The sequence below is a fragment of the Zonotrichia leucophrys genome, chromosome 11, assembly GCF_028769735.1.
Source record: "Zonotrichia leucophrys gambelii isolate GWCS_2022_RI chromosome 11, RI_Zleu_2.0, whole genome shotgun sequence".
NCBI classification, from domain to species: domain Eukaryota; kingdom Metazoa; phylum Chordata; class Aves; order Passeriformes; family Passerellidae; genus Zonotrichia; species Zonotrichia leucophrys.
Window position 1 is genome coordinate 18014117 of NC_088181.1, and position 70189 is coordinate 18084305.

Genomic DNA, 70189 nt, shown 5'->3' on the forward strand with positions numbered 1-70189 from the left:
TCTACCTCTACACTGATTCATGGATGGTAGCCAATGCTCTGTGGGGATGGCTGGAGAGGTGGAAAAAGGCTAACTGGCAGCGTAGAGGGAAACCAATTTGGGCTGCTGGTGAGTGGAAAAACATTGCTACCAGGGTAGGGAGGCTACCTGTGAAAGTCCGCCATGTAGATGCCCATGTACCCAAGAGTAGGGCCACTGAGGAGCACCAAAACAATGAGCAGGTAGACCAAGCTGCAAAGATAGGGGTGTCCAAAATAGACCTAGATTGGGAACATAAGGGAGAGTTATTCCTAGCTCGATGGGCCCATGATGCCTCAGGCCACCAGGGCAGAGATGCCACCTATAAGTGGGCACGAGACCGAGGGGTGGATTTAACCATGGACAGTATTTCTCAGGTTATCCATGACTGTGAGACGTGTGCTGCCATCAAGCAGGCCAAGCGAGTGAAGCCCCTCTGGTACGGTGGGCGGTGGTCCAAGTACAAGTATGGGGAGGCCTGGCAGATTGACTACATCACACTGCCCCAGACACGCCAGGGCAAGCGCTACGTGCTGACCATGGTGGAGGCCACCACTGGATGGTTGGAAACCTACCCTGTGCCTCATGCTACAGCCCGGAACACCATCCTGGGCCTGGAAAAGCAAGTTCTGTGGAGACATGGCACCCCTGAGAGGATCGAGTCAGACAATGGGACTCATTTCAAGAACAGCCTTATCAACACCTGGGCTAGGGAACACGGCATTGAGTGGGTGTACCATATTCCCTACCATGCACCAGCTGCAGGGAAAGTGGAGAGGTACAATGGACTACTAAAAACCCAGTTGAAAGCTTTGGGTGGGGGATCTTTCAAGAATTGGGAGCGGCATCTGGCAAAAGCCACCTGGTTAGTTAACACCCGAGGTTCCACCAACCGAGCAGGTCCTGCCCAGTCTGAGTCCCTGAATGTAATAGAAGGGGACAAAGTCCCAGTGGTACATATCAGAGGTTTGTTAGGGAAGACTGTGTGGATCAATTCTGCCTCGAGTACAGACAAACCCATTCGTGGGGTTGTCTTTGCTCAGGGACCAGGTTGCACGTGGTGGATAATGCAAAGAGATGGAACAACACAATGTGTACCTCAGGGAGATCTGATTGTGGGGTAAGAATGATGTGCAATATCACTGTTCATTGGATGTTACTGCCATTGTCTGTACATTAAACCATACAGACATGAGATAGAAGGAAATGTGTAAGAGTTGAAGGTCTGGGTAAGTGGAAGATGGAGAAGGAAATGTGTAAGTGTCGAAGGTCTGAGAAAGTGATAGATGGAGCTTTAAGTGACTAAAGTGAAAAGGGGGAATCCTGCAGCTCTGTAATATAGGGCCTGGATTCAGTGGTCCAGTGTGGGGATGTGATGAAGGCATGATGGGTATTGCTTGTAATTTTGGGGGAACAGATAGAAATTTTGTATGAATAATGCATGATGTGTTGTAGTATGTTGATGATATGGGGATAAGGGGTGGAATGTCCTGGGGTGACGTTATGATGCTTGTATATCCCCATTCATCTGTTCTGTGCCTTTAAGACCGGCACTGAAGAGTGGAAGTTTTGTTTGGGTTTCTCTTATCAGGACTCAGAGACAAGCAGTACACAGAGCTGGTTTTTTTTTTACTTCCAGCTTTGGGCTTGCTGCTTTTGCTTGCTCTCTTTTTCTGCTCTTGCTTCTGCTCTGCTTTCTGCCTCTGCTTATTAGCTAGTTCTAGCTAAACAGTCCACATTGCTTCCTGGACTGTTTCTCCTCTCCTGCTCCTGTGACCATCTCGAACCTGCTCCGGACCGGGACCCGGGAACACCAAGGGTTCGGCTGCAGCAGCTGGCCCAGCGCCGGAGGGACTGAGAACAGAGCAACCACCCCCGAAAGAGACTTTCTGATTTTGCCATCTTTCTCAGAGCGGTGTCATCGGGTATTGTTCATTTTGTGTGCTGGAGGGTGAGGGGCCAGTCAAATAAACAGGTTCTTTCCACCTCTCTCCGAGGAATTTTTTCCCGAACCGGTTGGGGGGAGGGGCCGTGTGGGTTTCGCTTTCTGGAGGGGCCCTCCTTTGCAGATTCTTTAACAAATTTGCCCTAAACCAGTACAAAAGCGAAGGGAGACGACCCATCCTTTGATCAGCATCGAACTTTGATTTATTGATGCAACATGCACATTTTATAACCATGTTAATTGAGTTCATACATATTGCAAAACCCGAGCTCATTATAGGTTACAGATTACACTCCAACCCCTCCTTTTGTTTTCAATACCTGTGGTTTGTTATTGAGACTAAGACTTGGTTTTCTCATCCTGTTATGAACGGTTCCCAAGGCCTCCATGTTTGTCACTTTTGCTTTCCCCTACTTATCCAAGGACAAGATATTTACTTGTTATTGAAGACAAGCCTGAGAACTCTTGCTGTTTACAGAAACGTGCCTGAGAAACTTGTTGTTTACAGGAACAGGCTTGAGAATTTGCTGCGTACAGCTGCCTTTTACTTTTCCATCAGCTGTATATTTTCATGGCCTTTTTTCCTTCAAGCCATGTCTGAGCAAAATTCTCCAACACAGATGGACAGAACACTTCCTCTCACGCAGTCAGAAACTTCTTTGTAATCATGTGTGCCTAATGTGTGCCTCCCTCCTACCCAGGAGTTGTACTGATGGCTCTGCACTCCCAAAGACACAGGATTCCTTCTGTCTTGTTAGGATAATGATTTTTGTGAATGTGCAGGGACAGACACATTGATTCAACAAACACACCACTAATGGACATAAAGGCTGTGCCAGAGCAAAACAAGGGAAGGGGTAAGAAATGTGTGACACAACTGGCAGCATGGTTGCTGCAATTAGCTGTTACTGATTGCCACAACTGGAGTTTTTCACAAGTTATGGAAAATGCAGAAAAGGGGGTGGCCAGGTAGTGCAGATGACACTGCTTGAGATCCACAGGTGTGCAAAAGCAAGTGAAGCCAGGGGTGAGGAGGAAGAAGAAGACACCTACAAAGGGTCAAGAGCTGCAGCAGGAGCTTGGGCTGTCCCTGTGAGAGCCCCCAGGTGCTGTGGGATGTGGGAGCTGGGCACCAGTGCAAGGGGGAGTTGGAGTAGGGCTGTTTGTTTGTTTGTGGCCATGAGGAGAGCTCTCCTGGCTTCCTGCATTCCCACATTGTCCCTTTGTGTCCTGCTTGCCATGTAAGTTGGCAAAAAAGCCACTTCCCTCCCGGTGTGCCCTGAGCCCTTCCCCAGCTGGGGGAGCAGGGGGTGCACACTCTGCATGTCAGCAGATCTCTCTGGTGCTCTGAGCCAACAAGGTGCAGGGAGCACCACCAGCCTTTGCTCCCCCTCTGCCTCTGTGGGCGTCTGTCCTGCCAGCACTGCGTCCTCCTGCAGCCCCTGCAGCGGGCATTTGCCAGGAAGGGGTGAAGGACACACAGTCACAGCCCAGAAGAGGCTGTGGAAGAGCCTTAAGCCTCAGGTCCTGCACAGACACCTGCAAAGATTCATACCTGACACCATTTGGGTGGAAGAAAGAACCTGGGCACGTTTCTGGCTTCTCGCGTGCGCCTTTGACCTCTCGGAATGAGCCTCCATCAGTTAAGTGAAAGAAAAGGAAGCTCCAAAAAGTCAAAGCACCATTTATTTAGAACAATTTACAAAGCAATAGAACAGGTAGAGATTTTCTGTCCTCTTTTGTGAGATGTCAAGCTCACCTCACAGACGTAGGTTGATGGATGCTCTGCTGCCTACAAGCTATTTCCAGTTACAGAAAGCAGAAAGAGTCTCTAGGAAGGACAACTGACCATGCCCTTCTGAAAGAAGAAGGGAATAAGCATATAAAATCGTCTGACATTTACAGTATATTCTATATATATATTTTCTTACAGATTTCAGTTCATGTGTCCATTCCCACCTCAGTATTCACTTTTGATATGCACTGAGTAGGTACCATGGTCTGTCTGGACCCGGATAGATTGTGGGTTTTTTTTCTGGTTGCTTCATTAAATAGTGATTTTCAGACTGACAAACATTCTGAATGCCCCTTGTTGCTCTCCCTTCACTGTGATTAGGACAGCAGATTACACAACAGTGAGTTAGAAGGTGATTATTACTCTGTATGCTCACAAACTCATTTTGTTTGACTTTCTTTTGGGATTTAAAAGCAAACTGCCCTCGACAGGTCTTATAAATCTGTGTGTTTTCTCCTTTCAGTCTGACTTTGTTTCAGGAGCTGTGCCCAAAACTCCATTCTGTGTTCTTTCAGTTTCTCTGCTGCCTTTTGCTCCAGGTCTATTCCCAGGTATTTTTCCTCCAGGTCATACTGAGGCCAATGGACCAAGCCCTCCCCGTTGGGATTTCTGGAAATAACAGAAGGAAAAGTTAGCTCTCCATTTGCCAATCCATTGCTGTCTGACTGCTCAGGTTCAGAGCATTTCAGAAAACCAGCAGGTGAGCCCAGCTGATGTGATTCTGGTACCTGATTAAATGGACAGTATTTTATGAAAGTGCTCATCAGTAGAACAGTAGAAGTGTAAAAGTTGCCATTACTTTTAGATCTAAAACTCCATTGCTGATGGAGTAACTGCCCTTAGATTTTTTCTTCCTCAATTTTGCTGTTTTTTTAGAAAAGACCATTAAGAAGAGAAATTGCTTCAATATTTCTCCTATATTCTGTCAAATTTCAGGAAGCACCATATAAGTACTGCTTCAGGCTGGTAACTTTGGTCTGGGCAGCACAGACTGAACTTGAGCTGTAATTAGCACTGTAATTCTCACCCATTTTTAGCAAAGTTGGTCCAGTATCTTATCAGAGTTCTGCTAAGTTCATTTTCTTCTTTTGTAGCACCTCCTGCAAAGGGAGAGATGAAAGGGCCACATTAGAAAGTAACTAATGAGTATGAGCTGTATCATTGCAACAATTCTCCTGGTTGCCATGAGCTGTTGGAGGTTTTTCTAGCAGAGAGCTGCAGATGAATGATGTAATGCAAAGTATCTGCTAGTGAAGACAGAAGATGCTTATGCTCATAATAATACTTATGACATATATATGGAATGCTAATACTAAGTATAATGTCTATAATGCTCATAAAGAGAGAAATTCTATTCACAAGCCCTGCAGTAATTGAAATGAGAAGTAATGAGGGTCTAAAAGGAAGATGGAGGAAATATGGGTACATCACCAGCTAAGAATGGCTTTCCAAAGACAAAGGCAACCTCAGCTCCATGATCTGCTTTTACAAACTCTGGTACCAAACCTTCCACGGAACTCGGCCGATGTTGGAATTCATAAAAGAAGACTGGGTTGCCAGCATCTAGAGGAGACAGAAAAGTGCTGGTTTGAGAGCTGGAAATACTGCTCCAGACATGATAAACTTTCATGAATACCTGTTTTGGTTAAATAAAACCACTACCAGTTCTCTGGATAGTGAAAAGTGCTGCACACTGTCCACACCACCCCCAGACAGAACTGTACAGCTGTTCTGAAGCTGCTGGGTACCTCTGTGGGATCTGGCCACTTGCACAGATGAGATGACAAAGTAGACATCTCCCAATGCATCCAGGAGGCCATCTCTGACCTGGGCAGGGCTTTCTGCATCCCCCATGTACTCCTTGTACACTCTGTCAACAACTTCAGATGTAAGGCCCTGAAACAGCAATGAAAAGTATTATGATGATGATGAAAATTGTAAGGAGCAAGAGCAGTGGGTGAGTGTGGCCTCTGCACATCCCTGGCTAATCCTCGCCAAGAGCTTTCAGAGAAAATCCCCAGCTGTGTCAGAGTGTGGCTCAGAGCTCAGAGTGGAGTTACACAGCTGTGGATACAGGTGGTCTTGGGGACAAGAGGGATGCAAGATCAAAGGATCAACCACCTTTAGATAAGCAGCAGTCAGTGATGCTGACTGTTCTCTCTTCTGTGCAAACACCTTCACAAGAGCACAGAAATCCTGCTGGATTTCATCAAATCCATTGATTGTTGTCGATGACCATAATTTCTCCTGTTCAGAACAAGCCTGGGCTCTGCATTTCCAAGTTCATGGTGAATCTTTGTGTCAATGAATGATCCTTGCAAGTACTGGCCCTGCTTCTAGAGTCCTTAATTCTTACCTCATAATCTTTGCTTTTCTATGTAGTAGCTTCAGGAGAGCACAAAGGCACCACAAAGCCAAGAGATTTGTAAATTACAGGGAAGCAAAACCTCAAGAAACCTGAAGGAAGGTGTCAGTGCACCCCAAACCTCTCGGGCTTTCCTTTCAGTGCCCAGCTACTGCTTTAGGAGGTTGTGTCCCATAGGTCTCCTGCCAGACCTGCTGCTGCTCTGCATATCTTGCATGACCTGGGGGGATCTACAATGTCCAAGCGACCTTGTTTAGGTACTGCATCACTCCTGGATTCCCACAGAACTCCTTTTGAAGCAGAGGGGCATTTAGGCTGGGAATGTAGAGAGTATTTCCAGTGACTGGAGGTTACAGGAGTGCAGCACCTGTGTGCCTGTTTCTGCCCCAATGCAGGGAGCTGTCCAGCACAATGGCATTTCCCTGAGAAATGTGTCCCTCCAGGGGTAAAACCAGGCAGACCAGCCAAGCAGCAGCACTGGGATATTCTGAAACTGGTCTCTTACCTTAATGACTAGTGCTATGGTGCTCTGTAAAATTTGACGTGCAACATCTTTATCCAGACCATCCACAAAAGGCGGAAATTTCATCATCTGTGTGATACAGAGAATGATACTTACTAAAACAGCCTCTATTTATAAAATGATGTTTTTAGATCAACACTATAATTCTCTTACCATAGGAAGTCCCCATCCAAATTCACAGTTATTTACTCCTATGATGTATGGGACAGCATTGATTGATTTTTCAGAGAGTAATTCCATGGGACTCTTTGGAAAAAATACACCATCTACACATGTACTGATGAAAAAGAGATCCTGAACAGAAAGTGAAAAAGGAAAAAGAAAGCTTCATTAGTGCATTCCTTTTACTTCCTAAAGATGTTCAGATTTTAACTGCAGTTCCAAAGAGAAGCCAAATGAAAATACAAAAAGTAATGCTATCCAAGCCATCTTAACATTTTCTCTCTGACAGCTGTTCTGCACTAGGCAGGAGGTTCTGTGAAGATTAACATTATATTTCTAATGTTTGTGAAGCAGAAGTGATTATACTGATTTTACACCTTTCTTAGTTAATTATGGTCATGGATGTGTGGAACAGTGGGGGAAAACCACTTCTCTATGGATGTTTCAAAGTTTCCTTCATAAGGAATGCGATAAGAACTTTTAGGTAGGACATAATATATGATTTGATTTTCAGCTTCTCCAGAATCATCTGTGCCATTTTCTTTTCCTTGCCCTGGCTGAGCATGACAGCAAGCCACAGGTAGCTCCAAGAGCATGCAGAATGAAGGGCAGGAACCTGTTTGCACTTTTCAGGCAAGAATTCACTGCAGATCTGCAGTGCTGTTATGTCCTGAAAATGTAAAGAACGCCAGATTTTACATCCACTTCAGGTTCTCCTAATATTACACCCCACCAAGGGTATTCTCTGGGATTAAAAGGTTCGCACTGTCATTTAAATGCAAGAAGAATCATTTCACCTCCATTTTCTGTGTTATCTGTAGTAGTTCTTCTTCAGTTTTTCCTCTCAAGCATTCAACCATTGCAGCTGAACTGGATTTTTCACAGCCAGAGACAGCAGCAATTTTCTGCAAGCAGTGAGAACAAACAGTTTTGGACACATTTCCTCTGTCTGGCTCTACAAGACACCAAGTGCAGCAGGAGCAGCCAAAGCTCCTGCACAAAGGATGCTGGAGCCTGGTTTGTCCCAGCTCCTGAGGGAGGGCACTGGAAGCCCTCACAATCCTTCACACCATGGGCTGGGCAGGACGGGAAAACCTCTGCCTCCAGGTTTTCTTGATACAGAAATATTCTGAGACAATGCTGGTAAATAACAGGCTGGGCTGAGAAGGCTGGGTGACATAAAGGAGTTAGAGAATAAACCATCTGCAGGGCAACAGAGAGCACATTCTACCACTCTTGGTGATGTCTTTTTGGCTGGAGCAAGAGCTGCCATTAGAGACAGCTGTCTCTTTGATGTGCCAGCTTCCAGGTTCTGGAAATTATTCTTTGCACTTGAAGAGAAAAGAAAGGGCTGGAAGCCTGTAGTTCTCAAATTTAGAAAAAACTGAATAAAGTCTTGTTTGATTGCACACTACAGGCATCAAACAGGAGGGGAAGAGTATTCAGAGTCTGATACTGTTTTCCAGCAAACAGCATAAGTTCAGTTTTTTGAAGACACTACATGTTACAATATTCCTTGACATTACATTTTTCTCCCATTCGGGATATTTGGGTGTTTGAAAAACAACACATCATTAAACATGTACTATTTACACACAAAAATACTGCCATTAATGACTGCTTTGATTCACAAGAAATGTGAATTCACTTGATTCAATATTTTGAACTGAACAGTTTAGATATATCTGGAAAAAGGAATTAAAATTACCACAAATACCCACCCGTGCTTCCTCCTTAGGCTGGTCAGTGAACAAGCCCAGGGCTGCAGTGCCACTCTCTGAAATGGCCTTGTGGAACAAGCCCTTGGCCAGGGGAGATAAGACCTGTGAGAAAGCAAGAACAAGCATGACAAGCAGTGTGTTCTCCCCTGGGATTTTGGGTTTCAGTATCAGCAGGGGCCATTGGAGTCATTTGGAAAGCCCATGTGCTAAGAGTGTCCCTGGGCAGCCTCTGGCCACAGCCCAGCTGTGCAAAGTGCTTTGGCAGCGCTGGCAGGGATGGGGAGCTCAGGGCCTTTCCCTCCCCTGCCCTTTGCTCCCAGGGCCTCCCAGCAGCACCTGCAGGGCAGGTACAGATGGGATGTGCCCAAGGCAGGCTAGCTCTGCTGCAGAAGGGCAGGAAAGAGCTTTTGGCCACGGGAAGCAGGGATGTGCATGCCAGGTACTGGCTGGGCTGTGTGAGCTGTACCAAAGTGGGAGCGACTGGAGAAGGAGAGAGTCACAGCCAATGTGCTCTGTGTTGGAGTGAAGATTTTACACAATCACAGGGTCACAAACTGCTGGGCTGCACCAGCTGCCAGAACTATTCACCTCAATCACTTTGCACAAGTGGCTGTCAAAGCAAACAGAAATTGGGCAAGAGTCCACAACTCCTCCTAAAGGACTTTTCTCATGAGATTAGACTTTGACAGTTTTTGACATTGAAAAAACCACCCCAAACTAATGAGAACATTATTCAACAGATGAGTAATAACATTCTGTTACTTAACCACAATATATGAATATGAAAATGACAAATTATTATCATTAAAAATCTGTGTTGTTCTGCTTTGTTGTGTTATCAAAGACCCAGGTGATGTGTCACTGTAACCCCGTCCCTTTTCTCTCGCTGACTTCCCATGCAAATACTGAAAATGGATGGAGGGGTTTTCCCCCAGGTAATTACAATTCATGATTACTGGGAACTTACAAGAGCAGAAACACTGATTCCTCCTGCAGATTCTCCAAAGATAGTGACAGATCCTGGATCTCCTCCAAAATGCATGATATTTTCCTGAACCCAGCGAAGAGCCGCCACTTGGTCTAAATATCCCCAGTTACCTCGGGCATGCTCATCACCAGTGCTGCAGGGACAGAACAGATTTGTTCAAGTGCTCAATGCAAGCCAAGAGGCAGAGGAAAATACAGTCTGTCGTGTGAGAAATCATCTGCCATTCTCTGCACAGGACTTCCCACCACGACTGACAAATGGATGGCTCGGGCATCCCTGAGATTGGAGCAGCAGCCCCACAAGAACAGACCTGGAAGCTGCCTTGGCACTGGAAATTGTCCCCAGTGCTGCAGGTGCAGTTCAGAAATGTTTCTTTGCATAAGCAAGTCTTCTGCACTTCTCTTTACAAAGGCTTTGCACACATCCTTTTGGAAATCACTTGGGAAAAACTGACATCAATCACTTACCTAAAATATCCAGCAATACCGAGTCTGTACTGAATTGTTACAACCACCACGTTGTCAAATGCTGCAAATACTGAGCCATCATATGATGAAGCTGCTCCAATAACTAATCCACCTCCATGGATCCATACTAGGACCTGGAAAAAGAAACACAGGATCAACCCAGCTCAGGTAAGAGCCCCCAGTGAGAAAAACTAAATGTAGCCCATGATACAACATTGTCTGCTATTTCACTCCTATTCTGTTAGAATACATTTCACAAATTGCAGAAATCATTCAAATCTGAGGCCTGCAGGGCCACAAACTGGCACTGCTTTTGTTAAATGTTTACACTGTGTCAGTGCCCTGTGACTTTGGACTGATCCTTTGGAATAAATCAAGCACTGCTTAGCTAAATGGCAATACAATTTTACTTGTAAAATAGGATTTTGTGTCTCTTTAATTCCAGCTAATATTTGCTGGGACAAAGCATGTAAGTTGTTCATCACTACAAAAGTGCCCCTGCATGTCTGCTCATGGCAGAGGTTGAAGTTTTCCTGTCAGGTAATTTTGCTGAAGGATTATAAGGTTATAAGTATTTTGCTTACAGGCAGCTTCTGTTTTTCTCCTGTCGAAACAGGTGTGTAGACATTTAGGTACAAGCAATCCTCAGACACTTGCAGAGGAACCTTCTCTTTTCTGTTGGTAGCCATATCTGAAACAAACTGTCCTAGTATTGGGTCCTGTAGACACCTGAATGAATGCAAAAGTAACAGGCAAGAGAATTCACTAAATCCTGCAAGCTGTGAAGAGAAACGTTTTTGTACTTCCACAACAAAGTGCCAAGCAGAAACCGATCTCCAGCACACGTTTAGATTGGTATGTGAAATACATATGAAAATATAAATGAATTATTTGAAGTCTCCAATAGCTTTTTACTTTGCAATGGTAGGTATTAGCCTTGAGATGCTAAACAAGGGCAGTAGGACAACTCAAGGGAGTGAGACATTTACAAGGTAGATTGGAATTGCTGTGCATTTCCTATGTGCCCTTTTAAGCACTTGACTCAGCAGTTTCCCCCTAACGCTGTGTTCCAACATTTCCTCAGCTCCTTTCTGTCCCTGCTCCAAAGGTTTCCAGTGATTGGTAAGGGATGGCCAAGAGCTCCTGAGGCAGAGCATTGTCTGTAAGTGCTGCTCCATCTCAGCTCTCTCTGATGCCTGTCAGAGAGCAGCTGCTGGCACAGAGAGCAGCTCCCAGAGTGCCTTTAGAAATGCATCCACTGGGACAGCTGCAGGTGCAGCAAGGGGGCACCAAGGAATTTGTCTTCATGGATGGCCCTGTGAGCACATCAGTGTCCTGGAAGTGCCCAGAGTTTAACATCATGACAGGGTCAGTGGTTTGGTCATGGCCTTACATTGGTGGGTAGGAAGTGGCATCTCTGACACCTTCCCATGGCTCAGGTGGCTGTGGTTCAGAAAACCTCAGTGATCCAACGGGAGGCTTAGCAAAAGGAAGTCCCAAAAAGACATTTACAGTCTTCTCAGCTGTGTCCACGTGGAATTGGTACCCTCGGACTCTCCCGTATTTGGTCTCTGCTTCTGGTTGTTCTGTGGGACAGCAGCACAGAATCACATCACTGCTCTGGTTGTAAGTAATTGCTAGATTTGCTACTTAAATGTACACCTTTAGTGCACCTAGACAAGTAGTTTTTGTACATAAAGCTTCCTCAAACTCTCATCAGCTTTAATAGTACACTATCTTAATGTGCTATTATATTTTACTCTTTTATTTTACTAATTTGATTACTAGTGTTTACTCATTTAAATTTGTTTCATTTAAATTTTAATTTTAATTTTTTTACATTTAATTTTAAATGTATTCTGAGAAATTTGCATTATACCTTTATTAAATCAGTAGAGCTGACATTATTTCAGCCTTCATTTTGGTTGGCGTCAATATCCATCTCCTTCAGGTATATAATGTGTATTGCCTTACCAAACACACATTAGTGGTTGCATAGAGATCTTACTATTATTTTTTTTTGCCCTGGGTTGTTAGATAAAAAACATTTTAACCCCATGTGGGAAAGTTCTAACATCAAATACCAATGTGGTACTGTGGCTGCTCAGCCTCAGCAGGCAAGATTTTGGGACAGGGATTTGACAAAGAAGGCAAGTAAAACAAATGAATGAAAGCAGATTAAAAGCTGAAATGAAATTTTTACTACTGCAGCTCAATTTGTGTGCCCAGCTCAGCCCAGGGTCTGTGCCCATCTCTGCTCAATGTTTGTACCTGGCTCAGCCCAGGGATTGTGTCCAGATCAGCTCAGGCTTTGTGCCCATCCCTGCCCAGGGTTGTGCCCAGCTCCGCCCAGGGTTTGTGCCCATCCCTGCCCAGGGTTTGTGCCCATCCCAGCCCAGAGTTTGTGTCTATATCAGCCCAGGGTTGTGCCCATCCCTGCCCAGGGTTTGTGCCCATTCCTGCCCAGGGTTTGTGCCCATCCCTGCCCAGGGTTTGTGCCCATCCCAGCCCAGGGTTTGTGCCCATCCCAGCCCAGGGTTTGAGCCCATCCCTGCCGGAGTTTGAGCCCATCCCTGCCCAGCGTTTGTGCCCTGCTCTCGGCTGGCCCCGGAGGCAGCTGCACGTGCCCTCTCTCCTGCAGCTGCCCCGGGCCGTATCCCCGGTGTTTACCTGTGGCCACCAGCGCCGCGGCCCCGAGGCAGAGGATCCAGGCCAGCAGCGCCGCGTCCCTCGCAGCTGCCATGGTGCCACTGGCCCCCAGCCGGCGGGCCGGGCCTTTATAGGCTGGGCCTGGGCCGCCTTACGCAAGGCAAACCCGGCTGAGGCGAGGCAGCGCTCGGGCTGCGAGCCAGGCCGGCACTGCCGGGCCCGGCCCGGGAGCGGGGAGCCCTCCTGCCCGCGGGGCTCCCGCTGCCTCCCCAGCGCTCCTTTGCCACGGCAGTGCCGGAATCCCGGGCACCGCGGCCTCCAAGCGCTTTGCAAACGGCCCGGCATTGCCGGGAGCGCTGTCCTGCTGCTGCAGCACCTCCGGCTGCGGCCCCGGGGGAGGCTTTGCTCAGCCTGCCCCGCACACACCTGCGGGGCACCTCGGCTCTGCTCGCTCACATTCACTGCCCTTGGGACTGAGATCTGCGGGTGGGAAACACAGCCTAGCCAGGACCAAACCACAGCCCTGCAGGTGTACTTTCACCGTGGAGTCATTTTTATTCTCTGAAAAGCACCTGTGTGATTTCCAGTGCCTGGAGATAAACCCCAGCCAGCTTTAACCGGGCTGCTTGCAGGGCAAACTGGTGGCAGGCACTGCAGGTGACCCCAAGCAGTGCTGGCTGTGTCTGCAGCCTGTGCTGGGTTTGTGGTGGCTCCTGAGCCCTGCCCCAGGGCCCTGCCAGGCTGTGCTGGGTGCAGCTCCTGAGGCTGAGGGCACGGCCAGTGCTCACTGTGCCCTGCCACATGGGCAGTGCTGTGAAGAAAACAATGAAGACAAAACCCTCTGTGCAGAGTATCAATGAATTTGGGCCCTATATGTGTTCCCTGGCAGGCCTTTTTGCCTTGATTCTCAAGAGTGACACAAAAGGTCTATTAAAGTGGCCTGGGAGTAGTCTGCACTGTTTGAATATACAGTCTATGCAGTAATGATAAAGTGAGCATTTTTAAATGCAGTTAATGGTACTGGGGGCTGGGGTACCAGTGATGCAGCTGAGAATAGATGATCTTTTTCCTCTGTGTGTGATCTTTTACCTCTATGTGTGATGAAGGTTTCCTAGACACCTCAGAAGGACTGCACAGGAGTAAACTCTCCACTCCTGTTTGCCTGCTTGGGTGCTGCTGTATATTCTCTCACTGTCTCCTCTTACCCGGGGTTGTTTTTGTTCCTGGCAAGGGAAAACTGTTTCCATGCAAGATGGAACTGCAGGAATTCCTCCTTGTGGCTCAGCTCCCACACTGGTGAGCATTCATGCCTCAGCTCACTCGTGACACACAAGCTACAGGAGGGGTCCTTTGCTGCAAAGCCAAATATCCTGTACTCCACCTGCTGCTCTCCCCTTTTGATGTAACAAAGTTGTTATCTTCTGTGACCTGATCTTTGCTGATTTTACTAGTCTCTATATTTTCCCGTTTACTTTCCTTTTATTTTCTGCCTTCATTAATGTTTTAATTTCCAAACTTTTCTCTTTTTTGTTCTACTCACTAATTCTCTCTCAAGTAGCCACTCTGCAACTACTCTGAGCCCACATCCTATCCACAGGCCTAAAGAAGCAGCCATTCTGAAAATAGTGTGTGTGCAGACCAGTTTCTGTGACCTCTGCCCATCCTACTTACAGTAGGATAAGATAACAAAAAATGGGACTTTAGATCCCTACAGCCTTGCCTGGAGATACTTTGGTAGATCTACTAGCATGGCATATATGCTTTGCAAATGTGGAGACTCTTACTCCAGTGGCACAGACTTGTAGAATCTGAGGACAGTGCTACATACCTGGTGAGTGTGATTCTTGAATCCTGTTTGGCATTAAATTAAAGAGATTTTGTAGCTTGCCCTCAATCAGTGAATAATGCATAAGTCATAATGTGGCATAATTCATACGTGAATAATGCACAAAGGTCAATTAAAAATTCCTGCCTCATGATGACCTTTGCCTCTTTGTACTGCAATAAATGGCTACCTGTCCTGATTTCAATAGCTGAAAAAAATAGACAAATATTGTAGTAATCACATATCCTCTGAACAGAAAGAGACATGATTCTCTCCCAGGATTTTCCTGGGAAGCTGTGAGAAAGCTCAGAGAAAACAATTCTTATCTCCATTTGCTGCAGCGGTTGTTGTGCACATGTGGAATGTGTTATGGAGATTGTTTACCAAAGGGTGGTTTCTTAACTGGACACTGGTGGTGGTGTTTGGATTCATTGACCAATTGGATCCACATGTGTGTATGGGACTGTCTGGCAAGGAAGATGGGTTTTTCATATAGTATAGTGTAGTATGGTACAGTGTACTATAGTGTAGTATAGTGTAGTGTAGTACAATAAAGTGATTGATCAGCATTCTGCAGTCATGGACTCAATGCTCGTTATTCCCCGCTCAGGGGACCACTGCTACAATAAAATATCACAGCCCCTGCTGAGGATTCAATGAAACTACAGAATGTAAAACTTGAAGCTAGAGCCTCTGAAGCTTGGACAGCTTTACCACATGCTAAAGAAACAGTGTGACTCTCGCCTCAGGAGACAGGAGCATCACAGTGCTTATCTCTACATAGAAATCAGTAAGATCTTCTGACATTTTCCACTGTGATTTTAGTGCTGGCCTGTGCTAGGAAGTCAATTCAACTGCACTTTTCTGCATACACACGATGAGTGTGTGTTCTGTGCACACCCATACACAGAATATCTCCTGTTTGTCTCCTTTTAAAGGAAGTGACACATTTCAAAGGTTTGTGCAATGAAGATTTAGCACAACTGTTTTGAAATTATATTCCACTCACATAACAAAGGAGGTAAAAGAAAGAAGTGAGGACAGATGCTTAGGAGGAAGTTTTGCTTACCAAAACTGCAGTGGTAAAACAGTCTCACCCTGCTCCTGAGTTCCGCCTGGCAACAGAACTTGGGCAAGAAAATGTAGAAAATTCCACCCTACTTCTTCCAGTAATTTGGAAAGAAGGGATGGGTAGCTAGTTGGTGTAGGACGTTATTAGCCATGAACAATTAAAAATTCTTCCAGAGATACAGAGGGGAGCTGAAGGGAGGGGGAACAGATGTTCATTGCCCTGTAGGACGCGTGGAGCTGAATCACTGCTGTGAGGCACCAGAGTGACCAGGAACGTGGCTGGGATTGTGGTAATCACATAACCTCTGAACAGAGAGAGACAGAGCTCTCCCAGGATTTTCCTGGGAAGCTGTGAGAAAGCTCAGAGAAAGAATTAAAACAATTATTATCTCAATCTCTGCACCTGGCAGGCAATCTCTGTTTGTCAAAGATGTCTTTGACATCTGTTTAATGTCAAAGGAGGCGTTGTCCCTTCTTGACCAATAGGTGAGAGAAGATTCCTAAAGGCCAATCCAGGTCTTAGGACCACCATTATTTCTACAAGAACTATGGATTTCTAATAATAAAGTGCCTTTTCATGCCTTCTGATGATGGAGTCTCTGTACCACCTTCGTCTGTCCCCAGTATCCCTTTGGTGATATGGGATAGCTGGAGCAGCCTAGGAGCCAGGTACAGCAGACAAAGACATGGCAGAGAAGTGATTAACAACTCTGCCATGAAGAGTGCAAGTCTTGTTCTTGGCAGCCAAAGCACCCTGGAGGGGCCCTGGGACAGACCCAGTGCTGGCAGTGAGGCTGTGAGCCAGTGCAAACAGGGACAGTGGCACAGGGGACAGCCTGGAGCACACAGAGAAGCACTGGGGAAAAGACAGAAATCTTAATCCTTGCAGGGGAGCCACAACTAAATTTAAAAGCAGAGAATTGTGGTTACTGGAGAATTTTTCTCCCTTTTCTAACATTTGGGAGAAGTCTTAATTCCAGCACTACTGTTACAGGTTAAGTACCACAGCAGTCAGAACTATCCTGTCTCAGTTGTAAAACCAACAGACAAAACAGAACCTTCTGTAGTTTCATCTTCTTTCCACAGGGGACATTTCTGTATTTACACCACACCAAAGCTTCTGTACCACCAATAAACTTGGCATCAAGAGACTCACAAATTGGGTCTTCATTGATTTCCCTTTATTAAAACAATGTTGCTGCTACATTCTGTCTTCAGTCATGGGGAGTAACAGAAAAACATGAGCATTGGGGAAATTTGGTAGCTGTATTTGACAAGTGAGGATCAACTGGAATTATTACAGTGAATAATTGCAGGTATGACAACTGTGAAGAAAAGGTGAGGGAAACACAATTTTATCCTCAAATATACTTCAATTAATTTTTTAATATCCTAATATTTTGCATATTATGTGCATGTTTAGACTGTAAACTATAACTCTAATTTAAACTTCTTGTTTTGCGTGCTTTTGCTCTTTGTCTTTTCAAGGATCACTTTTTTCCAGAATTCTACCTTCTTTTCTTTCAACTTTCTGTCTTTCTTTTGTTGTAGATTTATCTGCAAGTATTCTTCATCTAGGTTGTAAGATGGCCATTCAACCAGACCTTCTCCATTAGGATTCCTGTAAGCAAGAGGAAAGAAGAGTGAGTGCCCTTTTCAGTCACAGGGGAATTCAATCCCACAAGTTAAGACTGAATCAGTAAACCAGACAATTCCCCATGGAGTCAGTGCAAAGCAGCAGTATCTGTCATGAACTTCATGATTCTTACCCATTTCGAGCAAAGTTAGCCCAGTACTTCATTAGAGTTCTGCTGAGGTTCTTCTCTTCCTCTGTAACTTCACCTGAAAGACAAAATACAGAATATCTGCTCTGTGTGGCACAAATCAGGACATGGCTCCTACACCAGCAGCAGATTTCCCTCTGTGAATGTGCTGGCAATTGGCAATTGCAACACCACTGGCCAACATCACTCCTACAGCAAGCATCAGGGCATTTCAGCACTCCTCATGAATGACTTCAGCATCAATACCCTGCTGTAGAAATCTGGGAATTTGGGAACAAGGAAATAAGGTGATGTGCCTGTAACCTTCCAGGAAATCAGAGCAGAACCAAAAAACCCCCACGTGTCCGGCATCCCAGTACAACTCCAGGAATGGGCCACATGACTGTGTTTCCTGGATCCCATTCTAGTTTTGTGGGACTGAAATTCTCCCTATTATTCAGAGCATGACCAGGCAAAGATTTCTCCTTTCTCACACAAGATGGTGCCACTCCATTTCTCAGCACTTCAAGAGTATTTCTTTAAATATAGTTATACATAACATAAGCTCACTGTATCACTAGGTGAGAATTATTTCAGTTCCTGTGTGTTTTTAATTATAAATGCATCTCAATACACTAAGAAAAATGTTTGGTATCTTAAAGCCCTTGATAAATTCAGGCAAAAGAACTGTTCAGTGTTTCCTAGTGCCAAATGGTATGTAATTAAAAAAAAAAAAAAAAAAAAAAGGAAAAGGCTCTGGTAACAGATTAACAAAGGGCTTTACAACACAGCTGGATTGCTCCAAAGTTCAGTGAAGTAAAAGGAAATACTTTCATTTATGGAGGCTTTGACGTACATATTTGATCAGACTATGAACTACTGTGCAAATCACTAAAACAAAAGCAGCAAAAAAATAGTGAATTCACTTAAAATAAGCAGAATTTTTGTGTCTCTGTCAAAAGAAGAACTGTTCCTAATATGTTTCACAGGAAAGAAAATACTTCATGCTGAGTACTTCTGTCTTAGGCATATGTAATTAAAGGATATTGCTGGATTAATTATGTTCCTTAAGAAGTGGCATCATGTTTCTTAACTGTTCAGTGACTGGCAGAGTCATTGGGAATACAAAAACGTGGGATTCTGACAGAGGGAACTTCCAGAATCCCATGGAAATTTTACGAGTACACCCTTAATCCTCCCTCAGTGGATTGGTTCCATTGGAATAAATGCTGAAGTATTAATTGAATTGTGAGGCAAAACAGACCTAGCCATTGGATCTTCACACAAAAAATGAAACACTGGAATTCCAAGTCTTGCTCTGAACATGGCTGGAATCACTTCCTGCAAAAGAAGCCAAGTCCCCCATTCTCTGGAGCCTGACAGCCCATGGGATTTCCTCAAAGGAGGAGACACTGGCCTAAACTCCTCAGGAAAAGAAGAGATCCTATATTTCCTGCTTCCCAAGCACCCTGAAAATTTAATTGATCTTTCCTTCAATTTAATTTTCAGCCAAAGCCATTTGAAAAATTCATCACAGTGCTGGGACAGTGACAGTGAATTTTCTAGGAAATACTCTGTTTGCTGAATTGCTGACAAGATGTGGGACTGACTGTGCTGCAGACCAGGCAGACTGTAAAGGAGAGAAGCTGGAGAAGATGCTTAAATGCATAAAACCAATTCTGCCAGGAGAAAGGGTTATGGCTTGGTCTCACTGCCAATATATGCACTTTAATCTGATGGAAATTAATAGAACACTCAATAGAAGAATGCCAGGGCTACAGGACTCATTCAGGAGCGAGTGGTGTCTGTTCCTTACTGCGGAGCTGGATGTCCCCAGCCAGAAATGGCCCCCCAAAGACAAAGCCAACTTCATCCCCATGGTCAGCCTTCACATAGTCAGGTTTGCTGTCCCTGAATGCACTGGCCCGGTGCTGGAACTCAAAGAAGTAGGTAGGAGCTCCAGACTCTGCAAGACATAACAAACAGGGAGTTACACAAGAGATACATAAACTTCAGCTGTCATCAGCTGTTCAAAATACTGCTTTAAAAAGAGCTTTATACTGGGCACATTTCTAGTGTAATTGTTACATTCAAATATGTACTTCTACTTTTAATGCAAAATTAAGTGCTTAGCTTACACACACACACAAAAAAAAAAAAAATTGGAAGATCCACTCTAAGATAACATACAAAAAGCAAAATATCAAATTATTTCCACGTTGGAATATCTTGGCATGACTTGTCTACACTTACACACCAGAAAATTTACAGACCAGAGTTGCTGATTTCCCAAACAGCCATGGGCCAAAGGACAAAGGTGCTTTGATATGTTTTAATTTTTAAGCCTGTATACTTCAGTTAGCAAATATTTACTTGTGTTATCATGCTCTGCTCTCAATGTATTGTGATTATAAGCACACTTATACAGAGATAAGGGACACAACCCTGCAGACCTGTATCATTGCTCCCAGTGGGAATCTCAAGAAGGGCTGCCTACATATGACAGGATTTGTGTCTGCATCATTTGATCCAGCCTGCAGCAGGGGGTTTGAGTGTCCCACTGCTGCTGATCAGCTTACCCCTGTGATAATTCAGTGCTTTAATGGCTGGCATGACAATTGCCATGTCCCCCAGCAGGTCCAGGAATCCGTCCCGGAGCTCTGCAGGGTCCTCTGTGTCTCCCAGATATTCATCTAAGATCATGGGCAGAAAATCTGAGGGTACATCCTAAGAGACAAGAAACAAACATCCTAAGAGACAAGAAACATCACAGTCTAAATTAGCAGCTAAATTTGCCATCTTTTAAACTTCAGAGATTCTGCAAAGGCACAAATGTCCAGGACAGCACCCATGTTAATGGGAAACAAAACCTATTCATGCTTTTTGTGGGCAAAACACCCCAAACAAACCAACCACCTTAGGTCAAATTTGCACCAGATTTATATGGGTTAAAACCCTGCAGGAATAAGTGTAGATCCAGCAATTTCTACTGACAATATCTTCAGCTTCTGTTTTCATCTGGAGAAGAGAGATGGGAATCACAAAAGTAAATTCTCAGTCCTTGAAAGATTTATGGACCATTAGAAAAGAGGACAAGGCCAATGGGATCTCCAAACAGTGTAAATTTTCAGGGTTAGAATTTGATGCTTGAAAGATGCAGTAATCCCACAAATATGTAAGATAAAAGTATTCTTTGAGGTCTAGAATGAAAAAGGCATTTTCCCAAATGCCAGGTCTGGCTCAATCCTATTTCCGTGTAATTCCATACACCCTGGTCATGTCAACTTTGCTGGGATTCTCCCCAGAGCCTACCATGGCCTCAGCCCTCAGTAACACCACGACTCACGCAGTGATACCCAAATCTGTTACATACATGAAAAAGAAAATTCACTTCTCAAATTAGATTAGTGCAGCAGTACTTACAATCATTGGTAGAAAAACATCTACAGTTGAGGCAATTGATTTTCTATCTCCTATTTCCCTCAAACCTTTCATTTTTGATGTCTGTACAGAGAGAAAAATCAATGTTATTAGCATACCATTCAATGTCTCCATTATTTTAAACATTGATACTACATTATTCCATTAATTCTTACTACTGGTGTTTATTTTTAAAGCATCATATCATATGCAAAAGTGCAGCCCAATGCAGCAGCTGCCTTGAAAAGCTTTTATTTACTGCAGTAAACGTTGTCTTGGTGAAGGTTTCTAGATAAACCATTCCTAATACATAGTTTATCCTTAAATCAATGTTAAGAAACTTGTAAGACTAGAAAACATGAGGGCAGAGCTGAAGCAAAAAGCTGCTTCTGTCTCAAGGCTTATTGTCATTCTCTTGGGGGAGATCTTAAAAGTCACTGACTGTTAAGTCTGTCTCTAGTCCAATTGTTTGAGCCCTTTGAAATAACCCTAACGCAGAGTTCTTCCTCTTTTACAGCATTGCATAAAACAACTCTTCTGCAAAATAAATTCAAACAGATTTCACTTTGCATTGTTATTCTGGGATTTACAACCAGCAACAGCTGCTTCATAGATTCAGAACAAATGCTTGGTACTACACAAAGGAAATATCTAGGAAATAACAGAAAGGGACAAGGAAGGAGAGGACACAAATCCATCTCCTGCAGTTTTTGTGCACTGAGAGCATTTGCCCATGTTTTGGAGGCACCCATTGAGTTCCCATGAGAAAGGAGAATGGGCTGGGCACGTGCATTGTGCCCTCACTCTGCCCCAGGTGAGATTTTCAGATGAAAGCTCTTCCTGCAGGTTATGATACCAAGGGGAAGCTGGTCGAGGTGATCAGTGGCACATTTTTAAGCACACTGTGCATCAACCCTGACTACTGAGCCTGGTGGGGAAAGGATTGGCTGTACTTGTCTTTCAGGAACAAGTCCTTGATTGTTGCATTCTTTTGCTCTCTCTGCCTGGATGAGGGATTAAATCCATAGGATAAAAAAGCACTGTACAAAACTGACGTTCCAGCTGCTGTGTCCATGCAGTTTAACTTGCAGGATGAAGCCTCTCACCCTCTGTGACCCAGTGGTTCTGGGTCACTGCAGAGCCATGATCTAAGCAATGTTAACCTTGTATGTATTTCCATCACTGCAAAGTCTTGTCCTATCACTTAACACAGACATTAAAATCACAATAAAAATAAAGAATAGACATTAAATCACCGATCTAATGTTCCAGCCAAATTCATTGTTGGTGACTCCTATCATGAACGGGACTGCATTGAATTCTTTTCCAGCCAATATCTCCTCAGGTGGCTTATGAAGAAACACTCCATCCAAAACTAAGGGTAGAAATGAGATTTCCTGAAGAAAGAGGAAAAAACAAAAGATGAAATTAGTTGTTAATAGTATTTCCAATTTTTCCTTCAAATCATGTAAGATGTCCACACTGAATATCCAAAATGCAAAAAAGGGCTTTAAGAAATTCAAGTATCTACAGCCACTGTAACATAAATTCAGTTTGGCACAAGAGTGTAAAATGCAGGCCTGGCTGGGTCAAGTGTAGAGCAATGTAAAGGGTTCCTGATCTGGGGCTGTTCTGACATTAAAACACAGGGCTGCTCAGGCCTTGCTCACAACTTCACACGTGCTGTGACACGGCCAAACTTCCAGAAAGAATCGATGTGTGAAATTGCTTCAACATTTAGGCAGTATTTTGACAAAAGATAAGAAAAATCAACTTTGGAACAGAGCATCAATGAACTCTGATCAGAGGCCGAGCTAAAGTTTTGCAAGTGAGCCATTAAAAGTTCTGTTGCCATGAAGTGTCACCTACCTTGCTGTTAAGGACTATGTGCTCTGCTTCCTGCTTCCTCAAGCAGCTCAGCAGGGAGAGGGAGCTGCTTGCATCACACTTGAAGATACTGGCAATTTTCTGAAAATTATCAACAAAGACAAGCACTGTTATAAAATCATTATACATGCTGCTGTTAAGAGCTTCTTAGTGGCAGATTTAAGTGAGCTTGATAGATCTTTGAGTATTTTGTTTTACTCTTTGATCACAAAGTGGAATTATTCTGCTGTACTTCTCTTTGTTCCTGTATTTCCATTCACTGTTTTTTCAAACTTTGCTGTAGAGATAATACAAGCTTTAGCATAAACCAAATAAGGAAAGAAAATATAGAAATATTTACATTATTACTGTCTGCCATTACAGGAAAAGATATTAAAAGGCACTCATAGAAAGTGATTTTATTTTAAGTTTGGGTTTTTTTGTTGTTTTTATATTTAATTAATTTACCTCACATAAAGGCCCTCCCTAAAAGACTGTAGGTCAATAAAAAGCTGAATTCTTCTTCTGGATTCTTGTCAAACTTTCCATAATAAATACCAGAGTTACTGTATCAAGAACAGTGGGTATAAAAATGGAGATTTGCCTGGCTTGATATGTGTGTGACTGAAATGCCTTTGCCAGCCCACAGCTGTTACAATCATACAGCTTTCCAATCTATTTCTAACACCAAACAGACCAAAATTCAACAGGTGTGCTGCAACAATAAACTGGATCAACTTTGTTGCATGGTATACAATGACATTTTCCCCTTTTTTCTTTTAAACAAATTATCACATAGAAGTATCCTCTAGATATCCACATATACCCTTTAAATATCCTATATAGATATATAGTATCCTTCTATCCATAGAAGAAGCCTATTTTAGGCTATAAAGACTTTAAAATGCAAAAAAAATGAGCTTACCTCAAGATCTGTTGAAAGACGTAAATTTTTACTGGGGGGAATTATAATTCCACTCTCTGATATTGCTTTATGAAAGAGACCCTTAGATAAAGGAGATAACACCTGCCAAGAAGGGAAGAACAAAAAGTATTTATTCTACACTAACATCCTTACCTTACAACTTTTTGCTAGTTATAGTCTATTAACTCCTGGATTCAGTTGGGAATTACACATCTTTATTTGCTAAATCTCCAGATTTCGCCCAATATGCTGTTAAACTTACTGTCAAAAATCATAATTAAGCTTTTGAAGATTTTTATTTTTATGTACTATATACCTACATGTGCAAAAACAGCGCAAGATCCTGCAGATATCCCAAAGAGAGTGACAGAAGCTGGGTCTCCACCGAAGTGCTCGATGTTTCCTTGCACCCACCGAAGGGCAGCAACCTGGTCCAGGTACGCCCAGTTCCCAGGGGCGTGCTCGTCACCAGTGCTGGAAGGGAAGCACAGAGCAGTGGCACAGTGACAGTGGCACAGCAGAGCCCTCTCAGGGTGCACAGAGCAGTGGCACAGTGACAGTGGCACAGCAGAGCCCTCTCAGGATGCACAGAGCAGTGGCACAGTGACAGGGGCACAGCAGAGCCCTCTCAGGATGCACAGAGCATCCCTCAGCACAGTGACAGTGGCACAGCAGAGCCCTCTCAGGAAGCACAGAGCAGTGGCACAGTGACAGTGGCACAGCAGAGCCACCTCAGAAAGCACAGAGCAGTGGCACAGTGACAGGGGCACAGCAGAGCCCTCTCAGGAAGCACAGAGCAGTGGCACAGTGACAGTGGCACAGCAGAGCCACCTCAGAAAGCACAGAGCACTCCTCAGCACAGTGACAGTGCCACAGTGACAGGGGCACAGCAGAGCCCTCTCAGAAAGCACAGTGACAGTGGCACAGTGACAGGGGCACAGCAGAGCCCTCTCAGAAAGCACAGTGACAGTGGCACAGTGACAGGGGCACAGCACAGCCCTCTCAGGAAGCACAGTGACAGTGGCATAGTGACAGGGGCACAGCAGAGCCACCTCAGAAAGCACAGAGCAGTGGCACAGTGACAGGGGCACAGCAGAGCCATCTCAGGATGCACAGAGCATTGGCACAGTGACAGGGGCACAGCAGAGCCACCTCAGAAAGCACAGAGCAGTGGCACAGTGACAGGGGCACAGCAGAGCCACCTCAGAAAGCACAGAGCACTCCTCAGCACAGTGACAGTGGCACAGCAGAGCCACCTCAGCACTCTGTGCTTGGTGCAAAGTGACCAACAGCCCCTCAGGCTCCCACCTCAGCCCCTGACTCCCTCCATTCTCTGCTCACCCCTGCTCAGGTACACCCCTGGCCTTTACTCTGCCTGAGTTTTTGTTTTACACAGCAGAGGATGGAAGCAAAGGCCAGAACAAACATCCTGTCCTGCACCAAATAAGCCCAGCTAAGGTCTGATAGCAGGCTGCACGACCATGCAGATGGAATGTACAGACATTTCTCAGTGTTCTGAAGTCCTGATGTCGGTGAATTATGTACATTTAAACCACTCTAACAGTGGGAAGCTGATATAGAAGCTCAGCACATTAAGCAAGCAGAACTACCCATGCTTTCAACATGACAGCAAGTACTTTTTACAAAGTGAAATAGGTGTTCTTACTTGAAGAATCCAAGGAGTCCCAGTCTGTACTGAATTATAACCACCACAACATTCTCATAGGCTGACAGTGCAGAGCCATCATAGCGAGCAGCACCACCAAATATGAAATTGCCTCCATGGATCCACACCATTACCTTGGAAACAAAAGGGTGAGACACATCTTTATGTACTGGTTTGCAGATTTCACTTGGAAAAGGAAAACAACATCAGAGAATTAGGAACACCAAATCACCGAAGCATGATGGCTGCTGAGTTTCACATTGGTGGACATGGAATTTTACATGCTAATATAATTTCTGCTTGTGCAGCATCACATTTTCAAAAGCAGTTAAGTCTCTTAGGAGCAATCATTACTTGCAAGCTTTATAAAACACAAGTTTGTTCAATGGTTTACATACAGGTAACTTGTCCTTCTTGCTTGAGCCAGCAGGGCTGTAAACACTGAGATACAAACAGTCCTCAGAAGTTTGGAATGCAAGGTGCTTTTCTTTGAAGTTTTTTTCTGCTGTTTTCAACAGGGACAGATCTTGAGGACAGCTTCACAAAAAAAAATAAAAAAAGCACAATTATTAGTACTAAACCTGCAATAGCATCAAGGTAACAACAGTAGAGAAAACTTCTTTTGCACCCAGCTGAATCCCCACAGGGTGCTTGAATTTTGTCTTATCTATAATCAGTGAGAGGTGCAGCCTGTAAAAGCACATCTCCACACCTGTACTAGAAACACTCCAGCAGTACTGGCAGTGCATCCACCACCAAATATCAACTCAGGCCTCTGCACCCCAATAAACACATTTCTGACCAGCACAAATGAACAGCTCTCACAGCGGTGGGTGAGAAGTTGCATCTCTCACACCAGTCCAGGGTTCAGGTGGTTCAGGTGGAGAAAACCTCAAGGATCCAAGAGGGGCTTTTGCAAAAGGAATTCCAAGGAAAACATCGACAAGCTTGTCTGTGCCCTTCACATTTGTCTGTGTTCCTTTGAGCCGTCCGAGTGCAATGGTCACTTCTGGCCCAGCACCACTCTGTCCTAGGTAACACAAAAGGAAAAAAAAAATTAAATTGCACCTTCATAACTATCACACAGACTTTTCCATTAAGTATTTTTAACTGATTGTTTAATTTAGACCATTTCAGGTTATTCCTTTCAATTTTGTTCAGTCTTCATATTGCTTTGGTGGAGTGACAGACACCCCCTGCCAAGCCCTCATGCCAGTGTCACCTGGAGCCAGGTAGGGCAGGATTTTGTTAACCTGCAAGAGCAAATTTCAGAGCAAACAGCAAACCCATTAACACTTCCTAAATTTATCATTCAACAAAATCTTAAAAATATTTTGTTTATAGAATTCAGAAATGCTGCTGCTTTCTACCTTTCAAAAAAGACAGAAAGCTTTATTTTCATTAAATCATCTGAAAAAGTTTCATCTCACAAAACCAGTAATTTTTGCATCATGAAGGCAGTTTGGCAGATTGGTAATCAAAGCAGAAGAGATTTACCGCCTTTGTAAAAATCATTGGCACTTGGCGCAGTGGCTTCCCCAGCAGCAAGAACAGCACCAGCTCACGGAGCTCACCTTCTGCCCCGCACACGAGGAGCGCTACAAAGCCAAAGCAGGCACAAAGGACCGCGGTCGGGCTCGCAGGAGCCATGGTCACCCCCGGGCTCCCGGGGCCTCTCTGCGCTTTTATCCGGAACAGGAGGGGACAAAGGTCCCGGCGAGGGCAGCCGGGGCACGGAGCGAGGCTGAACCGCGGCGTGACCGGCAGCCAACGCCTCCAGAGCGCCAAACACAAACAGGAGAGAGATACGGACCCTGCTTAGCGATACAGCCCCTGATTATCGATACGGCACCTGATCAGTGACACAGCACCTGATTATCGATACGGCCCCGATTAGCGATACAGACCTGATCAGCGATACAGCTCCGACTATCAATACAGACCCTGATTATCGATAGAGCCCCTGATTATCGATAAAGATCCTGATCAGCGATACAGCCCCGATTATCGATACAGCTCCTGATCAGCGATACAGACCCTGATCAGCGATACAGCCCCGACTACTGACACAGCCACCGATCATCGATAGAGCGATACAGCCCCGATTATCGATACAGCCTCTGATCAGCGACACAGCTCCTGATCAGAGATACAATCCCTGACTATCAACAGAGCCCTTGATTATCGCTACAGCCCCGATTAGCGACACAGCCCCTGATTATCGACACAGACCCTGATCAGCGATACAGCCCGATCACCGACACAACCCCCGGTCACCGACACAGCCCCGATCACCGATGCAGCTCTGATTATCGATACAGCCCTATTATCGATATAACCCCGGTCACCGGCGCAGCCCCGCAGGGCGGGAGGGCCTTAGGCGGTCCCGGCAGTGCCCGGCGCCGATCGCCGCTCCTTCATTCACCGGCTGTCAGCGCCACCGGCGGAGAACACAGGGCAAGTCTGAACACAGAGCTTAAATGCTATCAAGTTCTTTAAAACCCCCTTAAAACAACAAAAAATAGCACCAAAACGCCATGACAAGGAAAAAGCAACAAAACCCCTAACCCGCCAACACCCACCTCCCACGCAACAACCAGGACTAGATTACAAATGACTAGAAAGTAACAGTAAGAAAAGAAAACCAAATCAAAATAGTAAATTCTTGCCTTAATCTCCTTTTAGAGGGGTGTATGAAGCCAAAGTATCTCATCGCCACACGACCACACCAGTTTAAATTTGTGCGGGGTTCTTTCGTTTGACTTTTCAGAGTAAGGAACAGATGAGATAAACAATTACATCGCAGCATCCTCGGCAGCGCCGGACACTGCGCCGCCGACTCCATTCGCTTCCAGCCCGGTGCTGCGGCCGAGCCGGGCTCCGGGGAAGCCCAAGAGCTCCGGGACACGCCCGAGGAGCCGGGCCCGCCCCGCTCCCGCCACAGGCCCGCCCCGCCCCGGGCCCTTCCCGATCCCGCCCCGCTCCCGCCCCGGTGCGGCGCCGATCCCGCTCCGGGCTGGTTCCGGTGCCGGTGTCGGTGCCGCCATGGTGGGCCCGGGCGCGGCTCCGCTGGAGAACGCGAACCCGCTTATCTACCGCCGCTCCGGGGAGCGCCCCGTGACCGCCCGCGAGGAAGACGATGAGCTGCCCGACGCCATCGACGACCGGGAGATCTTCGATATCCTGCGGGAGCGGCGGGCAGGGCCGGGCCGGGCAGGGCAGGGCCGGGCCGGGCCGGGCTGGGCAGGACCGGGCAGGGCAGCGCCGCTTTCCTTAACGCGCACATCTCATCCGCTCCATCAATGACCCCGAGCACCCGCTCACCCTGGAGGAGCTGAACGTCGTCGAACAAATGCGAGTGAAAGTGAGATCCCGCCGGGATGTGCTGCCTCAGACGTCCGATAATATAATATAATATAATATAATATAATATAATATAATATAATATAATATAATATAATATAATATAATATTTAAAAATTAAATATTAAACAAGTAAATAACACAATTTTTAAATATTATAATATTTAATAATATGTAACACAATATTAATTACATATTAAATAATATATAATAATACATTAAATTGATTACTGCTATTAAGTATAATAATAAATGTAATAATGTATAATATGTTAAAACTTCAATATATATTAAATAGTATATTTTAATTATTTTACATATTAAGTAATATATAATATAATATCTAAATATAAAATATGTAAATATATTTAGAAGAATGATAATTTAAATAATTATAATATATTTAAATAGATAATATTTAAATAATAATTAAATAATTATAATATAATTTTTATATATTATATTTAATAATATATAACACAATATTAATTGCATATTAAATAATGCATAATAATACTACATATAATTGATAATTTATATTAAGTATAATAATATAATAATGTATAATATTTTAAAATGTTTCAATATATATGAAATAATATATATTAATTATAATACATTATGTATATATTAAACAATATATAATGTAATATAATACAATATAATATTCAAATATATAATATTTAAATATATTTAGAATAGTTATAATTTTACCAATTATAATATAATACAATATAATATTTAAATATATAATGTTTAAATAATATTTGAATAATATAATATCTAAACATGATAATATTCAATTATATATAACGCAATATTAATTAGATATTAAATAATACATAATAATACATATTTGATAATTGATTTAAAGTATAATAATAAATATAATAATGTATAATATATGAAACCTATTCAATATATATTAAATAATATATATTAATTATGTTGCAGTATACATGTTAAATTATTATATTGTATTATATTATATTATATTATATTATTTAAATATATAATATTTAAATATATTTAGATTGTGTATAGTTTTAATGTTTATATTATAATTTAATATGTATAATATTATATATATTTAACATAGTATTTACATAGTAATGATACATAATATTTTATAATATTTAAATATATTGATAGTGTTTTCCATAGTGTTTAACTGTATTTCCAGTCGCACCTAGGCAGAGCACTGCCAGGTGCCAGCGCAGTGCCCTGCGGGCTGGGTGCTGTGGCGGTGACAGCGGTGTCCCCGCAGGTGGACGATGCGCAGAGCACGGTGTCGGTGGAGTTCACGCCCACCATCCCTCACTGCAGCATGGCCACGCTCATCGGCCTCTCCATCAAGGTCAAGCTGCTCCGCTCGCTGCCCGAGAGGTTCAAGGTGGGGATCAAAGCAGAAGTGGGGGATGTGTTTGGAAACATTAAAAAAAAAGGGGAAAAAACCAAGCTTGCAGTGAAAAATAACTAGAGCTTTTTTTAGTTTTGTGTGAGGGACCCTGCAGGAAGCAGAGAGGGCAGTGGGTGAAATACCAGCACACAGTTCTGGGGCTGTTCTCATGGCCAGGGGTTCTGAGGGCAATCACTGCATGCTCTGTGCCAGGCAGGAGGGCAGCTCTCATCCTTTCTGGAGCAGCTTAGGCACCTGCAAATGCAGAATACTCTGCAATTTTAGACTTTTATTTTATTCTGTTATATTGACTAACTGATAGTGGCAAGAATGTCCCTTCTCCCTGCTTTTTGTCGCTATTTCATTTTTATTAGTTTCAACTTAATCTGCCAATGTTTTGTTGAACTCGTCCCCTGTTTGTTGTGTGCTGCTGTTTCAGCTGGATGTTCACATAACTCCAGGAACACATGCCTCTGAGCACGCAGGTAAGGCTTTTAGTCCTCTCTTGTGTGGTCTTCATATTTGTTTTAATCTTGAAAATTACCCACAGCTGCAGAGCATCTGCTCCGTGTCTGGGACTTTCTGTGCCAGATCCTGGGGGATGTTCCACAGCGGGAGCACGGAGTGTCACTGAGATTGGGCTGCAGTGTTCTCTAAACACCTCCTCAGGCTGTGCTCTCAGTCAGTCACTGATTATGTGCCTGAGCACGTGGAAAAGGGGAGGAAATGTGGATTTCTTGTGTCCCACCTGAGGAGCAGCTGTGGCAGAGACAGAGTCCGGGGTGCCCTGGGCATCCCCAGCCCTGCAGCACCCTGAGCTGTGCTCTCTCAGCTCAGCACACCCAGTGCCTCTGTCCTGATGTTTGCTGTGGGTTTTTCCTGCAGTTAACAAACAGCTCGCTGATAAGGAGAGGGTGGCAGCTGCTTTGGAAAACTCTCACCTGCTGGAAGTGGTGAATCAGTGTTTGTCTGCTCGGTCATGATTGCCTGCTGAGGAAATCATTGCTGTTCTGATCTACTCAACTGATTTTGTATATAAGTGGTGATGTTACAATTTACATAAAACGGTGAGCAAAATAAAATCACTTAAATTGTCTTGAGGAAATGTTTCTTTGCTCTTTAAAAAAAATACTATGCTTACAGACAGCTACAAAAATACAATAAAAATTGGCTTTTTAATTGTATGAGTCATTGCATGGGTAGAATTTTCCATTAAAGATATTTTTTCAACTTATTTTTAACTGGTTTCTCACTACTAAAAGTAAGTTATAAGCTGCACTTTAGAAGTGGATTTTGCACACTGGACTTCACAAGTACACCAAGGTAACTTTTAGTTAAAATCTTTACATTCCTGTGACAGTTTCAGACTGTTAAAACAGTTTTACTTTCAGACATCACAAGTTGTAGAAGCTGATGTGTGCAAAGCTGGAGGACATTTAGCAGTAAGTGTCCTCACTTCCAAATCACGTGTCTGGTTTTAATTATCTCACCTTAGATTAGCCAGATGTGGAGGGCTCTTTAGACCTGTGTAAAACATGATTTATTTTTAATTACTGCTTCATAGTGGTAGGAAATGCAGTGTCTTTGAAGGAGTTTTTATTTGTGCACCTGCAATACAGGAGTCATTACCAGTTCTCAGTATGAACAGCCCAGCAGGCTCTGCTGAAAGACTGTCCTGGCAGTGTTTGACAGCTAAGGGACAAGTTTTGCTCTAAATGCTTTGAGATTTAATGCTAAAACCCAGCCTGTGCTTCTGGTTTGGGAGCTGTGACATTCACTAAACTGTTCTCTTTGGCAGACATTGACAATAGAAGAACTGATTTAGAATTCATTTAAATTTTTGTAAAGGATGTCTCTAGTCCTGGACCACATGGAAAAATAAGAACCTGTTGAGAAATCCTGTTGGGTATTTTGGTATGTATATCTCAGGTTTCTGTGGTTGAAATGGCTCCCGAGGTATCAGAAAGTCTCTTTTTACCCAGCCCTGTGACCAAAGAAGAAGTTGAGATTCGTTGGTTCTGCTTTCCAAGGTTATTTATTTTCCCTTATCTGTTCCATTCTTTCTCTGACCTGCTGAGATCTGTCCAGGTTGTGGCACGGTCCCTGCCCTTGGGGTGGTGTTGGCTTTTTATATTACGAACTACCTGTACTTTATTTACAATAATTTTTCAATACCTATCACCTATGTTAGGCAGTGTGTTCCTACTCTAAACCAATCCAGAAGTGTCACCATCCCAGCAGGAGATGGAGGGCAAGAAGAAGAAGAAGGATGGGATTCCTCCATCTTGCCTCTTGAACCCCCATTCTAAAAACCCCAAAATTCTACTTTTTCACCCCGTGATAAATTCACTGTCATTCTGCTCAAACTATTGTGGCTTGTAACTCTTCACACAAAGTTGGGAATTGTTTCCATGGGTTAAAATTGAAGGCACAGGGGTTTGTGACTCCGTGCCAAGGTCTCTGAGCCCCTTGCCAGGGTCTGGAATCACCCAGGGCAGCCAGAGGAATGTCCTGGGTCCCATCACATACACCCATTGCAATGTAGCCTTCTTTGCCATCGGTTATCTGGAAAATAAGAGGTACACTTCCTATAAACATAGGTTATGCTCAGCAGTTTGATGGCAGTGCTTTGTACTCCAGTAGCATTTTCCCTGGGAGGGTCTCAGGTGCTGTTTGGAAAGGGTGAAGCTCATGGACATTGTGTAAAGCTCAGCCTGGCAGTGCAGTCCAGTGCAGTGCTCCAAGTGTGAGTCCAAAGTTACCCAGCAAAGCAGGAGAGGGAAAAGCCAGACCCTGCCAGGGCAGAGCTGAGCTTTCCTCTGCACTGGGCTGCAGAAAATCAACTGCAGCAGCTCAGCTCAACTCTGCTGAGCTCACTTGGCTCAGCAACCTCTGAATGGGCAGCACGGCTGGGATTATGAATGAAACTGCAAATAAAGACAGCATTTATGTAATATTAGCATTGGGCAAGGAACAGAAGGCCCAGCTTTGCTGTGCCTCTCTTGTTGAGTCACTGAACTGATGAGTTCTGACACTGCCAGCATTTGCAGCACAGATGAAGCTCCAGCCATGGTGATGCATGCAGGCAGCTCCTGGGCACCATGCTTGGCTGGTTTCATTTTGCTTTCTGGTTTTTGTGGCTTTTTACAAAGAAAATAAATTTTGCCCCCAGATTTTGGGGAAGAAGGAAATGCAGGTATGTGCCAGGGGGAAAACAGGAGGATGATTAAGCTGTCAACAGATTGCTTCAACCTGCACTCCAAACAGAGGAGGGATCAGTAAATGGTGCTTTGCTGAAGCTCTGCTTGGCTTTCACCACTGCCTAATACTAGTGTGAAATAATTTATTGGGATGTTGGCACTGCCTCGTGAAGCACACTGTGCACAGCAGCCCTGGGGAGGCACTTTGCACCATTTACCTTCTCAGAGAAGCAACAGAAGGTGTATGATGGTTTATGTTTATTGTTAATAGTTGGGGGATGACTTTTCAGTACGGAGGATCTGCTGTGGGCTCTCAAAGCAGGGTTCTGACTCTGCTGTTTAGGGATGGAGAATCTGGTTGGTTTAGATCTGGTGTGTTTGTTTAAGTGATGTGGGTGTTGTATTTACCACAGAACCAACCACAGTGGCTTTGCTGAAGGCCCCAGGCCCTCCTATCCAGGCTCCTGCAGCTCTGCATTGCTGATAATGTACCCCCAGTTCTGGTGAAAACCTTCCACTCTGCTTTTGAGGATCATTAGCTGCTTCCTATTGCATGGAGACAAAGTGGGAGAACAAAACACTAATTTGTGTAGAAATATTTTGTTTCGGATGTTTATTATTCCAAAACTCCACCCCTAAATTTAGCCTCTGGAATGCTTTGTAATAGGACACATTCCATGAGAAAGGATGAGCAGCTGTGTGGAATACAAACAGACTCGTTCAAACCCAGGAAAAATGCCAGGAGCAGGCATCTGCTGTGCATTCCTGAGCTCTGGGCAGAGCCTTCCAGGGCTGGCTGGATGGCATTCCCCATTCCCAGTGTGCTCCCAGAGCAGCTGGATGACATTCCCCATTGTAGGAGCGTTGGGGGGTAGCATTGTTGGGATGGACGGAGACGAGAGATCTCTGCAGCCAGGTCGTGGTACTTGGGGTTCATTGCAAAGGGGCTGGGTGCAGGGCCCTGCTGGGATTTGGGGTTTATTGCAAGCTAGGGCTCTGGGTGCAGGGCCGCCCTGCTGGGAGGCTTGCCAGCCAGCTAGCTCAGAGCAGGCCTGAGAGAAGAGAGGGGGAGAGAGGATGAGAGGGTGAGAAAGAGAGGCAAGAGCGCAAAGTTCCTATTACAATACCATAAATCTTCTTCTGTGTTGAATATTCTGATTCTCACTAACCAATCTAGTACAAGATACAAATCCTACAGCATTTACATACAGCCTATAGGAATCATTACATTACCACACTGTGTTACATTTTAAACCCTAAAAACTCCTCTTTGGGCCCCTTCTGCTGAGCTGTAGGGTCTGCTCTGACCCTTGGGCCTGTCTGCAGGCAGAGGGTGTTCTTTCATCAGAAGGGGTTCAGCTGGCCACACCATTGTTTTCCAGTTGTTCAGTAACTGAGGTATCTCAAAGCTTGCTTTCATTTCAATCTCACTTATAGTTTCTATATTCTCAAAGTCTTTTGCCAGACAATCATATTTATAAGGCTTTCCTGTTCCAGCTTCCCCAACACCCCATTCCCAGTGTGCTCCCATGGCAGCTGGATGGCATTCCCCACTCAGAGTGTGCTGTCAGGGTTGCTGTGTGTGCTGTCCCTGCTCTGGGCTGTGTCTGAGCCCTCACCCCTCAGGAGAGGCAGGATCCCCAGTGCTGCCCCGTGTCTGAGCCTGCTGCAGCCCCTCAGCTTCAGCAGTGCCAGGGAAGCAGCTCAGCAGCTCTGTGTCCAAGGACGCAGCTGAGCATCCATGGAAGGGCTGCACCCTTGCATGGCATTGCTGTGGTGGCCCTGGGCTGGAGCACACACCGGCAATGTTAATTAATGAAAGCTATATGTTAATTAATGAAAGCTATATGTTAATTAATGAAAGTATTTCAATATTCTGGCCACACTCAGGAGTGATGTGTCTGCATCAATGGAGGGCTTGGATAAAGATCTCCCTCTGGAGCTTTGATTTATAAACTCTGTATTTTACAATTGTTTTTTTTTATAGCTGTTAAAAGCATTTCCCTTTGGCCTGTCAAGCAGACAAATGCACCACTTTCCCTTCCTTTACCAAATGCACTCTTTGGCATAAATACAGACTGAAGGAGTGGCAGAGTCAACGTTTTTCCATAGGCAAAAGAAAAGTTTGTAGTAAAATCTCTCTGGTGTTACTAAGTAACAGCCAAGAGAACCAAAGTAGGGAAAGTTGAGGTGTGTTTGAGTTTGCTGGTCTCACAGCCGTTTGCCAGCAACATTTAATAGCACATAAAATTTTCATTCCACAAGATGCTAAAAATACAGGACATTTTTACAAAATGCACAGATAGCAGAGAGCCCTCATTTTGTCCAACACACTTCAGTAGCTGCAGAAGATGTTCTGTCACGCTCTGAGACCTTTTAACCTATCTCTTATTATCAACTCGTACATTTATTATGTCCTATCTCTGAAGAGCTTTTGCATCCTGCTGCACACAAGTTATCTCCATTCCTTGACTTTTCTTTTGTGGATCTGAGGAGCAGCACTGTCTGCAGTGATGAAGACATCCTGGTTGTTAGGATGGATGGAACCCTGCTCTCCCAGTTTCATTCCACCACTGCTCAGGGTCTCTCCCCAGCTGTCTCATGGGTTTGTTGCCTTGCAGCCCCTCACTGCAGCCCCTTCCCTCAGCGAGGTTCTGGAACAGGAGCTCAGACAGATTCTGCTTCCAGAGCAGCTCAGGAGGGAGAGAACAGGCCAGAGGGTAATTTTCTCTAAATCTGTGGGGAAAAAATGACCTGAGAATGAGGAGCAGCTGCTGCCAGGGACCTTTGGGAAGAGAGAGAAAGAGGTGGCAGGGATGTGCCCCACCTGCCTGAGCTGCCACTGCCCTCACATGGGGCTCTGTCCTTCCCCTTTGTGGGAACCCAGAGCATCCCTCTGGCTGTTCAGGATGGCCAGGACCCTGCCAGGGGCTCAGAGACCCTGGCACAGAGCCCAGAACACCTGTGGGTTTGATTGTGACCTGTGGAGCAAATTACCAACCTTAGATGAAGATCTGCAAGCCACAACAGTTTAGGTAGAATAATAGTGAAGTTATCACAGGGTGAAAAAGTAGATTTTGTGGTTTTTGGTATGGGGGCTCAGGAGGCAAGATGGAGGGATCTGGGCATGTCCAGCCTTTCTCCTTCTTCTTCTTGGCCTCCATCTCCTGTGATGTTGGCACTTACAGATTGGTTTAGAGTAGAAGCTCACTGTCTAACACAGGTGATAGGTATTGGAAAGTAATTGTAAACATTGCACACGTAGTTTTTAGTATAAAGCCATAACACTGCCCTGGGGGCAGGCAGAGTGCCTGGAACTGTCCTGCTGGACGGAGCTGGGCAGGGCAGGAGAAAGAATTTTATAGATAAGGAACAATAAACAACCTTGAGACCCAGAAATTAAGAGCTCCGAGTCATTCTTCAAGCGCTCGAGCTAAGAAAAGAGACTTTGAACAATTTCGGGGTCGCTCTGAGCAGCCAGAGACCCCGACACCCTGGCAGGGGCAGTGAGCTCCATCGCCTGTGCTGAGCATTCCCTGCAGGGCAGGTTCTGGGTGGGCACAGCCCCAGCCTGGCCCATGCCCGCCCTGCCCGGGCTGTGGCACACCCCGAGTGCCCCGTGCTGCTGCAGGGCACCTCTGCCCCACTGGGGAGGGTCACACACAGCAGCAGGAGGGACAGCCCTTGATAAATCCACAAACCAAGCCCCGGTTTCAGGCTGCCAAAGCCCCCTGGGCAGCTCTGAGTGCAGCGGCCCCAGGGTTTGGGCACAGCTGTGTCCCTGCTGAGCCGAGGGACTGGCGAGGCATCCCTGCCAACCCCCTGGAGCTGACCTGGCCATCACTGGGGTGTAACTTGGAGATGGGGGTTTGTCACAGCGCTTTCCCCCCTAATGTACCCAAATTAGCTCTATCTGGGTTCCCATCAGATGTGCTTTGACTGGAATAACCTCAGGAGGTCGTCAGGAGATCGCTTAACCCTTAAAGCTTCATTTCCCCACTTTGCTAATGGGAGAGCTGGCACATGCTCTGCCTGAGGATTATGGAGGTATCTAAGCAGCAAAATACTTTTCACCTGCAAAGTCACAAATAAATCATCCACGTAATCTGAAATGCTTGCAGAGAAAAACAATCAATGCCGACAGATTTCATTCTTTTTCCTTTTTAATACAAGTCACAGTTTTAATACAACAAAAACTAGATTTTATTACTGAAAACCAGAAAATGGTTTCACAAACACTACAGCCAACTGAAAAAAAAAAAAAACCAAAAACAATAACCAAGCAATGACTTTTTAGGCAGAAAGAAAATAATTAGGGCTGAGTCACATAAATTCTTTCTCTTCAAATTTGTACTGACTTATTTTCATAACAACACATTTATGCACTGGGTTTTTTGAAACATAAGTCAACACTGTAAAGAGCCTGTCAAATTCTTTAGTAATGCTTCTTAGTAATGACAAAATTGACTGGGTTTTTTGAAACAGGAGCTGTTGTTTAAAAAATTTCTTCCCCTTTCCACTTACCATTTTAGGTCTGATCCTGCAAATTTAAGACCTTTAACTGAGGTCATACTCTGGATTATATTTTTAGCATACAAGTGATGAAGTTTTGTCACATTTACCTTTGTTTGTAAGGACAATATTGGACTATTCCTAGTAAAACAAGAGAATGAATTTATTTTTTCAAACAAAAAAATAAACATTGTGTCAACTTTAATTTCAGTCATACCTGCCTTCCTTTAAGTGCATGTGCCATTTGGGTGCACACAGCTCCGTTCATCTGGAGTTTAAGCCCTTGGCTGCACAGAAGTACCTATGAGGTACCAAGTCACACAATTAACTGGTTTTCTGCATTTTATGGCTGAATAAATAGACACTGCAGCTTAGATGCAAATTCTGTACACATCAGGAAATGCAATATATTATTGCAATATATTTTGTATTATTGCAATATATTCTGCTAATCCTTAAAACCGCAGGAATTTTGCTGGGAGCGTCGAGAAGCCGGTGCACCTTTCTCTGACATTCTGCTGCCCTGCGGGCTTCAGCCTCTTAGTCCTGCTCGAGTTTTTCTTTCCCTGCTGCAGAGGAATTGTGTTTTCCCTCGGGCTGGCGTGGCTCCCTGGGCAATCCTGGCATGGGCGAGCCTCAACCCGCGCCTCGGTCCAGCTGGGAAGAATGAAAGCCAGCGCACAGAGCGGGCTCTGGAGCACACAAATAAAACAGGATGCCAAGGAGCGGAGAGCTGCCAAGGCTGTGATGGAACAGCCCCGATGAGCCGCGGGCTGGTCCGCCCCGGGAACAGCGCTCGGCAAAGGAGCCCGCAGGGAGCTCGGGATGGCAGAGCCGGAACAGCGCGGGGGCTGCGGGATGGATCGGGATGGGATCGGGATGGGATGGGAATGGGGATGGGGATGGGATGGGATGGGATGGGATGGGATGGGATGGGATGGGATGGGATGGGATGGGATGGGATGGGATGGGATGGGATGGGATGGGATGGGGATGGGATCGGGATGGGATGGGGATGGGATCGGGCCGGGATGGGGACGGGATCGGGGCGGGATGGGGACGGGATCGGGCCGGGATGGGGACGGGATCGGGATGGGATGGGGATGGGATCGGGATGGATCGGGATGGGATCGGAATGGATCGGGACGGGATCGGGACAGGATCGGGATGGCAGAGCCGGAACAGCGCGGGGGCTGCGGGATGGGATCGGGCTGGGAACGGGCTGGGATAGGGATGGGATCAGGCCAGGATCGGGATGGGATCGGGCCGGGCTCCCCGCAGCTCTCGGGGCTCTCCGGGCCGGGATTTGTTCGGGCTCCCCGCCGCTCTCCGGGCCAGCCCAGCCTGGCAAACCCCGCTGGGCAGCGCCGCGGGCTCGCTGTGTGACCGCACCGAGAGAGAGAACACAGCCGGAGAGCCGAGAGCAGGGCATGGGGAATGGGCATGGGAAATGGGAAATAGGGATAGGGAAATGTGAACGGGGATGGGGAAATGGAGAAATAGAGATGGGGAAATGGGGATGAGGAAATGGGGATGGGGAAATGGGGACGGGGATGGGGAGTTGGGGACGGGGATGGACCTCGGGTGGGCCGGGTCCCCGGCAGGTGGAGCCGCAGGTTCGGCAGCGCCGAGCGGGTCCGACCCTCGCGGCTCCTGCAGGGCACTGCCAGACTGGCACAGACACTGCCCTGGCACAGACATTGCTCAGGCACAGACCCTGCCCTGGCACAGACACTGCCATGGCACAGACATTGCTCAGGCACAGACACTGCCCTGGCACAGACACTGCCATGGCACAGACATTGCTCAGGCACAGACACTGCCCAGACACTGCCCAGGCACAGGCACTGCCATGGCACAGACACTGCCCTGGCACAGGCACTGCACTGGCACAGACACTGTCATGGCACAGACATTGTCTGGGCACAGACACTGCCCTGGCACCTCTGCCCACCCCTGGGCCGCGCTCATCACCCTCACCCCGGATCCAAGGCAGGATCCTGCTGCACCATATCTGCTTTTCTGCTTGCACTTGACCAAATCCCTTCAAAAAACCAGTGTATACCACCCACAGCAGCTCTGTCCCTACATCCCTACATACACTGATGGACTGTTCTTACAACAGGATGACTTTTCCATTCATAAATCCTTTTTGTTTCTTTCTTTCTTTTTTTAAAGCTGACCCAATTTCAGCTGAGCCGAGATGCAATTTATTTCGGCTGACTTGGTAATTATTGAAGCATTCCATTTTAATCTGGGTGATGGTTAATGAAATCTGCCATAAAATCGTTTGTGGCTTTAGTCTTTGTAGAAAAACCTCACCAATATGTAATAGATATGGAGGAATAAATAGGAGCAGCATAGAATGCATTGTAACTTTCTGTCACAGCTAATCAAGGGAAGCCTATACATCAACATGGCCTGATGGTACCAGGGTGACAGAATCATTTCTCCAATGAACCATTTTCTTCTTATATGGCAAAAAAGCACGGCATCTGTATGACATCACCTAGAAAAATCCTGCTTCCTGAAAAATACTATATTCTTTTTTGTTGCCTAGCTACGAGCTGCTGTTACCTTAGAAGGCTGTAGATTCATCTGAGTGATCCTGGTGGAGCTGGTGTGCTTGAACACAGGAGTGAGTGATGCAAATTCATAACCCTTGTAAAGATATGAAGGAAAGGGCTGAGTGTGAAAGAAAGGCTTTGCAGCAGAGCAATTTTCTGTGCATGTCATATTTTTTTTATGACAGGAATTGTTGAATAAAGAGCATTTCACCCCATGGCTGGGGGTACACGAGCAGGCAGAGCCTGACTGACACACACTCGGTGTTTTTAACATGAGAGTCTGATGCCAAGGCAACATTTGCCTGATTCAGGGTAATTACTGCTGTGAGTAAGTGTAGAGGAGGGAGAAGAATGTTGGGGCCTGATTCTGATCTCATCTCCAAAACTGTGACAGGGAAAAATGCCATGAAAAGCAACCAGTGTGCTGAATTCCATTGGCACCGGAGAATGGAATGATCACTGAGTGTTTCCCTGAATATAAGAAGCTTGGATGACTTGGGAAATGAGGTGCCTAAAGCCCAAAGGTTTAAACTGTGATGTGCCTGTCAAAAAAGCCCTGACTGGAAACCCGAGGCTGGGAGCTGAGCAATCCCTCCTGCACTTTCCCAGGGCATTGGCAGACTCCAGTGTGCTGCCATTCCCTAAATGTGGGGATTTGCTTCTGGGAAGATGGACAGGGAAATAAATAGAAATAAATATTTCCTACCTGCTTCACTGGAGCTGGTTTGGGTGCAGGATGTCCTTGATGCCCATCAGGATTTTGCAGTTTGGTCTCTAGGACTGACAGATTTCTAGCACTGGATTTGGATTCAAATTTATCTAGTTAGAGCTTTCAAATTAAGATCTGCAGTTGCTTTCACACTGTAACATTTTTCATCTACTGCCTATAAACCCCTTTATGTAAGAAACACACTTCTTACCTTTCTCTTACCCCAGTCCAGGCTCATGCTTGCTCTCTGTATTTAATCAAGAGCCTAAACACTGACCATTTTACATTTTTTTGAGACTGTGGTGGATAATGAAGCATATTGTGATTATAATAATTACATGATTTCTCAAGAATAGAATCAGAATGAAATTTGACAATTTTAAACAAAAAAAAAAAAAAAAAAAAAAAAAAAAAAAAGAGAATTCTTTTCATTCTAGTAGAACTCTACAATTAGAATTGTGGAGGTTTTTACCAAAATGCCTTGTGCAGCAGCAGAGGCAAAGCAGGAAATGCGACATTCAAAAGAAGCAGAGATTCCTTTTACTGCTATGATGCAAATGTGGAATTTGCCAAACTCAGCACATTCCAACTGGACAAATTCCAGGAGTTTTTCCTGGAAGAAACGATAACATCTCTCACATCCAAATTCCCACACACTTTACATGGGTGATTCCACCCACCACAGGAAAAGACACCACAAATTCTGCTCTGGCTTATAAAGAAGCACAAAGCTTTTCCATTCAAATCTCTAAGGCTCCCCTGTGACTGTGAGGTTTTATCCCTGTTTCAAGGTTTCATTTCCGGAAATGTAAGGAAAATGGGGTTTCCCCTCAAGGAGGACAAGAACAAGCTTTGTCACCCAAAGCAGGGGCAGCTCTGTTTGATTCTGTTCCCCATGTCCCCACCAGGAGCTCACATCACTTGCAGGGGTTCTCAGCCTTTCCAATGCACATTTGGACACAGGACTGGAGGCATTTGTGTAAAAAAAGATACATTGAACATTCCTTGTCCCCTTTTCCTTATCTGGTAGGCAGAAGAGGGCAGCACAGCTGAAGTTTCACTCTGGATGGCACCAAACACTCTCATCTTCTGCCCTGTGTCCTTTCTCAGCATCCTCGTGGCTCTGGGTGCTGGGTGTTCCCTCTGAGGATCACAGGGTTTGCAACCCAGGGAGACTTTTCCTCCTCCACCTGTCACTTTCGTGGAAATTCCTGCATTATGACGACTCTGTCCAGATTCTCAGAGCTGCTAACAGGCAACTTTTGAAGACTCTGTCCTGCAGGTGCATGGAGAAATGAGTTATTGGGTTAGCAAGGGTGACTTTAGGCTGATTTTACCCAATTTCCTACCTATTAAATGCTTAGCTTCTCAATAAAGTAGAAGTAGGTCTGTAAAAATGTTACTCAGTGCTCAGCTGAGGAATTCTTGGGATTAACAAAGAAAGCAGAAATTCTCATTATCTACAGTGAGAGTCTATGGGAACATGTTTGAATAATCCACATTTCTCATCTGTATTTTCTGTCCAAAGAGATGTATTAGTTAAGATAGAGAAGGACAAGTAGGGATTCATGTTTAGACATGGAATGAGGAACCCCAGGTTCCTAAACCACAAGAGAAAACTACTGCAGAAAGCTGTAAAACCACTGCAGGTGTGAAGGGAGGGAAATCTTATTTTCTGCTTCACCATTCACTAAATGAGGGTGCTACAGGGTATTGAAAATCCACATGTGTTAAAAAACAATTAGGAAAAAAATGCAGAAAAATCCTCCGTCAAGAGCCTCTGGTGGCTGTGTGTGTGTAGTTTTAATTGTGTTTACCACATCCTTATTGCCCATTCTTCTTTAGCTATCTGCCACAGACAGCTGCTGGAAAGAGGCTGTAAGCTGAGTCTGACCCAGGATGGCTCCTGTAATTTGTTATTGTAAATAGACCCATTCCTCTTGCCAGGAGCTATTGCTGGCAAACAGTAAATCTTCCCTTCTCAGTTTAGCACTACGCAATTCCTGTAAGACAGACAGACAGACAGACAGACACTTACTTTGCCCCCTCCCTAAACCAGCTGTGTGTAAATTCAGAAACCTTTTCATGGTCTCTGAATTCCAGATATTTCTCGTGAAGGGGCTCTGACATCCCCCCCCAAGGGGAATACATGGTGCAGGAATTGTAAGCGGATATTTACAGTCACAGGGGATGATGCATGCCACACACGTTGGCTATGACAGGGTCGGTATGAAAAAGAGGAATTGGAGGTGATTAAAGAAAACAGTTATGGAAATGTCTTAGGTCATGCTCTGCTTTTACTCTGCACTGAAATGCAATAGGGGCAGGCAGCTGAGCTCACCCAGTGGGTGCTGTGAGCCTGGGGGATCCCAGCTCTGCCTCCTCAGCCAGGGCTGAGAGGGAAACCCAGTGCTGAAAATCTGAAATAAAGCAGGGTTTGAGTTAAACTGACACAGAATGCTTTCCCAAGCATACCCCAAGGTGTATCAGTGGTTTACTGACAGTCTGTGGGAAGGAAGAGGAGGAACTCCGTGGGCACAGTGAAACTGGAGCTGCCCCTTGCGCGAGCGCTTTTTCCGCAGCCGTGATTCACCTGGCCAGCGGCTCACCAGGGCTGGGAGCCTTGTGGCTTACTCAGAGCAGTGAGAAATTCAGAGCACCTGAAAGATGAACCACATTTCCAGTTACTCTTGACCCAAGTTTTTTTTTTGCACCCCTTTGCAAGATTTTAAGAAAGACAGGTCTTTGCCTTACGTTATGAGCCATGGACTTAAAGCGTGCCTATTTTATCATTCTCTACCTGAAAATGCAAAAACTTCTCCATTCTTTTGCAGTGATCTTTAGAATTTCTGGTCTGGAGCTGAGAGGAAACACAGCAGCCATGAAAGGCTTATTATTTGTGTAGCTATAACAATGGATTTAGTTGGGTTTCTGCTTGCATTTCCCCCTTGGCACTCTGTGTGATCTTTCTAAGCTGTATCGATTTCTATTGACTCCAAAGCTCATATTTCTCACATTATTGTTTCAGCCCCAATTCATGGCTACCACTACTCAATCCAAAATATTACCTGCCATTAAATCCAAGGGTAATTCTGAGGGAAAGCTTGGCCTGGCTGAAGGGCTGTGCTGCCTTCCCTCAGCACATCCCAAGGCAGGGGCAGCGTGGATGGGACATTTGTCACCTCCCCACGGAGCAGCTTGTGCAGGGCTGAGAGCTCCACCTCTGCTGGTGATTGCACAGCTCAGAGCCCCTGCTTTTACCCCATACATTCACTGCCAGACAGTGGATGGAATATAAATAGGCCTCATGTGAAAAGGGCTGATACAAACTGAACCAGTTAGCCCAGGGCTGTTCAGCTCACACTAATCTCTGATTTTAAGGGTGGTGGTGAGGAAAACTTGATACCCTGTTTGCACTATATCCTACTTTTTGTAGGATAAAGAAAAAATGCTGGTTTTCATTTCCCTGTATCTCCATCTCTCTTGCTTAGGTTAAAACCCCAATATATTTCATGCTGCTGCCTCTGTCTGTCCTCCCAGTGGCCTGAGTGTGCCAGTTCTGTGATAAAAATAATAATAAATGTGCTATTTCTTTCTCAGTCCAGGTATTTGGGAGGCAGCCAGGCTCACACTTCTGCAGGAGTAATGCTTCATGTAACTTGGCAAGAACAGACCCTGGTGGGTATCTCTGCCATTTGTGTAGAAATAACTTCACCCACACACAATGGCTGATTAATTAGACTTGATGAGTTGGAAGGAAAGGAGGAGAGAAACCCCCAATTTCAGTGTAGAGCCACACTGAGAGCAATGCTGAGCCCCAAACCTCACTGCTGCTGATCCAGCCTTTGGACTGCTCAAAATATTCCTGTTACTCCCAATCAGTTGTGAAAGAGTTCTGATGTAAGGCAGCAGCAACCCCAAAAGTAATAATATTAATTTAATGTAAAAATATAAATGCTGTTTATAATATGGCATTTGACCTCGAACAAACACCGATGAGGAAGAATCACATAAAGTTCATGCAACCCCCAAATTTTTCTTTTTAACCTGAAAATTCAAAGGGGACAGCGTTATGTGTTATGTTTTACATGCTAGGTTTAGTTAAGTGTAATTTAGTTTAACTTAGTTTATCACTGCACCCCCTGCAAAGTCTGTGCTTGTCATTTAGACCAAGAAATTCCCCCTGCACCTAATACAAAATAAAGGAACTTTGGCTTTGTTACCCCAGGAAGACATACCTGGAAAAACAGGATCAAACTGCATGTTTTACATTTTCCAGATGATGAAATGTACTTTTGCACTAGAAATGAACACTGGCACTTCTCAAAAGCTTGAGGAAAAGTGAGGGGGAAAAGAAACAGAGAAATAATATAACAGGAAAGAGATAACAGAAAAAAGAAACTGGATATACTACAACAGTGAAATGTAAAAAAGGCACCTTAAGTGGAAAGTCTATGAAATGAGGAAAATTAAAATCATGCAAAGACAAAATGAAACTGAAAAAAAGTAATCCCTTTTTTAGAGAAAATTAGAAGCTAGAACAATAGAAAATAAGGGTAGAAAAAGCCAGGCATGAAAATCTCTTTTAAATAGAAATAAATTCCTGTTCATGTATCTGTTAGAATCATGGTCAGGCAGAAGTGGACATGGAGGGCAGGTGAGAAGGAGAGGATCCTAAAGTCCTTCAAAGAAGGTGGAAAATCACCATTTGAAGCCTGTGGGCTCATATGCACCCCACTGAAATCAGTGGGTGCCATAGTAAAGTGTACATGAAAATACAATAATTATAATAATTACCAGAAGATAGGAAAAATACAGCAATAATTGCCAGCAAACAGAACTACATGCTAAGTGAAGAGATCTTCTTCTTCTATTCATGCTAAGTGAAGAGAGTTCTGTTTCTCGAGTGATTAGCCTGAATTATCAGGTAATTCCTTCCAGCTTCACAGAATAGCTGGACCTACAAAAACCAGAGGAGGAGGCCCAGCTGGTGAATTTTCTGTAGGATTTCTACTGGGTGTAATTTTATTTCCAGTCCCTTTTCCTGCTGAAACACAGTTCTCTCAAGGTTTTTATTCATCACTTTGGCATATGCCTTTCCTGATAGTTTTCCTGCAAATGGTCTATCTCACATTTACATCATCAAAATACTCATAATTCTCATCAGCAGAAAGCTTGATTACTCTTACAGGATTACAGGAGATTACCTTTTCAGCCTGTAAAGCAAAATGCAGCTTCTTTGAGTTGTGCCAATGAAATACCCATTTTTTAGTGTGTTTCCAGGCCAATAGTGCTCTGTGTGGCACAGAAGTGGCACTGTCTCTTTAGTTCTGTTGCTTCTCAGATTTCTCCTTTTTCACGCAGAAAATAATTAAAAACACCCCCACCTCATATGTCAGCTTCTAAAGTGCTGACACACAGCAAAGGTATCCAACAAAGTCTGGTGCAAAAGACATGAAAACTCCCTGAGAATAGTTTCAGGTGATAATGTTAGACAGAAAAACCCCAAATTTTAAGGAAGCCATCTGAAGACCAGCCGTATCTAGAAGTGTATTTACATAATTAATTGTCTGATTAATGATCAAGGTGGCTTGGCAGATTCCAGTTTGTCCCACTGAAGTATCCACAGTGTAGTTCCAGTGCTACCCATAATTTATTTACCATATGGTTCCAAATGCCAGCCAGGGGTTTCTAACTCAGCTCAGTCAGCTGAGGCACGCACGTTTTGCCACCAAACTCTGTCTGTTTGAGCTGACAAGGCTATTTTGGTTGCTGTTTTGTGAGACAGGCTGGGACAACTTGCTGCAAGCCCTTGATGATCTTTAACTACCACATTAACACTCCCGACTGCAGTTTATCAGCGTGAAGCGGCCAAAACCACCCCAAAAGCGTGGACTGGAGAATTATAATCGGCTCCTGAAAATAACGGGATATTCACCCACTTAGCCCAAACCTACAGAGTTTTCTTTCCCTTACTTTATTCCCTACATCTCTGACTTGGTTTCCACCACCTCCCTGCCTCTTGCCTTCTTTAACCTTGTTTCTGCCGCTGATTCGGAGCCCTGAAGCTGACGCGGGTTCGATGGCAGCCGCGGCTGTCCGCAGGCACCGGGATTTTCCCGCTCTGCTGTAATCTTTCGGGAGCAGAGGCCGGGGCTATTTTGGCCGCACAATGTCTGACACGTCTCGGTTGCTAGGTAAACATCGGGCTGTATACACGGCGCTGGGTGAGCCGTGCGGGGACGGGTATAGTTATCTGCTGAGTCCTTTCTTCACCCGGTCACATGCGCATGACTGTGCCGCTCATGAGATAAGGCTTTCACTGTCTCGCTTTGCTGCTCAGGTGAAAGCGAGAGGAGAATTTGACCTTTATGGCCTCTCGGACCGCTCATCCCGCACGTGTGTGCGTGCGAGCCCCGCACGGGCAGCGCTCCGAGCGCCGGGGAGAGCCGGCACAGGGATGCCAAGGGTGCGATGGGTATTCCCATTAACGCTGCCGGAGCATCCCCCGCTCCCAGCCGTGACAGAGCCGGGGGAAGCTCCCTGTGCGCTCCGTGCGCTCTCACACCCGCTGGGAGGGGAAACAAGGGACACACACTGCAAATGCCGCGGGCATTGCACCGGGGCAGCTGAAACAAGGGACACACACAGCAAATGCTGAGGGCATGGCACAGGGGGCAGCGGAAACAAGGGACACACAGAGCAAATGCTGCGGGCATTGCACCGGGGGAGCGGGAGGGGAGCACCGGCCGGCAGGGCAGGGCAGGGCAGGGCCGAGCCCGGCAGTCCCAGGGTTTGCCCAGCCGCGCTCCGGGCCCGGCCCTCGCCTCTCCCCCGCTCGCTGCCGGCCGAGCCGCGCCGACGGGCGGGACCCCCGCGCTGACAGCGCAGCGCAGCCGATCGTGCCTCCCCCCACCCCCGGGGGGCTCCCGCCTCCTCCCGGGCTCCCCGCGCCGCCGCCGCCCCCGCACAGCGCGGCGGAGCCCGCGGGGGCGGCGGCGCTGCCGAGGATGCGCTGGCGGAGCGCCCGGCGAGCGTCACGGCGGGGAGGGCCCCGCGCCTCCGCCGGCACATAAAGAGCGGAGCGGGGAGCGGTGGCGGCAGCAGAGCTCGGGGAGCTCCCGCGGCAGCCACCGGGGAATCCCTCGCCGATCCCTCACCGCACTCTCACCGCGCCCTCGCTCCGCGCAGCGCCCCGAGGTAAGCGCGGCTGCGGTTGTGCGGAACTGGGGTTGTGCGGAGCCCGGGCTGTCCAGGACACGGGCTGTGCGGGACAGGGTCCGGAGCTGTCTGGAGCTGGGGCTTTGTGGGGTTCTGGGCTATGCGGAGCCGGGGCTGTGCGGGACAAGGGCTGTGCGCGACAAGGGCTATCCGGATCTGGGGCTGTGCGGGCTTCTGGGCTGTGCGGGGCAGGGGCTGTTTGGGGCCGGGGCTGTGCAGAGCTGGGGCTGTGTGGGACAGGGTCCGGAGCTGTGCGGGGTTCTGGGCTGTGCGGAACCGGGCTGTGCGGGGCAGCGGGCGCTGAGAGTCGTGCCCTGCCCGCAGCCCGGGCTGACAGCCGTGCCCTGCCCGCAGCCCCATGACCCTGAACCGCGGCGACAAGCGGCGCGGCAGCACGCCGTTCGCGGCGCAGCAGCACCTGCACCGCCGCAGCATGCCCGTGGACGAGCGCGACCTGCGGCCGCTGCCGCCCGAGGAGCTGTCGGGCTTGGTGCGCTGCACCTCGTACAGCCCCGGCGGGCAGCACCGCCAGAGCTGGGCCTCCGACTCCTCCGACTCCGTCATCTCCTCGGGCAGCGACTCCGACGGCAGCCTCTACAAGGTGATCCTGCTGGGCGAGCACGGCGTGGGCAAGACCAGCCTGGCGCGCATCTTCGGCGGCGTGGAGGACTGCGCGGACGCCGAGGAGGCCGGTGAGGGCACGGCGGGCTCGGGGCTGCCGGGGAACCCCGGCTCGGAGCCTCCCCTAAGGACACCGGCAGGCACGGAGGAGGAGAACTTCTTCTGCTGAACTCTTTTTATTTGATTTTCCATAGGAAATACATACGACAGGTCAATTATAGTTGATGGAGAAGAAGCGTCTCTCGTGGTGTTCGATATATGGGAGCAGGTACTTACAGCTCTTTCCTCGTGCTTTTGCTTTATGGCTTGGTCTGTAGTTCTCTTAAGGAAAAAAAAATAGAAATGGAACAACTATGCCTATTTGTTTGATCAGATAAGTGACATTAAAAATTAGAATTCATTCTGCCTTTTGTTCTCTCTGCAATTAATTTCTTGTAGCTAGGCAGGCAGTTTAAAACCCTGAACAGAGCTGAGTGAGGCTCTCTTAATGCTTTGAATAATCAGTATCTTACATGAGCAGCCCAGGGAATTACTGCAAAATTAGACATTGTCAGTCTGATCAGCGAAGACCTGATATTATTTCTGGAAACAAGAGAAATTTATTTTGTTTTGTATTTTAAATATCAAAATGTTTGAAATTTTGGGGAGATTTGCTTTCTTTTACTGACTTTTAATAATAAGGCTAAGAAAAGAATCTTTAAGGTGCTTACAGTAATAAATGATCACTCAGTGTTGAGTAGATTTTTCAGCCCAATAAATCCATTTCTTGTCTGTTGTTTCAGGATGACAGCCAATGGCTCCAGAACCACTGCATGAAAATGGGAGATGCCTATATTATTGTCTACTCAGTGACAGACAAAGTTAGTTTTGAGAAGGCTTCTGAGCTAAGAATCCAGCTGAGAAGAGCAAGGCAGACAGAAGATATTCCTATTATCCTTGTGGGAAATAAAAGTGACCTGGTCAGGTCCCGGGAGGTCTCAGTTGACGGTAAGAGACACTGAATTTTCCAAGTGCTGTCTAAAGCAGTAGCAAAGGCTGTGCAGGATCATGGCCAGCAGGAATGCCTGGGTTTGATGTAGGAAAATGTGTGATTTGAGCATCACTGGGGATGTGGAGCCAGCTGGCTGTGCTGCAGGGCTTGGTACCACAGAAAACACTGGGGATGGGTGTGGGGGGAGATGTGTGGCTGTGCAGAGCTGCAGTGGGAGAGGAAAATGCATCAGAGCTGCAGCTTCAGCACAGGACTACTCAAGGCAGGCTTTAACTGTATGGTGTGTGTGCAGCCACATTGCCAGGCTCGGGCTGTGACAGTGGGAGCTGTGACAGTGGGAGCTGTGACAGCCTGAGCTGTGCTCTTGGGGGGACACAGTGCCATGTCACAGAGCCAGGCAGCCTCAGGACAGGGATGCCATGCAGCCTGTGCAGCCCTTTCTGCTGCAGGGGACTCCAGCACATTTGAGCTGGGCTGCTGGGACCAGGCTCACACAACCCAAAAGTCTTTTTGTGTTCCTCAGCTGTGATCAGTGAGAATCCTCTCAGCCAGCTCCAGCTGGCATTTGGGTACCTGGGGCACAGGGACCAATGCCAACACCACAGCCTTGATTCTGCTTATTTAAACATTTTCTGAGGCTTTTCCTTTGGCTGGGTTTAGTTTTGTTTTGGGGTGAGTTTTCTTGTTTTCCACTGGAAAGAATACTCTGAAATATTGGTACCTTGATGAGGAACCATCTCTCCCTATCTGGTTTGCCCAGCTCCCAGTGTTAAATTCCTGCTCAGGGAATTGACTGGAGTTCATCAGGAGATTACTTTTTCAGGCTGGGGCAGGGCATGGTTGACCTGTCCTAGTTCTGACATCGGTACTTTCCTCAGTTTACAACTCTGCCATTATTTACCACAGCTGACTGTGGAAATTTGTGCTGCAGCAATGTCCCAGGGTTAAGTGCTTATGTCCAGAACACTGCATATCTTTTATTTCAAATTCAGCCCTGGTCAGATTCAGTGGGGCACATCTTTGTGACCTCTACTGATGTGTTCAATGACTTGACCTTGTGGCCTGTATCAGCTCCACTTCTGTTGGTGTGGAGAGCTTACTTGTTGCAGCAAGGCAGAGGTGCAGAATTGCTCAACAGCTTCCAGAATAAACCTAATTTCTTTCTGTACATCACTGTAGGGAGTCTTTACCCAAAGTCAGTTTAATGCAAAATCAGGAGACTCACACTGCTCCATATCAAACCACAAGCACACTTCCCAGGGCCTCTCCTAAATCAGCTTTAGCTCCTACACAGTGCAGGCACAGTCTGCCTGGATACCTATTGCTGCCATGTATTCAGATCCATTGATCTGATGAGATTTCTGACCACAGCACAACAAAACCAAGGACAGTGAGGGGGCAAAACCATGAAGAGCAAATTTGAGTTTTCCTGTTTTGCAGTAAAGCTTTCATGGCATTGAAGGCACTTTGCTTAGTTTGAGCCAACTCCTGTTCTGTCCTGCTGACAGTGTGCGTGAAAACGTCTCCACTGACCTTCCTGTCTGTCTGTCTGTGCAGAGGGCCGGGCCTGCGCCGTGGTGTTTGACTGCAAGTTCATCGAGACGTCGGCAGCTCTGCACCACAACGTGAAGGACCTGTTTGAGGGCATCGTGCGGCAGATCCGGCTGCGCAAGGACAGCAAGGAGGACAACGCGCGCAGGATGGCCAACGCCAAGAGGAGGGAGAGCATCAGCAAGAAGGCCAAGCGCTTCCTGGGCAGGATCGTGGCCAAGAACAACAAGAAGATGGCTTTCAAAGCAAAATCCAAGTCTTGCCACGACTTGTCCGTGCTATAGGAGCCCTCAGGGAGGGATGGACGAGCCCCTGATCCCCTGAGGATCCCGTGGGCACAGCGGCCGTGGCTGCTCCAGAGACTCTCGTTAATGCCTTAAGGTGCTCAAGCAAGGCTGGAAGTTACACTGCAGTGCTTCATCGATAAATGGGTTAAGTTTCAGTGTGTGCAAGTAAATGAACTAACTTGAAATACGAGGCTTGACATGCCCACTGTGTACATATGTTCTATATCTTCTTGTCTTGTGGATACCAGAGATGCAAAGATAAGAAAGGATAATATCACCACAGACTTGTCTCGTTTGCAGAGCAAAACTTCAACTTGTACGCAGGCTCGTACACTCTTTTTAGTACAAAGCAAACAATGATAAATCTTTTTAAACTTAAATGTGGGGAGGGTGGAGTAGAACCACAGTAGAATGGGAGAAAACAAATTATATATATATATTTAAATACAGAACAGATATCATTTTATTAAGTTAATTTGCACTTCCATTAACTGTTATTCAATTAATTGGTTACTTGTTTACATGCAGATTTTATAATAAAATATTATTTCCTGTTATAATAAACTGTGTTTTTCTCATAGTGTGGCTAAAGAATGAGAGAACAGCATTTTTACATTGACCTTTTTCCACTGTACCAAACGTTACACACAGACTGAAGATTTACATGTGATAGAGTTCTGGAACAAGATGAATTGGGAAAATCCTCTGCCCTTTTGTTTATTAAAGGGTTTCTTTAAAAAGTAAACCCTGCTTTTGTTAACACTCTATTTCAACAGCTCTTCTTGGGAAGGGAGCACCATATTATTGTTCATCCTCAACCTGGTTCTCATCAGCTCTAGCAGGAGCAGGGCTTTATATGCTGCCTTTAGTGAGATTGATGTGCTGTGTTTATATTGATAAATTGAGCCATGGAATGTTTGAAGTCCTCTCCTGCCTTGAAGGTCTTGTGTTACAGCCAATAAGCAAATGCAGGAGGTTGTTTTTTTCCTTTTTGGCAGCAGTATAATTGTCCAATCTACTCCCACTCCTGTAGATGTGGTTCCAAGTGGTTTCAAGAAGTCCAAAGCAGGCTGGCAAGGGTGTTTGAAGGAGCTGTGGGATTCAGCTGTGTACAGTGGCCTTAAATTGCTTTTGTGGCAATTTAATGTGTTATAATCACTGTTTTTCCATTATTTCTCCCTATTTGCTATTAATGAAGTTAAAACCAAGCATGATGCAGTGCAAGAACTGGGACTTATGGTATTTTACTTATAAATTCTACTTCATAGGATACATTCTCTTAAAAATAATCTATAAACTCTGTTCTCAAAACCCATAAAACACACATTCCTCTTTCCATAGTCCCTATCTGAGTTCAGTTCATTGGAGATTGTTCCAGCTGCCTGGAGCCCAGCTTGCCCATGGCTTTAGGGAGGCTGAGCTTCCCCAAAGCTCTGGGAGGCTTCCTCAGCTCTCCCAGCTTTCCTTGGCCTTCCAGGGCTGGGGCAAACATCTCTCCATGGAGTTATCCCAAGGCCCAGGCATTCCTCAGGGAGCAGGGCAGGAATTCACAGGGGGAATGCAAGAATTAGCAAATTAGCACAGCTCCTGCTGTGCTGCTGGTGAGCCTGGCTGGTCTCATGCCCAGTTTAGCTTGTGCTGCTGCTGACAGGTCACATTTCTTGTCAGGTGCTGCCTTTGTGCTCTGAGTGGTCTAAAGTGAAGGATTCTGTCCTGCAGTCAAAGCTAACATTTGCCTGAGCAGACACTTTAATTGGATTTGGCTTTATTTTCCCACTAGCCTTGCTTCCTGGCAAGCTATTTTCTGTTACATATCTATCTTTATCTATTATATATCTATTATTATCCATTTTGGGACATCTGACCGCTGTCAGAATATGGCACCAGGCATCTCTGTACATGGCAGCTTTTAATGTCAGCACCAAAGCAATGCCCTGATCCTGACAATTCTGCAGCCAGAGTGCCCAAATCTGCACATCCTACTGAGGCTAAGGACAAAACTGTGTTGGCAAAGCCTCAGTTTTCTGATTGCCCTTTGCTTTCACAGTGAGCAGGAAAGGACTGAGCTGTCTGATGGATTTATGGGATGAAATCCTGTCCATAATAAATCCAGGAATGGGATGCACACCAGGAGTGTAAGGTTGGGCATTTCACAAAGTGACAATGCTGTGCTGCATCACTGCAGCTGCAAAACCTCCTCAAGGCTGTGGTTACCAGCTGTGCTTTCTGCACACTGACCTATAAATCCCATGGTTTTTACTGTTCATGAACTCAAAGGTCAGTTTAGGCCAATTCTCAAACCTAAGATATTTCTGAGGAGCTCTGGCACGTTCCTAGTGGTTCATTTAAACTGTAGAAGAGAATTCGTATTTTGGACCTATATCATATATAGGCAATGTGAGACAATAAACTGTGATCCACTCTAAAGAAACATGGGCTAGTCTAGAAAATTTTCTATCAGTTAATATTGTACAATAAAATACTTATTCAAATCCTCATTGTACTAATTTTTGTCATTCATTCTTTTTAAAAATTTCTTTGTACAGGTATTGGCATAATTCAGCCATGGCTCTTGAGAAGGGGAAGGTTTGATGTTATTGCAGCTCTGACAATAATCTGCTCTAGACCAAGATCATATTCTATGCTGTAGAAGTTTTATCATGAGTACTATTTTGCAGAGATTTTGAAGCTCCTGGAAGATATTATGCCCAGGAAAAAAAAAAATATTGGATGTAATTTAGTGGAATTTCCAAGCAGACTTTTGAAAGTACAATATGTGGCACTAGATAAAAACCAGTAAAAGGCTGACAAATGTCTCTAAAAATCAAATTTCTTCAAAAGGTTATTTGTATCCTCAAACATTTGAAAGTCATCTCTAAGTTTTTGTAATTTGAGATGTTTTACAGGTGAGGTTACTCAGATTCTTATCATTAAAGGGCTGAATCTATTATGTGAAAAAGAATGAGTCCCAGACAGCAACATTTATTACCCAAACAGAACAGAATATAAGGGGTAATGTGTGAGTTTCCTTATTTTTTGCCAATGCACATCAGTTTTAATTTGGAGAGACATTTCACACAGTCATTTAATCTTTACTGCTTTCCCTGCTGCTGCCAGCTGAAGTTCCTACTACTGCTAATTGTGGTGGTGGATTCTGTGCTGGCACAAATCCATCTGGAGCAGCCAGTTATTAACAACCCCAGTGCAAGGACATTGCCTTTTATGTGTGACACACGTGTTAGGAAAACAAATCAAACCCTCTGTGCCTGCTGTGCTAAACCAGACTCTGCACAGTCTCCACCATATGAAAGATGTGGAAAATAGCATTCCTCCACCTGCCAGAACCACGAAGCAGAAAATCATGTCACACAAATATAGACAAAATGTTATCTGCTGGGGAAGACTTGGCCAAAAACGAAGTTTTACTCAGAAGCATTTTCTCAAAATAGGAGTAGAAAAACCAGAGCATGATCTACATAGTAACATTGCATAACATCAGCATTCCTCCCTGAGAAGGAAAATATAGTGAGTTGAGAGTGATTAAGAATGCAGTGCATGACAGAAAACTGGTGAGATGTAGTCTAAAAAAAGGGAGTTAATACTTACTCATATCATGCTGAAAGTTACTTCAAGGCTCTTAATTTTATTGAAAGGCAATACAGATTTAATTTCAAGTACACCACAGAGGCCTGAATGAATCTGCAGTTGCAATCAAAGGTGATGTCTGTGCATCCCAGGAGGTTTCTTTATATCATTATTTACCACAAGACCCCTGGCATTGTAAGGGACACCTTGGCTCCCTCCTTGCACAAGGGAACACTGAACACCAACACTACTGAAGATACCAATCTCTCAAAATTGAAATAGTGAATTACATCTCCTGTCCTTGTGCTCTGTGCCACAGATGTTGAGCAGAGAAGTAAAAGAGGGAACAAATCCCAACTGAATGTCTGCAAATAACGTTTCTGTAGCCACTGATCAGAATTCAAGAGGGAACAATATTGTTTGACATAAAAATGTATTAAGGATTCCCGCACTAGAGGATAGGAATTAGGTTAAAAAAATATTTCACCAACAAAATAGTATCAGTTAAGTACCACAGAAATGTTCTGGCCACTGGTTAACATGGCAGTTGTATGTCTTGAAGACTTTCTCTTGCTGACTTCTCCCCCTCCCCTTTTTTCCTATTTATAAATGTGCTGCTGAATGAATCATTGGAAACCAATTAGGAGCCTACAAATCTTTTTTTTTTTATTTCTAATAACTCCCATATTTATCACAGGAAATGAAAATATTAATCTGAATTACAATTTAGTGCTCAGAGACAGAAATAAATAGAATATGTTTGAAAATATTAATTTTGCCACTCTCCTTAAAAAGCCTCACTGAGTTCTTACACCGGGTTGGAGAAAGGAAAGGGTTTGGACCACAAGTGATCCTCCTCAGAACAGAACAGTGAGACCCAGGAGAATCTCCTCAGCTTGTTGCTGGCAGTAAGTCCCACTTCCATCAGCCTCACTTTATTAGCATAAATGATGATGGTGCTGTTAAGCTTGCAGCCCCACTAAAGGCTGAGACCCTTTCTTTGGGAATGACAGTTTTCAGTTCAGGAGATGCCTTGGCAGAGGGACAGTAATTTTTGTCATGTCTATATTGGATTACCGTAATATTTTGTGCCTAACAAGGAGCTGCAGGTGGGAAATGCAGCCCTGCAAGAGGAGCTGGCAAGAGGAGCAGAGCACTCCCATGTGGGGCTGGGCTCCCTCGCTTTCCCCAGAAAGGTGGGAATGCCACTGCACCAATGGCAAAGGTGCCTCACCTCACTGCCTGTCTCTTGGCTGGCTGCAAAGCTTGTTGGACATGCCATGGGTGAATTTGGAGTGGAATCCCATCAGTTCTTCTATGACAGGCGAGGAAGCGTCTTGGAAGTGAAGTTGCGAGTGGTTGGCCATGCTTAGGTAGAGATGTGCTGGGTTTTCACCCACAATTTAGTCTTGACAAGGCTATGTAATTGTTTTACTAACATATCTTTATGAGAAAGAAGCATAAGTGGTCTATGTGGTTCCAAATTTGTGGGAATCCACAAAATTAGAGGGTTTTGGGAAAGCTGCAGAAGTCAGGCCTCAGAGACAGCAGAACTGTGATTGGAGCTGAGCAGCAGCCATGAGATAGGTCAGCAGAAAAATTATTTAAAAAGGAGAAAAGCAAGGACAAATAGAACAATGGTCTGTGTATTAATGCTTGTCTAGAATAACTCTCTAAGCTAGAAAAGTTTATCTAGCAAGATATTAGGAAGGTTAAAGCTTAATAATGGAGCTCTGTGTGTTGTGTTTTAAGCCTTACAAGCAGGTATTGTATTCAAAATAAGCAAGCATTTTTTTAACCAAAAGTACTTATGGTGATTGCAGAGAACTGCTGTCAATGTGCTTTTGCTTTGTGTGATTGGTCGAAAAACTTATAAAGTGAGTTGTAACATTGAGTTCTTTGTCTGCTGCCTGGGATGTGAGCTGGTGACATCTTCCTATTGTCATAACCATGTAATGAGACTGATGCTGGAAAATAAAACAGCTCAAGGCACGTTCCCAGCAGTCCTGTCCTGTTTGTGATTTGTACACAGACCCTGGATGGTGATAAAAAATTGGAGTGGAGAGCAAACTCTCCACTCCATTTGGAATTTGAGTGTGCTCCACAGGAGCCAGCTCTTCATTCCAATTTGTGTGCTCCACAAGAGCAAACTCTCTTCTCCAATTTGGAATTTGAGTGCTCCACAAGAGCAAAGTCTCCACTCCAATTTGGAATTTGGAGAGCTCCAGCAGAGCCAGCTCTGCATTTCTGGCATCAGGGACCCATTTCAGGTGCTGGGGCCACCCCAGCTGAGGGCGTCTGGCACTGCCTGGGACATGCAGGAGTTCCTGCCCTGTTCTTCCCTCCTGCAGGCCAGGGGTGCCTGACTGGACTCTCACACACAGGGAGCTTTAAATCCATAATTTCCATCCAGACCCTGGAATTCAGAGTGGAGAGCCCGCCACTGTCCCTCAATGAGAGCAAGAACGGAGCTGTGGGTACCAGCCAGGTGCTGAACAATTTTCTCACAGATTGTTCAGCTTTGGGTGTCTCAGCTGTGGGACACCTTTGTCCCATGCTTTTGATGTCAGCTGCAGCTTTGTCTCTGCAGCCTCCAAGGTGGCACACTGTCACCCTGGCACTGCCCTCCCTTTCTGGGAGTCAGCAGCTCTAACACCAACCTGGGCCCAGCTCCCTGCTTTACATAGTATTGTTTGGGCAAAAAAAGGTCACATTTTGCTGCACTTAAGTCCCTGATTAAGCCAGCATAGCAAATTAAATTACTCTCTTCCTGAATGTCAGGGTTGTGGTTGCAGTTGCAAAGCAAAGGGAATGCAAGATTTCCAGCTAATCTGTGTATGGACAAAAGAAAGAAAAACTACAGAATCCAATAGTCACCTCTCAATTTTACTTTCCAGCCATTTTTTCAATGGAAATAGTTTTGGATATTGAATATTGTTGTGTATGCTCTTCTGCACTCTCATGAATTCTTGGACCTCATCCTTCTTGCCCAGTCCCGTATAGAAAATCTTCTTAGAAATCTAACACATGAAATCACAGGGAAAACAAGGAAGGTGAAAGACATGAGCAATTGCAAAGGTTGCATGAGTTTGAATGGCACTAATAAAAGCATTTTATTCAACAAATCAACATTTCTGTGCAGGGTTTCAACTCAGAGTTTACAACCTCTGAGTTTACAACTCAGAATGGGCATTTTGGTAGCCCATTAAAGGAAAAAAATCTACGTTATAGAAAACACAGAACTATTAGTTCTTCATCAGTAATAAGGGTTTTCTGTGTTTTTCTTGATATTCTGCAACAGATCTAAGTCTGTAGTAAACTGTACAGAAGTGGAAAAAATGGAAACTAAAAAACCAGGCTGTTCCAATCTACCATTTTGCCATTACCAATAATGAGCTTTCACTTGTGAAATCATACACTTTATCATACTCTTATGGATGATAAATACACAAAGATTTAGGCTGCAAATAAACACCACTGTACCTCCTACCTTCCCAGGGATTTCATTAACAGAATGTCCAGCTCTGTTTAGAAAGGTTTTGGGGGTTCTAGAAAACAGTAAATTATATTTAAAAATACATTTAAATTATACATCTAAAAAAGATGTTAGCAGCTTTTTAGCAAACAGTTTTATACTCAGCCTTTAAAAAAAGTCAGTAGTAAATGAAATCATTATTTAAATTTTACAGATCTTGTCTTGGCTAGCAATTGGTTCATTTTTAATTACTGAGTAAATAATTCAACAACAAATCTTTATTGTTTCAGTCCCCAAGTAACGTTCTGCCCCTCAAGGGTAAGATGGATTAAGGAGAATTACATTTTAACCACAGAAATTGTGAGCTAGTTGACTTTCTCTTTTTTTACTGGCTTGGATTGTGACCTCTTTTAAGCTTATCCTGCTCTCACCTGCAGTGTAAGTGAGGACATCTCCAGACATTGAAGTGAGCCCTGCAGTCGAGTGTTTTTCCTGCTTTTCTGCTTTTTCGTTTCTTTTTGAATGACTACTGCTAATACAGTATTCATCTGAGGAGTCTGATGGAGAGCAGATGTCAAGTCCAAAAGAACAAACCACAGGCAAATTTTGACAGCAGTTTGGATGCTGTGAAAATTGTAAAGGCATATTAGTATTTTGGGTGGTAGCTTCAGGTCATCCTTGGCTGGACAAAGACTTTTAGTGCTCTCATTAATAAATGTATGGTCATTACAAAAATCATGTCAGTATTTTGTAGGTTTGTTTTCATTTAAGAGCTTGTAAGCATGCAAGTACTCTAAATTTTCAGCTTTGTGCTGAGAGGAGTAAGTTTGGTGGCAAGTTTCAAATATGAAGTATTTCTGTAAAATGACATTTATTATACATTGAGTTTTCTGTGATCGTTAATTTAGGCATTCACATTCTCTGGAAAATCCCTTCACCCAGGAGTTTTCTCCTGGGAAGCTAAGAAGCCTCAGAGAAAAGGAAAACAATTCTGATCTCATTTGCTTCTCCTGTGTTGTGCTCATGTGGAATGTGTTTGGAGATTGTTTACCCACAGGTGATTGTTCCATTGCATTCTGCTGTGAGTTGTTTTCACTCTTTGGCCAATCAGGGCCAAGCTGTGTCAGGACTCTGGAAAGAGTCACAGATTTTCATTATTATCTTTTTAGCACTCTGTAAGTATCTTTTCCACATAATTTAATATAGTTTAGTTTAGTATTCTTTAATATAATGTAGAATCGTAAAGTAATAAATTAGCCTTTTGAGAACATGGGGTCAGATTGATCATTCCTGCCTTTGTCTGGGGGGAACCCAAACACAATGGGGGGAACCCACACACAGTCAGGCTGACCCTGTGCTGGCACCCACTGCAGACACACAGGGGACAGAGCAGGAAGGGAAGCACTGACATGAGCTCTGGGTGCAGGTGATTTTCCATCCTAGGGCAGAGCTTTGTGATGCTGGAGCTGGAGGATGGAGAGCACACACAGGAATCCTGCAGGTCACCCTGCTGCCAACCTCTCCCTGCCCAAAGTGCACAGCCAGGGCCAGGGCTTCTCAGGCTGGGGCAGGAAAAGAGAGGACAACCAGAGGAGCAACAAAAGCATCCCTTGCACTCATTCCTGGTCTCCGAGCTGCCCCAAGAGCAGCACAAGGATTGCTTGTCATGGACATATTTCTGAAAAATCCTTTGCTAGGATTTTTTCTAATGAGAAGCTGAGAGGCCTCAGAAATGAAATGTAAACAATGATTACCTGCGGCTGTGGAATACAACAGGTGCATCTGTGATTGGTCTCATGCGGTTGTTTTTAATTAATGGCCAATCACAGTCAGCTGGCTCAGACTCTCTGGACTGTCACAAGATTTTGCTATCATTCCATTCCATTCCATTCCATTCCATTCCATTCCATTCCATTCCATTCCTAGCTAGGCTTCTGATGAAATCCTTTCTTCTATTCTTTAGTATAGTTTTAGTATATTATTTTCTTTTAATATAATACATATCATAAAATAATAAATCAGCCTTCTGAAACATGGAGTCAAGGTTCGCATCTCTTCCCTCGTCCTGGGACCCCTGTGATCACCACCACAGATTGCTGACTTCAACAAGGAGCTGCGCCTGAAGAAGACCAAGTGAAGTCTCCAAAGTGCTCAAGGAGGAGTCTGCTCTTCCATGCCATGTTGAGAAACTTCCTGCATCTCAAAGCATCACCTCCACCCTTCCTGTTCTCCCCTCCCTGCTTCCCCCAAGAAAGCTATTTTTAATTCACTGATTGTAAAGCTTTGTTTCCAAATAGCAGGATAGAGGTTTAATTAAAACTCCACCTGGTACTAACATAATCCAGCAAAATCCATCCATTTCAGGAAATAAATCCTTGATGAGGTTGGTTAACCCAAGAGATGCAGTTTAGGCAGTTTTCTGCACTCTTCCTTGAATTGTGTTGTATTTCTGTGAGAAAAACTGCCCAACCCATTCAAATCTCTGAAATGTTTTACCTGACATATCGGAATAGCTTATTAAAGTCACTTAGTGTATAATGGACAAAAAACATTGACTGCATTTCAATGGTTTTTGTCATTTCCACAAGGATGAACAGTAAGAAAATCCTGAGCTGAAATTTCCAATACTCCTGTCCCTACCTGGGTGGCAGAGAATCACCTCTGTTGTTAGATGAACCCACAGCTCTGCAATTCCTTATTCAACTCAGTCCTGTTTATGCAAATAATGTTATTTGGATCCCAGGACAGACCCTGCTCCTTTCTGGGGAGTCAGCAGATTCAATCCTTGCTTTTGGAATCACCAGCCCTTGTGTCCTGTCAGCACAGTGCATTACATGTGTAAAACTGAAGGGATATTTCAGAGGCTGTCAGGCTAGAATTGTGTTACTGCTACACCATGGGAAAAACAAAAATAGAACTTGGTATTGGGAGAAGATCTTCGTCACCTTGTGAAAATGAGAGGTGCATTTGCCTTTAATAAACAAAATAACTGCAGGGCAATTTCTGGGAGACACAACCACACTGGGGCAAAGACATGAGCAACAGAGTTCTCCAAACTGATCAGAACCAAAGCCAAACAATTCCTCCACTGGTGAGGAACAGTCTGAGCCTTAAAGGTGGTTTTTTCCCTTTTCTTTCACAATTTGGACCCATTCCAAGGGCATCTTGGAGAATGGATGGTTCTGCATCCAGCTGCTGATCCAGAATTGTTGCCTGATGAGATTCCTCCAGTCCTCTAATGCAAACAGAGAATATTTTGGGGGCTGTCCTGAGGCTGGGAATAAGGAAAAAGCTGAATGTCCCCAAGAACTGAGTGGGAGGACAATGGTTTCCTGCTGAGCCTGGTAAATAAAACATGTTAAACACCACTCCAGTGAGGACACTGAGCTTTCCCTCAGACCTGATTGTAGCTGCATTTCCTCTCAGCAAAGATTCAGTACCTTGAAAAAGCACAAGTGGGAAAAATACTTCTATTTTCAAGGGTGTTTTGGACAAAATGGCAAACTATGCAGAGAAAGAATTCAAAATCGTTACCTCATGTTATGTGTTTTGTACAGGAATGTTTTGACAGATGGATGCATTCAGACAGAGAAATTAAGAAAATGAACCCAATAAAGGTTTCCTGATTATTTTTGCTTCCAAAATCTCAAATATTTGAATGACTAAAAGCAAAAGTATGTTTCTATGTCTGGGAGGCAATTAACAACAACAAAACTGTGGACAGGTCTTTCATTCTATTGATTAAAAATAGAGCAAAGACAAATGCTTGCACCACACTGTCTGCTGCAGAAGGGCTTTGCTGAGCCCAGAGGAGCAGTTTTAATTTAAGAAATCAAACATCTGCCGGGGTTTGGAGGAGCTGACCTGCCCCAGCTCTCTCTCCCCCACCTCTTTGCCAGCAGTGTCGCAGACACCTTTTATGGAAAATCCTTTCCTTAGGATTTTTCCTCCTGAGAAGCTGGGAGGCCTCAGGAACAAAATGTAAACATTGATTATCTGCTGCTGCGGAATGCAACAGGTGCATCTGGGATTGGTCTCATGTTGGTTGTTTGTAATTAATGGCCAATCACACTGAGCTGGCTTGGACAGAGAGCCAAGCCACAAGCCTTTGTTATCATTCTTGCTTTGTCTATTCTTAGCTAGCCTTCTGAGGAAATCCTTTCTTCTATTCTTTTAGTATAGTGTTAATGTAATGTATATCATAAAATAATAAATCGGCCTTCTGAAACATGGAGTCAACCTTCTCCTCTCTTCCCTCATCCTCAGACCCCTGTGAATGCCGTCACACCAGCAGGAGCATTTCCTGCTCCTCACAGCCCTGCCTGAGCCAGCCCAGGGCACAGCACCAAAGGCTGGGCTGGAACACGGCCTGGATGCTCCCCAGCTGGGAGGTGCCACCCTTAACTGTGACCAGGATTCCGCAGCAGTGTCCCAGGGCTCTCCCACCATCCCATCCATCCCTGCTGGGGCTCTCCTGCACAGGCTGGGGTGTGGTGAAGGATGGACCAGAACTGGAACTGATGGGCAGCTTTACTAAAGGCAGTTCCATTATTGCTCCCTCCCTCATTTGCTGGCCTTGTGCTCCATTCTACTTGAATAAAATTCAGAGTAATTTGTTCATATGTGTTTGCAGAGCTCCAGTGACTGAGCAGGACATCCATTGCACTATTGCTCTTCTTCTTGTGTGTCGCAGACATTTTTCCATAGAAATCCTTTCTTTGGGATTTGCTCATCTTCTGGGAAGCTGAGGCCCCAGAAGAACGTAAACAATTGTTATCGGCTGGTGTGGAATGCAACAGGTGCAGCGGTGATTTGGCTTCTGTGAGTGATTGGATTTGCTGACCACTCACAGGAGAGTTTGTCCTTGCTTTCTGCTGGACACAGAACTTTGTTAGGGATTCTTTTCCATGCTATTCTTAGCTTAGCACGCCTCTGCAGCTCCTCTCTTTATTCCTTTTAGTATAGTAATAATGTATTATATATCATGTATCAATAAAACCAGCCTTCTGATCATGAACTAAGATTCTCATCCACTCCTCTCACCCTGAAGACCTCATCAGGTCGCTGTAATACTTGTGCAAATCAATATTTTTATCTCAGAATAATTTATTTAAAAGGCATCAGGATAATACCAACAAATTAAAATAGTGCCCAGTATTTATATGAAAACAGAAGAAATCAAAAGCATTCATCCACTGCTGGATTTAGTGGTTTTATATCATGGGAATGGTCAATTAAATTTATTCAATTCTTTTAATTTACTTTATACCAGGGATGCAATAAGCCAGTTTTCTGACACTGAGCCAGAGAGTAGGCACAGCTGGCTTTAAAAATATTTTTTCCACATATTGTTGTTTTACCATTCATTTTCAGTAAACATAAGCATTTCCACACAACTCTAATAATCATCCATTGCATTTTAATAAATAGTATTTACAATAAATATTCTACTTTAATGTTCCATTCTGATCAAATTGCTACTTCAAATTTCCTGGTATAAATGAGCTTTTATTTCACCCTGAAATCCCTTTCATGGGGCTGTTTAAGTGTCAGGCTCCAGGTGTGAGCCACATTTATGGGGAAATGTTCCAGTGAGGTCCCAGCACAGCCCTGGGCAGCTCAGCCCCCTCTGGAGGGAGCAGGTTCCAGCTGAGATCCCTGATAAACCCTGATAAACCCTCCCCTGGCAGACACCTCTGCTCAAGGCTGCTCAAGGGGGATTGCTTTTTTGAGTTAAAACTCCCAGCCCTAAAAAGAAACATTTTCTTTGAAGCTGTAAATGAAAAAATAATCCAGAACCATGGTAGGTTAGAGTTAGGCCTTCTAGAAAGAAGTCAGTGTTTCTTTCCTTTATTCTTTCTTTCGACTGAAGGTCCCATAAATTTAATGAGCATGGCTACCCCTAGATGTGTGCACAGTAGGATACTTACTGCCAGGGGATCAAGCAGGAATCCTCCTTATTTCTTGTTTAGGTGCTGTATATTCCTAGTTCATTTATTATTTCATGGGGGCAACTATATGTATTTTAATAAAATTTTAACATATTATTTGTATCTTACTCCATTAATGTATTTTGAATTTTTTAAAATTATTTCTAAGCAAACAAGAAGATTGAAATAGGGTAAAAAATTTTCCAGTTATGTTCTTTTGTTTCATTTCAGAGTGTCTAAAATAAAATTTACTGCCCATTTATTGATTATTTCCTTTCCATACCTGAAAATAGAAGCAGTTTGTTTCTAGTAATAACTTTGCTGTGACACATGCCTTAGGATTCTATAGAGTAGATCCTCTAGGACTCCAAGTGCAGCATAAAATCAAACAATTACAAAATCCCAGAATGGTTTGAGTTGGGAGGGACATTAAATCCCACCCAGTGCCACCCCTGCCATGGCAGGGACCCCTCCCACTGTCCCAGGCTGCTCCAGCCCCAGTGTCCAGCCTGGCCTTGGGCACTGCCAGGGATCCAGGGGCAGCCCCAGCTGCTCTGGGCACCCTGTGCCAGGGCCTGCCCACCCTGACAGGGAGGAATTTCTACAGAATCCCTGTTAAGAGAAGGAGTAGAATATTATAATAGCTGTGGTCTTGTCACTGACAAGAAATAAAACCGCATTCAGTTTTTCAACTTATTTTATCAGCATTAAAATAAGGAAATGAGCTTTTAGTGTTAAGTACAGTTTTATGATCCCAGCTATGCTCCACTCTAAAGATGGAAAGTCTCCTCCAATAGAAAAATCCACTACAGGGTTGTCATCCTCCTATGAGTAGCTGCCTTATTCATGTGCCTAAAACTGGATATCTGCTCAAGAAATGGGTGAATCATGGCCTGAATCAAGAGTTATTCTACTAAATTGAACTCACACTGCTGTGAGATCAGAATAGAACACTGAGGGACCCCTTCTATCCTTCTCTTTTATATTTTCCTGCAAAGAGAGTCTCACACAGCGAAGAGAGCAGGGGACTGGGGTGAGGGGCCAGCTGCCTGTGGATAAAGGAGGGGCAGAGGAAAGGTGCTGCTCCTCACCTGGAGAAAATCTCTGTGGGAAATCCCTTTTGTGCAGGTTATTCTGTACCCCCTGCCAGCCAGACATGTGGCAAGGCTGCAGCTCCCAGCAGGGCAGTGATGCTGAGGGATCCTCAGCAGTGCCAGCAGGGAAAGGGCAGGCACAGCTTCAGTTCTGAACACTCTGAGGTCTCAGCAAGGGCCAGCTAAACACAAATATTCAGGAATTTAGGCTGATCAGACAAGACACACCTTCTCAGTAATAATAATGGGATATTTGGATCATAACACTGTGACCTGAGAGGAACAGGAGACCAAAAGAGTCCTTTGTCCCACAGATACTCCTCCTGATCATAAAAGGTGTGAGCTGGTTTTGTCCCTAAAGTACACAGTGAACCTGCTCTGGGAGTCTGAAACATGAACAGAAACCTCATTGTTACAGCCCTATAGCACATCTATCCACAGCCAGCTTATTATTGCCTCTGCTCCATAATTAGATATAAAAGGGTGCAGGATGACAAAGGCAATGTCCCAGTAAAGCAGAAAATTATGAAAATAAGGTGACGATAACACTGTGGGAGATCATAACAAAGGCTTACAAAGACTGAGATAAATCTCACAGCTGACAGAATATTGAAGCACAGCCACTCTCTGGCTTTGCAGGAGTGAGTTTGTCTCATTTGGAACTCACCACGCTTCCCAAGAGGGGAGGATTCATCCCAGGGAACGTCACTGGCATTTCCTGCAATGCTGACGTCTGCCTGTGTGTGACATCAGCACCAGAGGAGCAGAGCCTCCATTTCCTTGCTCTTCACACCTTCTGCATATTACAGAAAGATTTACAGCACTCCTGTGAGGTCTCTTCATCCTTACAAAGAGTTACACAAGCAGCCCATAATTATTCATATTCTTTTTTCCCTCTCCTTGGTGGTTCACAGTACAGCAAATAGACACAAGTTATTTTCCAAATTTTTCCTTCTGGGCAGGGAAACTCTCTGCTGTTTTGACCCATTTTTCATCGGACAGACATCATAGAAATGTACAATGTAGAGTACAATATAAATGTACAATGTAGAGTAGTAAAAATCTTTTATCCAGGATTTGGTTAAACCCCTGTTTTCTTCATTTTGAGGAGTCTAAGCTTTCCTCTCACTGCTTACTGTGCACAGAATTGTTAACCCAGCCAGGGAGTAAATAAAAGGAGGTAACTAACTTACCATTCCTATCTTTCCTGTGGGTCATTTTAATGATATAGTAATGGCATAGCAGTGTGTAAGTAATGGCATTTGTGTCAAGGAGTCCCAATGGCATTATTTTATTAAATGGGATGAAATGTTTGGGACTGCATTCAGAGTTTTCCTTCATGCTTTTTTTGCCTGGGATGTAACCTGTGGAAAAACTCAAAACCAAACCATGGAAATGCAACACCTATCAGTCTCCCAGTTCAAGTGTTCTCTGCTTCCTCACATCATCTGATGGTCAGGGCTTTTACAAACAAATGTTTCTGCAGTGATGGCACTGGGATGAATTTCTTCCACATGACCTTTCCAAGTGCTGAGTGCTGTCACCTGAGCAGCCACCTGTGTAATCTGCCTGCTTGTTTAATTGCCCTAAGACTTTATTCAGACCTGATTCAAGGTCCCTGGTGATTATTCAGATGATCATCAACCAAAAGCCTACCCTGAGGGAGAAGTTTTCAGAAGTGCAGGGGTATCTATTGCTCAGTTTTTATTCTGCCCAGCTCTAATACAGTAACCTGCCAGGAGGAGTTTATTGGAGAACAAGAACTTGGCTGTGGTGGTTCCTGCACCAGGCACCAAGGGCAGCTGAGGAGCTCAGCCCAAACCCAAATGCACAATTACAGCTTGGTCCAGAGCTCATTCCTGAGCATTAAAAGCTGCTCCAGATTAGCAGATGAGCTCAGATAACTGACACAAAGACATTCTGGATGGCAGGTGAGTCACTGGGCATTGTCAATGTCCAGCACTACTCAAGATGAAATCCTCTATGACAGTCAGAGCTCATCCTTCCACGGCCAGAAACAGTCTGGACATTTCCTGAAGCACAGCCAGATTTCAGCCATTGGGTCACATTTAAAGGGAAGATTAAACACACAATGCTGTGTTTGAGTTTTTAACCTATGCAAACATTTCTGCGGTGTGGGAGCATTTCTGTTCTGTGCTTAGGGGCACTGTACAAATGAAAAAAGCAATTATTGTGATTAGAAAGAGGACTAAGGTCTGCTCTAATGCCTATCAATCAACTTCAGAAGAACAGAACTAATTTTCAGGGAATTATGGCACTAAATGAGTTTGGTATTGGTTTCATTGCTGAGAGGGAAGACACAATTCTGGTTATATGCAATTGATTTTGTCTGAATTAAGAAGATAATTTATCTTTTAGGTTTTTATGCTGTTATTGACAATATATCCATTAGAATATGTGGAGGAAGCTGAGAGATATGGTGGATAAATCTCACTGTGACCCTTGGGCTGCCATAAACCCCACCCAGGACTACACAATTATTGTTCTCCCCTCATTTCCAGTTTGGGAGCACCCCCAAAGTCCATGAGATGACTCCACTTGAACCAGGAATGAGCCAAACAGGCTGAGCTGCCTCACCTGCACTCACAGTCTGCTGCTGCTGACCTTTCAAACCCATAAAGAAAAACTTCCAATCTCAGCTTGCTGTGAGCTTTCCCTTCTGCTGCTCCAGGTCCCTGTAGCTGGTATCCAGGAAATGCACGAAAAAGCCACCAGTATCAAATAAAAATATATTGATTTTAATATCTCTGTCTTGAGCAGCCTCTTGTGTGCTTTATATCCAAAGGGTCTTTTATACTGATAACATTTTTGAAACAGACTGAGAATAGAAGTTCAGATTAAATAAGGGACTATAAAAGCTTTAGTCTGGCCTTTATTTACTTGAAAGAATTATCTCAATGCTTAAAAGGAATATTTGGAAAACGTTTTTCCTCCAAGAAAAATATCAACAGAAACATATAAATGTTTAAAAAAATTACAGAATAATTAAAAAAAACCTCCTGAGAACTTAGGCCTGAATTTTTTGCTGGGGTAGCTCCAAGAAATCACAGTTCACAGTAAATCTACTGCACCAGCTGGGTCCCTCACAGGCAACAGGCACCCATAAAGCACCAAAGTGTTCCTGCTCCTTCCACATCAGAAGAGTTCCTGGTCCTTGTGCACTAAAAAAAGGAGGATATCAGGGAGGTAGATCCACAGAGGAGAGGAGAGCTATAAGAAAATACTTTCTAGAAGGCTCTGAGGGCCTCCACATATATTCTTCACTACCTGAAGCTGTAATTTTTCAGTTTTTAGTCAGCAGCCACATTTTCGATGAAGATTTTTACATACCCAGCCTGTCTTGAGTTCTACAATTACTGTACTTCATAACCTTTGCACGATGAATGGTGGAAAACAAACACAATATTCTACATTTGTAAAGACAAGGGCTATTGACTGGAGTCACTGGAATCACCTAAAATACATTTTGAAAACAATGTGTGGTGGGTACTTGGGGTTTCATAAGGCACAGGGAGATTTTGGAGAAGGCATCACTATTATTCAAAATACAAAGTCCCCTTAAATTTTCTCTTCCTGCTCAATCTTATCATGAAACCTGCAACCAAAACAAAACAAATGCCATTGATTCTGTTTGCCTTTTAATTCCTAACAACCAGTTTGACTTCTGTAACTGCCCTCTGCTAGAATAACAAATGGAAATTCTCCTTGCCAGCCACAAGCACCATCTGCCATTTCATAGGTGCTTCAGTGACTCATTAATCTGCACTTAAATTGACTTTGCACACAACACTGCCATTTTATTGCTGCTGTGCTTTGCAGCAGCTCCTCAGACCCTTAAAGTCAATGCTGAGAATGTCAATAGCCTTGAAAACTCTTTCCAGGTTTGTGTAACCTTTGCTGGGACTTTATTCCCAGTCTTACATTATTTTCTTCACCTGCCTTCTTCTGAATCCTGAGAAACAATATCATTGAAATACAACTGTGCTATTTTTCATAGACTGAAACTAAAGGACATATTTTTAAAGGGGATTTTGAAATGTTTTTATGAGCTAAAAGTGAGTTTGGATTGTGTAATTGTCCAAGTGTGAGTGCAGAGTTGAGTTTTGTGCACTGAAATAGAAATTAAATGCATGTGGAAAAGTATCTCTAGAGATATTTTGGATATCTCTTGAAAGACTACTCAGAAAATATTAATGGAACTTCTTTAAATAACGAATTGATACCAGTTTGCCCTCTCCTTAAAATTACTCACAGATACATCTATTTCTGTAAACTTTATAGCTATTGAATATAGACAAAATCCTTAAGGTCATATTGCTTAAAAAAACCCAGAAATTCTTATTACAACCAACCCATGTCTATCAAAAATGTGTTTTTATCCATGTCCCTTTTCTCTTGTGTTGGTCATGTCGTGTCAGACCTGAAGCCCTGCACCTGGAGCTCCCTGGGTGGACAAACCCAGCAGCCCCAGGCAGTTTCAGAGCTCTGGGCAGG

The 70189-nt window shown here is 44.7% G+C and overlaps 4 protein-coding genes across 5 annotated transcripts; 2 read left to right on the forward strand and 2 right to left on the reverse strand.

Moving 5' to 3' along the window:
- Positions 1–3627: 3627 nt before the first annotated feature.
- On the reverse strand, positions 3628–12863 carry LOC135452860 (fatty acyl-CoA hydrolase precursor, medium chain-like). The gene is made up of 13 exons (XM_064723334.1): positions 12655–12863; positions 11378–11570; positions 10569–10713; positions 9985–10118; positions 9497–9650; positions 8530–8631; positions 7606–7713; positions 6800–6940; positions 6629–6715; positions 5507–5654; positions 5190–5321; positions 4786–4858; positions 3628–4367 (listed from the first exon to the last, which is right to left on the reverse strand). Exons 1-13 carry the CDS (start codon positions 12725–12727, stop codon positions 4193–4195), a joined length of 1665 nt encoding a protein of 554 aa, XP_064579404.1. The 5' UTR covers positions 12728–12863; the 3' UTR covers positions 3628–4192.
- A 3832-nt stretch (positions 12864–16695) lies between these two features.
- LOC135452737 (fatty acyl-CoA hydrolase precursor, medium chain-like) lies at positions 16696–26945 on the reverse strand. Its single transcript, XM_064723123.1, has 13 exons — positions 26744–26945; positions 25995–26199; positions 25568–25706; positions 25170–25303; positions 23824–23977; positions 23504–23605; positions 22582–22680; positions 21969–22109; positions 20716–20796; positions 19872–20019; positions 19109–19258; positions 17299–17371; positions 16696–17150 (listed from the first exon to the last, which is right to left on the reverse strand). Exons 1-13 carry the CDS (start codon positions 26817–26819, stop codon positions 16961–16963), a joined length of 1692 nt encoding a protein of 563 aa, XP_064579193.1. The 5' UTR covers positions 26820–26945; the 3' UTR covers positions 16696–16960.
- Positions 26946–28131: 1186 nt separating this feature from the next.
- CIAO2B (cytosolic iron-sulfur assembly component 2B) lies at positions 28132–31026 on the forward strand. Its single transcript, XM_064723124.1, has 5 exons — positions 28132–28347; positions 28454–28533; positions 29800–29925; positions 30371–30416; positions 30817–31026. Exons 1-5 carry the CDS (start codon positions 28215–28217, stop codon positions 30912–30914), a joined length of 483 nt encoding a protein of 160 aa, XP_064579194.1. The 5' UTR covers positions 28132–28214; the 3' UTR covers positions 30915–31026.
- A 16952-nt stretch (positions 31027–47978) lies between these two features.
- RRAD (RRAD, Ras related glycolysis inhibitor and calcium channel regulator) lies at positions 47979–52331 on the forward strand. 2 transcript variants are annotated; one of them, XM_064723469.1, is made up of 5 exons: positions 47979–48119; positions 48495–48832; positions 48956–49029; positions 49544–49748; positions 51310–52331. In XM_064723469.1, the coding sequence occupies exons 2-5, from the start codon at positions 48499–48501 to the stop codon at positions 51585–51587; spliced, it is 891 nt and encodes a 296-aa protein (XP_064579539.1). In that variant the 5' UTR covers positions 47979–48119; positions 48495–48498; the 3' UTR covers positions 51588–52331. The 2 variants fall into 2 exon arrangements, with proteins under 2 accessions (XP_064579539.1, XP_064579538.1); XM_064723468.1 differs by having other exon boundaries at positions 48033–48119; positions 48465–48832; positions 51310–52148.
- Positions 52332–70189: the final 17858 nt, after the last annotated feature.

Excerpts from the sequence above, each read along its gene's own strand:
- LOC135452860 (XM_064723334.1), bottom strand. The coding sequence starts at position 12,727 with ATGGCAGCTGCGAGGGACGCGGCGCTGCTGGCCTGGATCCTCTGCCTC. Across the intron at positions 8,632-9,496 it reads GAATCAGTGTTTCTGCTCTT|GTCTTATCTCCCCTGGCCAA; the intron begins GTAAGTTCCCAG and ends GCTTTCTCACAG. Across the intron at positions 6,716-6,799 it reads TTGGATGGGGACTTCCTATG|ATGATGAAATTTCCGCCTTT; the intron begins GTAAGAGAATTA and ends TGTATCACACAG.
- LOC135452737 (XM_064723123.1), bottom strand. The coding sequence starts at position 26,819 with ATGGCTCCTGCGAGCCCGACCGCGGTCCTTTGTGCCTGCTTTGGCTTT. Across the intron at positions 25,707-25,994 it reads GCAACTTCTCACCCACCGCT|CTGTCCTCAAGATCTGTCCC; the intron begins GTGAGAGCTGTT and ends TTTTTTGTGAAG. Across the intron at positions 22,681-23,503 it reads GTCTTTCAACAGATCTTGAG|AAAATTGCCAGTATCTTCAA; the intron begins GTAAGCTCATTT and ends GATAATTTTCAG.
- CIAO2B (XM_064723124.1), top strand. The coding sequence starts at position 28,215 with ATGGTGGGCCCGGGCGCGGCTCCGCTGGAGAACGCGAACCCGCTTATC. Across the intron at positions 28,534-29,799 it reads TCGAACAAATGCGAGTGAAA|GTGGACGATGCGCAGAGCAC; the intron begins GTGAGATCCCGC and ends GTGTCCCCGCAG. Across the intron at positions 30,417-30,816 it reads ACATGCCTCTGAGCACGCAG|TTAACAAACAGCTCGCTGAT; the intron begins GTAAGGCTTTTA and ends TTTTTCCTGCAG.
- RRAD (XM_064723469.1), top strand. The coding sequence starts at position 48,499 with ATGACCCTGAACCGCGGCGACAAGCGGCGCGGCAGCACGCCGTTCGCG. Across the intron at positions 48,833-48,955 it reads CGCGGACGCCGAGGAGGCCG|GAAATACATACGACAGGTCA; the intron begins GTGAGGGCACGG and ends GATTTTCCATAG. Across the intron at positions 49,030-49,543 it reads TGTTCGATATATGGGAGCAG|GATGACAGCCAATGGCTCCA; the intron begins GTACTTACAGCT and ends CTGTTGTTTCAG.